Source organism: Mustela erminea, chromosome X, assembly GCF_009829155.1.
Source record: "Mustela erminea isolate mMusErm1 chromosome X, mMusErm1.Pri, whole genome shotgun sequence".
Lineage (NCBI taxonomy): Eukaryota > Metazoa > Chordata > Mammalia > Carnivora > Mustelidae > Mustela > Mustela erminea.
The window spans coordinates 25,476,391-25,548,128 of record NC_045635.1 but is presented as its reverse complement, the minus strand read 5'-3'; the positions used below and the strand labels follow the sequence as shown (position 1 = coordinate 25,548,128).

The 71,738-nt window shown below is 42.5% G+C and overlaps 3 protein-coding genes across 9 annotated transcripts; all 3 read right to left on the bottom strand.

Moving 5' to 3' along the window:
• Window positions 1–23,400: 23,400 nt before the first annotated feature.
• On the bottom strand, window positions 23,401–26,469 carry LOC116583076 (melanoma-associated antigen B4-like). Its single transcript, XM_032331039.1, has 2 exons — window positions 26,410–26,469; window positions 23,401–25,172 (listed from the first exon to the last, which is right to left on the bottom strand). Exon 2 carries the CDS (start codon window positions 25,113–25,115, stop codon window positions 24,087–24,089), a length of 1,029 nt encoding a protein of 342 aa, XP_032186930.1. The 5' UTR covers window positions 25,116–25,172; window positions 26,410–26,469; the 3' UTR covers window positions 23,401–24,086.
• Window positions 26,470–41,027: 14,558 nt separating this feature from the next.
• Window positions 41,028–44,396, bottom strand: MAGEB3 (MAGE family member B3). 6 transcript variants are annotated; one of them, XM_032331005.1, is made up of 3 exons: window positions 44,333–44,389; window positions 43,696–43,777; window positions 41,028–42,457 (listed from the first exon to the last, which is right to left on the bottom strand). In XM_032331005.1, the coding sequence occupies exon 3, from the start codon at window positions 42,273–42,275 to the stop codon at window positions 41,235–41,237; it is 1,041 nt and encodes a 346-aa protein (XP_032186896.1). In that variant the 5' UTR covers window positions 42,276–42,457; window positions 43,696–43,777; window positions 44,333–44,389; the 3' UTR covers window positions 41,028–41,234. The 6 variants fall into 6 exon arrangements, with proteins under 6 accessions (XP_032186896.1, XP_032186898.1, XP_032186895.1 ...); XM_032331007.1 differs by having other exon boundaries at window positions 41,028–42,328; XM_032331004.1 differs by lacking the exon at window positions 43,696–43,777 and having other exon boundaries at window positions 44,333–44,396.
• Window positions 44,397–54,284: 9,888 nt separating this feature from the next.
• Window positions 54,285–58,571, bottom strand: LOC116582990 (melanoma-associated antigen B4-like). Of its 2 annotated transcripts, none has more exons than XM_032330887.1 (2): window positions 58,484–58,571; window positions 54,285–55,826 (listed from the first exon to the last, which is right to left on the bottom strand). In XM_032330887.1, the coding sequence occupies exon 2, from the start codon at window positions 55,819–55,821 to the stop codon at window positions 54,787–54,789; it is 1,035 nt and encodes a 344-aa protein (XP_032186778.1). In that variant the 5' UTR covers window positions 55,822–55,826; window positions 58,484–58,571; the 3' UTR covers window positions 54,285–54,786. The 2 variants fall into 2 exon arrangements, with proteins under 2 accessions (XP_032186778.1, XP_032186777.1); XM_032330886.1 differs by lacking the exon at window positions 58,484–58,571 and adding an exon at window positions 57,734–57,815.
• Window positions 58,572–71,738: the final 13,167 nt, after the last annotated feature.

The following is a 71,738-nucleotide window of genomic DNA, read 5'->3' as shown; positions in this document are numbered from 1 at the left end:
CTTGCCCTCAGTTATCATTTTATCCACATGCCAACAAAATGTCAGGAAATAACTTAGATGCACTGGGGGTATTTTGTTCTCAGAATACTTTTTTCTCTTTGTCTATAGATGAGGATTTGCAGATCAATAATCATTTTTATTTCAGCAGGCAATTACATTCTCTGCTTGAGTTCCTCTGAGTTATGCACGGGACTTTGGGCTCTGATGCCAATGTGTATTTGTTTTTCCACTCTGATTTCAATGCATGCTGTTGGCAACTTAAATTATGAAAACCCTCAGTCTTTAATTCTATCAAGATGTGAATGTCAAAGAGAGGAAAAGATACAAAAGAAACTTGAGCTTGGCTCTACAGGAGAGTGCTCCTATACTTCTCTTTTGGGGAGGGTGTCTAGGCGTAAGTTGAATATATGATTCAAGGATGCGTGTAAGACAACCCTACAGACTCATCTGCTGAGTTCATGCGAAGACTTGACTAGAAAACTTCCATCAATAAGACCAAAGACATAAACACATTTGAACAACTAGTAAAACTACTTTCCGTATTAAGAAAGCCATGTATAGGGGCGCCTGGGTGGCTCAGTGGGTTAAAGCCTCTGCCTTCAGCTCAGGTCATGGTCTCAGGGTCCTGGGATCGAGCCCCACATCAGACTCTCTGCACAGCAGGGAGCCTGCTTCCACCTCTCTCTCTGCCTACTTGTGATCTCCGTCTGTCAAATAAATAAATAAAAATCGTTTAAGAAAAAGAAATTAAAAAAGAAAGAAAGAAAGAAAGAAAGCCACATATACCAGCTATTTCCTCCCCCAAAATGGTAGGGATTATGTATGTTCAGGCAAGGATTTTCAGTCAGCAAGAAATTAAGGCAAGTCACTTCAGAGCTCAGCTCAATCCAAGTCATACGTTTACTACCGAATCTCTATAACGTGCAACCTAGTGCACCCTGAAGAAGCTTACTATTTGACGCGTGGGCAGAGAGTGGACACTGAAGTATTCCACTATTAATGCTTCACACCTAAACACTAACCCACAGCTATTGCATTTTGACTACGGTTAGGATAAAAATCAACCCTTTCCTTTATACTTCCTTTTTTCTTCCCTCTGCGGTGCACCTCCAATTTTTATCAATGGTTTCACTCTTGCGCAAGGCAAAGTAAAGCAAGAAGTGGAATAATTCTGAAATCATATAAACTAGAGTTTGACTCTTTGTTTGCAAATATTTAGATAATTGTCTCGCACCCATGTTTGTTGCACTGGGCGATGACTTTCATTAACAGTGAACTGGAGAATCTGTGACAGACACACACCTCGCGAGCCATTTAGATGGAATAACCGGTCCACACTGCATTGATGGCGTTCGTCAGTTCCTTCTTCTTAGAGGCCATTTAACAGTTACTTCGCATATGTGCCAGACACATATTAGTATACCCAAAGTTAGGTTTTTTGCCCAAATCTGAGGAGGCAAAATCTTACGAGAGACCTTTCACTAGTCAGTATCTCTCTCCCTCAAAATACACATTTGCAGAAGTTAAGTGAAAGTGCTCTCTCTCTCTCCTGTAAGTACCCTGTACTGCCCCCACATTATTCCAGAGGTATTCATTTAACAGATTAAAATATAAATTAGAGTGTTTTAAGAACCTTTTTAGGGACTTTAGGAATGGCAAGGCATTAAGTTCTCTTATCTTGGAAATAAACGAGTCACCAATTCAGATCAGCAGAAAAAAAGTCTGCTTTAACTTTGGAGTACCTGAGCCCAATTTTTAAAAAAATAAGTCGAGTCTCACTCTACTGAGCTAGCCAAGCAACTTTCCACCAGCAGGTGAATAGTTAAAGAACATGTAGTATATACCTATAATGGAATCTTATTCAGCCTTAAAAAAAAAAAAAAGAAGGAAATCCTGGATAAAAGGAAAGTGAAAACCCTGAGAAATTTACATGTAAAATTACTCCCTGCCTCTGGCTAAGCCTCCGCACCTCCTTCAGGAATGCTTCCTTCCTCAGAATGTGGATGGGTCCTTGTGCCATTCCCTCTCCTTCAGAATAGTGGCAGCTGCTGGGCACCTCAGTGGAAATGTCTTCGCAAGTCTTTTCAGAGCTCTGCAAGCAGGCCGCAGCTGAAAGCAGATGGGAGTTGGCAAGCTTTCCTTGCCGCCGAGACAGGGAGGGCTGCCTCACAGGCTGCAACACTGTGCTGGGGCACACAGGCTCCCTGATGTCCTTCATCAAGTTCAAGATGACATCTGGGCAAGGTGGGGGTGATTTTCCTCCTCTCCAGGGACCCCTGCAGTAACTCCTCTCCGCTTCCCATCGAACCTCTCGTATCTACTTTATATCATTTTCTTTTCTCCAAGTATGAGGATTTACATCAAGTAAGGGTTAAACTACCTAATGGAGAACAGAAGGAAACTTTTTAGCCCATTTGGACATCGGCGGGGAGGAGGAATTAAGTAAACGACAATTTAGTACAATTCCTTCTGTGGAAAATAAAATTCTATAGTTGCAGCAGAAATGTGCTGGGTTTGGCAGGCCAGCATCCATTTACTTTCCCTCAAAGCACTCGAGAATTACTTCTTCCTCAGTGAATGCAGCCTGAGGCCTGTGAACACACGTTACCTGGGGTAGGCAAGTGACCCAATCCAAATCAGTATAAATCTTGGCCAGAGAAATAAAGATTAACAATGGCTTGAATTTCATTCTTCCCTGGGGTGGGAGATTAGGGGAAAGATGTTCTGATTGTCCCAGCTGCTGATTCCTGCTTGGCAGCTTGAAGGACAGACAGCCTTGGTCCTGGCCCATTTAAAAACCTAGCCCCTGACAGTGTTCCATAAAAACTCTGTTTAACTTCAGCAAAATGAGATTACTGCTGTTGCTTAAAACCAAAGAACCTTCATTATCTAATGGTATAACTCAGAAAAACAAGCCGTGGAAAGATTACTGGTATCTCAAGGGTATCAGGCCCTTATTACCTGGTCCATCGTTTGCCCAACAAAGTAACAAGAATAGGCACCAAGTGTATCAACATTAAGTATGTAAGGGGATCCGCGTGATTTGGTGCACTTCACAGAAAATTATGTGTAGCCTTCGAAAATATTTTGTGCACTTCAAAGAAAGCTGACAAACAGTGCTTTGGAATGGTTCTAAACCTCAGGCATCAACAAACTAAGAAAACATGAATTCCTTCTCTTCTTTTTTACAGAAGATCACTTGCAGTAATAAACACTGGTATGGTCAAGGATCTAGTCAACCATACACTGTCTGAATGGAAAGCCGAAACAATTTGTCCCCATGTAAAATTTATACCATTAGTTGGAGAATCTGTAGTACTGTGAAAAGATAATTTCTTTTAAAACATTTATAGGCAATAAAAAATATAAGCCAACAATTTTGGACTGATTCCCTTACTAACGTACTTTGTCATGCAGAAGTTTCAATGTCAGTGTGCTTTTCTATCAGGGGCTCAAGTGCTTTAGGACTGAAGTTTCTTTGTTGTTTCAAACAAAGGTGAAAACAACAACACAATAAATAAACCATGTTGCGTATAGGGCGGCATCACAGCATAAGCCCATACAACGAAAATCAACTGTACTGAATGTTCCCCTTAAGGATTCCTGAGGGAAGGCTCCTCTTTGGAGATCATCATGGCGCTGCCTGTGACTACAGTAAGGACGACACTAGTATGTCCGGCTGTATTACAATAGATTGCTCTTTCATAGGCCAGCACCAGACTAAACAGTTTTCTCATACTTCATGCTTATGTTTGGCAAAAAAGGAAAAAACGGCTTTTATAAAACAAAGAACCAGATCCTCTGAGGCGTAATGCTCCCACTGTCGGAGCTACTGGGACACAGACTGTGAGAAAGATACACCTGTCCCATCTCACACTCACTCCCAGGGCTAGCAGAGCCAGAATTCTGTACGCGCTGAAGTTTTGGCGAGAGGACTTCTCAAAAGTCACATACGTGGTTGACAGGACTCCATAGTAGACTAGTCACTGATCCTTAAGGCAGATCTTAACTCAAACGAAGCTTGCTTTATTGTACTTTACTTTGGTTTATGACTCCATCTTGTGGTTTCTTTTATTAGTTGGTAATCGGCTGGTAATTTGACTGCCATCCAAAGTTAGTTGATTAAACAATAATAGCTACTAGTGTAGTAGCTATAATGTGCAAGGTTCTTAACAAACTTTATCAAATTTAACCCTGAAAAACGGGTATTATTATCTCTGTTGCATAGGCTTTTAAGAAGAAATCTGGGCTTTTGTTTTCCCAGACAGTATCGCATTGATGTGCGAACATTGGCGCTCCTCTTCCCTAAAATTTTTGTTGCTGATCATATTTTCTCAAAATTGGACACATTTGACAACATCAGTATGATACCCATTACGTACTGCTGTACTGGGATAAGTGTCTCTTTAACATGCCTTTCCACATCTTTGTGGTTGGAGGACAATCCTGCCTATGTAACAGGTATAAATCTCAACCTAAAATTCAGATATTGAAGAAATATCCAGTTGTTCATTTCTTTAAATTGAATCAAAACTGACCCTCAGAGTCAACCCAGAGGGCCAGTGAGATATTCAGCACTCTTCATTCTTTAGACTTTCCCTCTCCCAGCGTTGGCCCCCAGTCCTGGGTCTAATGGTGATCTCTGAGCTCCTTGTAGTCCTAATGCCCCTCCCTGTTACTCCCTTGCCGAGTTTGAAACACAGGAATCTTCAGCAAGGCTGGAAACTATATAGTTCAAGTCTGGCATGATCCGCGATCTTGCCAAATCCCTGGAAAATTGCTGCCAAATAGTGTCCTGATCTCACATGCTAGCAAGACAACTCTGAGAGTTTGGAAAAGTCAAAAATAGAGAGCTTCTGCACTCCAGCTACTCTCCAAATATCAGCAATTTCTCACTCCTTTTTATAGAGACAAGAAATGTCTTGGACCCCAGCAGGATTGATCATGTCTACAGATCAGTGACTGCTGGGTGGTTTTCGTTCTTCTCTGTTCTGAATGAAAGTTTTAATGGTATTTATCCTGTTCCTGATTTACCATAGCTTATCCAACGTATATCTCAAACCATTAAAAAAAAAAACAAACATCTGGGTCTTGTGGAAAAGTGGCAGATCACCCAGAGATGCTGGATGTTCAGTTGTATTCAATGACTGGATTGCACTCTGGGTTATCTTTGCTCGAGGAGGGGGTTTATTGTGTTCCCTGTGTGGTAGAACGAAGTGGAGATTTAGTGAGCAGGAGGATAAACACTGGAAGAGGCTGGCTCTCTGTTCTAAATTGAGGTCTTTTTCTTCCTGGACACACAGCTAGAATATACCACCGAGTATAATGTGATTCTACTCACTTTACCGGTAGGTGCGGGCAGGTGATGGAGCTCTCGCCAAGGAGATACAAGCGGAAGTGGTATGTGCCACCTCCAAGCTGAGGCTTCCATACCATACTGCTGCTGTCTTCTATGCTGTTTGTCCTTCTTGATGCAGATGAGCACAGTCCTCTTGGAAGCCACTTTTGGAAGACGGAGATTATAATCAGTCCGGGGTGCAGATACGTGCAACATGAGGATTCCCAGCAGTTCCAGGTTAATCTGTGTGTCGTAGGTAAGAATCTTATTCAACAAGTTTTGATGTGTAAGAAACATTCACGTGTTCTCTGATTTAAATAGAATTAAACCTGAATCCTCATCGAAGCTCCATCCCACTGGGCTGCTTTTATTAAGGCTTCTAGGTAGTCTCCTCAGGTGGCAATTCCGCTGCCTCCCAGTCATGTTTGTGACTCGCCTGGTGAGTCGAAGAAGCCACCTGCCTGAAACCCAGACTCCTTGAGCCTGGCACAAGTCATGCCTCTAAGGCTGGCATGTCCCTGGCGGCGGGGGAGGGGGGGCGGGGGCCTCTGAATTACATGTACGCCCTTGTTCTCCACAGGATCCTCGACTTCTGGTCTGTCCCATCTCTGCGCCGATCTCAATTTTTCTATATCACCTTCCCTCCCTTCTTCAAAAGCCACCTCAGTCTCCTCACATGAGTTGTGACACAAGCAAAATGTCATCTCGTGGCCAGGGAGAGTCAATGGCTCTAGCCATCCTATCTCTATGTGTTCTGTAAAAATCCATAATGTGAATTACAACACCTGACCAAGTGTTTGAAATGAGGGAAGGGAAAAGTACGCAAGAAACATTATTATTTCAAAAGAATCATCATGGTACATCTCTATCAAACACTCGGGGTTCTTTCCTCAAGGTGTACCTGGGGCTAGGCTGGCTAATGCTCCCTAAATGATCATATAAAACACTGACCTTTAATTTACAAATGTTTCTGCTAACCCAGGACTGATGGGTTCTGACTATTGACATGAATTGAATATAGTTCTGTATATTAACGGAATCAAACAATTTATATGGATTCTTGGATGTTTGTTGATTTGTCCAAAAGTTGACAAGTTTTAAGAAGTATAATAGTGACTGAACTTTGCGTAAGAATCCTGTGAAGCCTAAAGAAAAATGTCAAATGACCTATGAAAAGAGAAATCCAATAAACTATGAGCTCAAACTCAACTCTGAAAATAGAGATGAGCAAAGAGCACGAAAGAAAAAAGGCCACTAGGAATTAGAAAAAACAAGAGGCATGAGTCCAACAAATGCCCATAATCAATAGTCCATAATCCCTGTGGATGAGCATACCGTGAGTACATGACAACTGTGAGCGGGGAGATGCAGGATCCCAGGGACAGAAATTACACACCAAGAGGAAACACTCAGGGACACCTGGGTAGCTCAGTCGGTTAAGCTGCTGCCTTCGGCTCCAGTCACGATCCCAGGGTCCTGGAATCGAGTCCCTCATCGGGCTCCTTGCTCGGCGGGGAGCCTGCTTCTCTCTCTGCCTCTGTGTGCCTCTCTGCCTGCTTGTGTGCTCACTTCCTCTCTCTCTCTCTCTCTGACAAATAAATAAATAAATAAATCTTTAAAAAAAAAAAAAAAAGAGGAAACACTCAGAATCCTGTAAGGAAGGAAAAGTCTTCAATTCACTCCGTCTCAGAGACATCTGCTCTCTGATGAAATCTGCTGCCTGGGAGACATAAGAAGCACAGCTCCACAGAGAAGATAAACAATCATATAACTCAGCAATGGCACTTGTCTCAGTGGGTCCCTAGATCAAATCTCTGCCTGGAAATGGTTTCTCATTCTTTGAATGCTCAGTCAGAGAAATAAAGTGTGTTGCTGTTTCATTAATAATTCTTAAAACATGCCAGAACTCATGTTGACACAGAATACCAAGGTTTTCTGGTAGGGTCCCAGCAGGTAAGTTAGTCGTATATACCCCATCCCACTCTCCTGCACTGAGAAGATAGAAGAAACACTTGGGGAATGACACAGTACACTGTGTAGTTTGGCTAGAGTACAAGGTATTATTTATTAATAATTTTTATTCAATTTTGACTGAACAGTAATTACACATTGTGCAAAAACTATGAAAACACTAGTTACTGGAGTGAGCTCTTCATACATGAGAGGTGGGCCCACCAGGGATGGCTTTACGGGAAAAGGAGACCTTGGTGGACATCTGGAAGATTCTGCAGAATATGAGATTATGGGAAAGAAAGGAGGATATACTAGAACCCCAGTGAACATTCTGAGTGTGATTTGGATTTGGCATTCTACACGCACCATTCGTCAACTTGTAAATTGCTATTACCATGGGAAAGGAGGAGAGCTTTCTGGAGCATGCCGAGGAGCTCTTTTAATCCTCATGCAATTTAGTAATGTATCTGAGATACTACAACCTATTAGTAAGTTTCCCCGCAACTCCTGATTTGTTGCATCTGCATTTGGACAAAAACAAATATTAACCAAGGTTTGATATTAAGTTTATGTAGATTTTGATGCAATACTTGCTAAGTGTAAATAATACAACGTACTGTATCTCATCGTCTTGGAAGAAATAACATCCAGTGTGTGAATCCTAGAGAGTGAAAACTGGTGGCAAAAAAAAAAAAAAAAAGTAATGCTAAAATCAGTAAAAGAGGAAATGAAATGGTTATATTAATTTCGTAGAAACTTACTTACAAAACGTAATAGCCCATAGAGACCATGTTTACTATTTTGATGTACTGGTAGAAACTGAGTGTGAGGCAAATATTCAGAAAGCAGAGTTAGTTCAAAGTATTTTTTTTAATATCTTAAATATTTTTTCTAAGTTCTTATTTAAATTCCTTAGTTAATATATAGTGTAATATTAGTTCCAGGAGTAGAATTCAGTGATTCATCAGTTGCATAGAACACCCAGTGCTCATTCCGTCATGTGCCCTCCTTAATGCCCATCACCCATTTAGCACACACACCCCCCTTCCCTCCAGCAACCCTCAGTTTGTTCCCGGGAGTTTAGAGTCTCTTAGGTTTGCCTCTCTTAAGACACATATACTACCCCTGTTTCGGGGACCTACCTACCTCATCATTATGAGAAATGAGGAAAATGAGTAGGTTTCCACGAGTCAGTGTATATGATCAAAATTGTAGCATTGTACTTGGAAAATTACAATCTTAACTTTGAAAAATATATATGACCTACAACGATGACACCCAAACAAACTTAATTATACTAAAAAATAAAATCAGAGTACACATAAAATAACTATAGCATCTTAGAACTAGGAGACGGGAAATACTTACACTTCCTCCCTATCCCCATCAACTGTAGGAATTGTTTTGGCAGTATCACTCTCAGATGGCCAGACACCTTCTGCCTGAACAGGTGTAGGATCTCACTGTTTCTCTAAGAAGTCTGTTTTGTACAGCTGTAATTCACTGGCAGCCTTGCCTTCTGCTTAGCCAGAGTTTACCTCCCTGTGACTTATTTTTTGATCTAAGTTTTGCTCTCTGAAGCTTCAAAGGAATAGTTAAATTCAAATCAGTTCAATTAGTAAGTATCATAGAGTAGCTCTGTCAGGGACCGAGGTAGATGCTGGCATACAAAGATGAATATGCCACATTTCTCTACCTCTCTCTTCTGACTTGACAGCTATTCAAATTCCAGAAGACAGATTTTACATCCTCCTTGATTCTTCCCTCTCAATCAAAGATCTCCAGGTCTCTGAACCACATTAAGATCCTTTACACTCCCAGTCACTCAATTTCTACATTTGCATGATTAAATTACTAATCTAATTAAAATTATAATATACCATTATTATTGGGGGCTTTTCCTGCTCTAATATTTTGCTTCTGAGAACAGATCCTCTATATAAGGTTTTCAGGGGAAGTGGGTACCAAAAAAGTGTCTAACGGTCCCTTAGCTGATCTTCCCCTACCCGAAGGACAGAGATGAAGTGAGAGAAGACAGTCAGCGGGGCTCAGGCACCATACATCTCAAATTGCAAAGAACATACATCCTGACGTTCAGGGATGAGACACTTGGCTTTAGCAGTTTTTACCTAACATATTTTGGAGATAGGAACTAGCCTTTTCAAGTTAATACTTTTAAGAGACATTGAAACTTCTAAATAAGATAAAAAGCCAGGGCTTAACTCCACAGATAAAGTATACTTTTAATTATAACCATCTTCAGAGTAAGTGGGTAAAATTAATTTCATCACTTCAAGATTTCTATGTGAACTTATTGCAGCTGGGAGAATGGCATTCAGTTATCGAAGCACATTATTTCATTTCCGGGGTAGTTTGTTTAATACTGCTTGTCGTAAGTGCATAGAGGTTTTGCAAATTTCTCCAGTGTGTAGTTATTTTTCTCTCCTTTAGTATCAGATATACTTAGATGTAGAACAGAATGACTTCCAACCATCAATTACTCTACACTATCATCTCTTTGCAATTGAGTGCTTAATAGAGAGAAAAATCAAGAATAAATATATATTAACTTTCTAAAAGGGTTATGAAATGTAAAGCATAGACTACATTTAAATATCTAACTTCACTAAGCTAATGTTGTTATAGGGAAAACTATCAGTTCATTCATTGTAAAAATGATCATTTCTTAAGCCTCATTATGATTATCACATTTATTTGTAATTTTTCTGTGAAAGTAAATGGATTCTCCTAAAGGCCTCCTTCTTTTCTACATTCTTTTTCGTCTTTGCAATGGATGCAATAAAAGTATCTGTAATGGGCTACACAGTTCCTTTCCCAGGAAGATGAAGATTTAAATTAATATTTAAATTAAATTACATTCAATTTGTCTCCATCTCATTTTATAACTTTATTACATTCCCTAAAGCTGCCTATCTTCCTAATTTGGTGGGTTATCATCAACAGCTAGAAGGTGATACATTGGTTTTTTGATCCTTTATTTCTTGGGCCCAAGATAGAAAAACATAAAATTGTATCCTAAATGTTTATACAGTGTTTAAACTGAGTGAATCCTTTCTTATTGGTTTTATACAGAAAAGCTGTGAGAATTGGAGAGAGCATAACTGGGCACCATTATTTGCAAATGGTAGGCAGTGGCTGGTGGTGACCTTCCAGAGGGCAGATCCCCCAGCAGGAGATTTCCAATTCCCAAACTGACACGAAATTCTAATTTATGTTGCCATCAATAGTCATAGCACAATGGTTGGCTTAAAGAATAATAAAAGGTGCTAAGAACTAAGTCTCCCTTTTAGAATTAAATATGGGGAATAGTGAGGTATTATTTGAGCACACATAATAGGGAAGTATAAGTGTTAAATGAGGATACAGTGTCAGTGTTAAGGGCTTAGCCTGAAAGGGACAAGGTCCAAATCCTAGCCCTGTTACATGCTAGCTGTATCACCTTCAGCAGTTCCCTGAAACCCTATAATCCTTACTTTTCTTTAATCATTAAAATGGAGTTACTAATTTTACTGGTAGGTAAACCTGTTGGGAAAATGAGAAGTGATAAAACATGTTAAGGGCTTAGCATAGGGCCTGATGTACAGTAAGCAGTCAACAAATGTTTGCTAATATCATCATTGTTTTTACAAAGAATCCATAGATAAAGACTTGGCATTGAGGTTCACATGGAGTCTAAATTCCAATGTTTAATTTGCCCTAACATGGTCCTATGTGGTCTTTGTTTTCTATCTCATCTCTTACCTCCTTTTGTCTATGTGGCTTGCTAATCACTATTTGACGTGGTACTGGTCCTCCATCTATTTTGATGAGAATTCTTTATTTTCTGTCTGTTTATTTATTTTTAAAAGATTTATGCACCTATTTTAGACAGAGTGATTAGAGGGAGGGAGGGAGAGAGAGAGAACCCTCAAGCAGTCCCCCTCCAAGCATGGATTGCAACATGCAATCTGATCCCATGACCCACAAGATCACCACCTGAGCTGAAATCAAGAGCTGGCTGTTCAACCGACTGAGCCCCCCAGGTGCCCCTCTGCCTATTTAAATACTGCAGGGTTCAGCTCAACCTTCACCTCTTCCACAGAGCTTTCCCCTAATATGGAATCGCAGAATGTTGACAGAAACCCCTGGACTGAGGCGTTTCCTGGGATATGGAACTTTCAGTGTTGAAACCGGGACAATCACAGACAAAATGAGAAAAATCAGTCACTCAAGAGCTAGAAGAGACACTAGAAATTATCTAGATCAATGTTCTCAATTTACTGATCTGGAAACTGCATCTGAGTGACTAAAGGAAGTAAGTGAAATAGGTAAGTGGTTTCTTGATAGAACTGGAATTGGAAAAGTAGGCTTTCTGATTGCCCATGAATTCTAGTTTCCCCTGAACTCCTATGATAATGACATATGCATACTTCAGTTATACATATATAACTGAAATACACTTAACATGCAGTGTTATACTAGTTTTAGGTGTACTAAATAGCCAAAGTAATGTTAAAAAAGAAAAACAAAATGAAGCCGGAGGTATCAAAATTGAGGAAAACTGGACAGTTATATGCAAAAGAATGAACTTGGTCCACTCTCTCACAACACACACAAATATACACTCGAAATGGCTTATAGACCCAAATGTGAGACCTGAAACCATAAAAGTCCTAGAAGAAAAAATAGGTGGTAATTTCTTTGACATTAGCTGTAGAAACATTTTTCCAGGTATGTCTTCTTAGGCAAAGGGAGCAAAAGCAAAATTAAACTGTTACGACTACACAACTAAAAAAGCTTTTGCACATTGAAGGAAAACATTAATAGAACAAAAAGACAACCTACTGAATGGGAGAAGATCTCTGCAAGTGGTACATCAAATAAGGAGTTAATATCCAAAATATACAAATAACTTACAGATGCTGCCACAAAAAAAAAAAAAAAAGAATCCAATTAAAAATGGGCACAGGACCTGAAGATTCATTTTCCAAGAAAGACATTCAGATGGCCAACAGATAAATGAAAAGATTCTCAACATCACTAATCATCAGGCAAATGCAAATCAAAACCACAATGAGTTATCACCTCACACTTATCAGAAATGGCTAAAAGCAAAAACAAAAAACAAGGAGTGCTGGTGAAGATGTGGAAAGAAGGGAAGCCTTGCGCACTGTTACTGGAAATGCAAACTGGTGTGGCTACAGCAGAAAACAGTACCCGGGTTCCTCAGAAAATTAAAAATAGAATTAAATAGGATCTAGTAATTATAGTATGTTTTAAAGGGAAGCATAAGAAAGCATAGAGGCTTTCAAGTAAAAAATGCCTTAGATTGAATACAGGCCCTGCTATTTATAAGTATGTAAACTTGGACAACTGATTAAACCTCTTTGTTTTTGTTATTTTTTTTTAGAGAGGAAGCAGGGAGAGGCAGAAGGAAAGAGAGAATCTTAAGTAGGCTTCACGCCCAGCATGAAGCCCAACATGGGGCTCGATCTCACCCCTGAGATCATGATCCAAGCTGAAATCAAGAGTGAGATGCTTAGGGCACCTGGGTGGCTCAGTGGGTTAAGCTGCTGCCTTCGGCTCAGGTCATGATCTCGGGGTCCTGGGATCGAGTTCCGCATCGGGCTCTCTGCTCAGTAGGGAGCCTGCTTCCCTCTCTCTCTCTCTCTCTCTGCCTGCCTCTCTGTCTACTTGTGATTTCTCTCTGTCAAATAAATAAATAAAATCTTTTAAAAAAAAATCTCAGTTTTCTTCATCTGTAAAATGGAATAATATTACTACTTGAAAAGTTCTTGTGGAGATTAACTAAAATTGTGTACATGTCTATATTATATATCACAAAATATGTTATATATAAATATATGCATTTATATATTTACATAGAATAGAATACATACATAGAATAGAACTTTATCCTTTATTCTTTCTAAAGCTTGTCTGCATACATTTGATGTGAACCTCTGAGCAATACTTTGAAGCAAGCTATTGCCTAGTTTTATGGATGAAAAAAATAGGGTCCCAAGAAGTCAAGTAACTTCTACAGATTCATTTGTAATCAGCATCAAGACACAAATTAGAATCTTCTAATTCATAGTTAAGTGACTTTTAAATTTTACTCTCTCCCTATAGCATACCTTTTTGCCATGTGTATGACTCATGTTTCTACCCCTATGGGGGCAAGGAACTTTGATGGCAGAAACATCCACTGATCATCATCGTGGATGAGTGGGTCTTTGACTTTGACAGTGTGTTCAGGGCTCTCAACCATAAAGTGCCAAAATAATCTCTGCCCCACTGATCTGTGCAGAGAAATTATGAGGATGCATGGAAAACACAAACATGCATGTGATTTTGTCTTTTCTTTTTTAAAAGATTTTTAAAATTTATTTATTTTTAGAGGGTGGAGGGGCAGAGAAGGAGGGATAAAGAGGGATAAGTAGCCTCCCTGCTGAGTGCAGAGCCTGATGTGGGGCTCTGTCTCAGGACCCTGAGATCATGATCGTAGGTGAAACCAAGAGTCAGACACCCAACCAATTGAGCCACCCAAGCACCCCTGTCTTTGTCATTTCTTAAATGCCACACAAATATAGGGCATCTCACCAATAACTGGCATTCAATTAATTCTTGCTGATTGAATGATGTATTTTATAGCTAGGCATGGGGAAACGAGAGGGGAGTCAGATTATCATTTTATCTTTGTTTTGGTTTTAAGAAATAAATAACACCTGTCACCTTTCATCTATCCCCTTCTGAAATTTTAAATCTAACCACAGAAAAATTCCCCCATGACCGCAAGTCTTACAAGATAAACATAAAGAAAACAAAGAAAGAGAGACTTCTAATCACCGGACTCAAGCCCTTCACTCTAAGATCAGTCATTTCGTAAGTGTGATGTACTGCCTTGGACAGTTATGTGTGGTTTTATATGCACACATGTTATCTCTCAAAGTAAACTGGAAACTCCCTGAGGACAATGTTTTCTTTATTTCTATCCTTCCTTACCCACCATAGAGCCTTGCAATTTCTAAGGAACCAATTTTATTATTGTTGTTGATTGTTTTCTACTTGCTAATTTCTCACAGGGAAGTTGAAATAGACTCTGCTTGTGTTTCGAGTCTCAATGCCCAGGAAGTTGCTTTCTGTCTTTTTGCCTCTCCTTTCTCCAAATGTCCCACATGTTCATTGGGTCTAGCATACACACACTGTGCTCTAAGGGCAGTACCATCTACCTCTGGCCCTGTGCTTGCCCTCCCCCTTGGGGGAATAGCAAGAGGGGGGATAGAGATCTATTTGAATTGTATCAAGGTAGGGCAAGAAGCTGCTCAGATGCTTCCTGAATCTTGCCACATATGCAGACACCTATTTTCCTCATGCCTAAGGCTAACTTTTCTTGTTAGAGTGAAACTTCTCCTTTTTAATAAGCAGTGGATGCTGTTTGCACTTAACTTATCTCTGAGAACTTCACCTGGACAGAAATGTGCTCATGTCACTTGATGATTTGTCCAATAATGTGTGCATGTAGTTTTCCACTCTGTCTGAGAAAACTCACAGAGGATTTTTCAGCTGCAGCCTGGTTATGGGTACCTGGCAATGCCCAGAGGCATCACTGATGAAAGAAAACTTGTCTTTATGTGCTTTTGGTAACCACATTCAAATCTAGCATTTCACATCTTGGAACTTCAAGTTCATCGTCAATGAAACAATGAGAGAGTTAACTGTTATTCCTCCTTGAGACGGTTTCTTTTTTATGAGAGTCAGATACAGTGATGTGTGACAAAGCCCTAGAATAACAAAGAACACACCCTCCACCTTGGATGACAAATCAGATTAGATCTGGAAAGAACGGACTAAAATACCTCCCTCTCTAAGGTTACCCTTCAATCCTTGGTGCTTGGGGGCATGAAGCAGAGTCAGATGGGAAAGATACAGTATTTCCAGTTTTGAAGATCTCTTGTCCACAAGATACAGCATCTCTCTGAGTAATGATTTTCTGTACAATCCCAGGAGCAATCCTGCACATTATAGTCAGATCCACTTCATTACCCAGTTATTTTGTACCTTTCCAGGCTGTTAGTCAAATCACCCTGATGCCTAGCAAGTTTCTGATTAATCTGGATTTCACTAATTACCCTGTAGCCACATGGATTGAACTGAAAGGCTTTACATGGTTTTTTGCTGTAAGTTTCAAATCAGTTTTCTTAAGTCTGTTGCAACAGTACTACAATTGCTTCCTCCATAATGAGTGTTTCTGTAGGAAGGACAACTGGGAACTGGATTATAATTGTTCCTCATCTCATCTTTCTTTCAGGGAAAACTTTTTTTTCATACAGGGAATCAGAGGTGTGTTTAAAAAAAAAAAAGATACTTGAAAAAAGTAAGGAATCAAGCTTGTGTTGTTGCTCCAGTGACATGACTGGGGAGAAATAAGTTGCTGGTAGATTGGATCCACCAGAATAAACTAAATGTCCAGGGTCAAGCCCCAAACCCAGTTCCAAACCTACAGACCTCCGATGACTATCTTCCAAGAAGCAATACTGCCACCTGGCTGTGTAAGATCAAGAAACGACACTGATGCTTGCTTTCCTTTTCTAACCAAATCCTTCAAAAGTCAATCTACTCCCAAATTTCAGGATTCTCTAAGTAGATTACTGGAATTCTGAAGATTCCTATAATACCCTCAACAAAATAGAGTGCTATGGCACAAAATAGGAATGGGATAATTGGAAAATATCTCAAGGACCATCTAAACCACCACTGAAAATTTATGCAAAAGAAGCTAAAATTGCATCATAAAAGCGGTGCTGTAATATAGGTCATAAAGCTTGAAGAAGAAAGCACTGGAAAGGATGCATGAAAGCAGATCCAGGGAGATCAGTAGTTAGAAGACAAAGAAATCAAAGATGGATGAGGGTGAGTAACTTCAGTGAAATGGAAGAGAATATGGAAGGCTGTAACTAATATTTAATATAGAATTAACGGGGCTTGATTCTTAGTTATAGTTTGGAAAGGTGATGAAGAGGAACAATGCCTAGTTTTCTGATGTTAGCAACAGGGTAGGTAGTAGGAACATTTACTGAAATGAGGCCTGAAGGCCCCAGGTTTCAGGAAGAGCCCATAAGTTCTTTTTGACATATTGGGTTTTAAGTGCCCGGAGTGTGTATGGTCGTGTATTAGTCAGGGTTCTTGAAGAAACAAGAACCAATAGGAGGGATATATATACAGTAGGGCAAGCCAGTAGAATGTATATATTTCTGTTCCTGGCCAGTCAGAAATCCACAGAGCAAGCTAGTGGGCTAGAAATTCGGATGTTACAGTCTTGAGTTTGCAATCTTCAGAGCAGGGCAGGCAGACTGGAAACTGAGAAAGGGTTTTTGTGGTCTAATCTCAAAGCCAAATTCATCTGGGAGACCACAGTCTTTGCACTTGGGACCCTCAACTGATTGGATGAGGCCCAAACACACTATAGATGGTAATCTGCTTCACTTAGAGCCTGTGGATTTAAATACTAGTTATAGCTAAAAAATACCTTCAAGGGGTGCCTGGGTGAATCATTCGGTTAAGCAGCTGCCTTCAGCTCAGGTCATGATCTCAGGGTCCTGGGATCGAGCCCCACACTGGGCTCCCTTTTTGGCAGGAAGCCTGCTTCTCCCTCTCCCTCTGCCTGTCGCTCTGCCTACCTCTTCTAGCTCTCTGTCAAATAAATAAGTAAAATCTTTAAAAAAAATTTTAAAAATACCATCACAGTGACATCTAGATCGATGTTTGACCAAACAACTGGACACCATAGTCTAGCCAAGGTGGCATATACAGTTAAGGAATAGGAATGATAGGGGGGAATCTAGACTTGGAGACCTGGCACTACCACCATCTGGGACAAAGATTATAGGAGGAGGTGGAGGAGTTTTGGGAGAAAACAATGAGTTTAGGTTTTGCCACACTGAATTTGAGGTATCTATGAACCAATCATAGACCTATGTGTAAAGTTTTGTGGGTAGGTCAGAGCTTGGGATAATAGATATGGAAGTTAGCATATCACAAGGCTGGCAGTTAGAATTGACAGAGTAAATGAAATTACCTGGGGACAGTTATGGAAAGAAAAAATAGTGGACTGGAAATGGTAACTTGAGGAACACCAATGTGTAAAGGGTGATGTGGAGAGGAAGTCCATGGAGAAGATGGAGGAAAAAAAGTCTGAGAGGTAGAAAAAGAACCAGGATGGGGTGGTGTCTTGAAAGCTCTAGTGGAGATAATGCTATGCTCACCAAATCCAATTCCATATTTCTCCTTAAGCACATGGAATGCTCCATTTTTCAGACCCCCTTGAGGCTAATCAAGGACATATGACTAGTTTTAGGTGATGGAATAGGAACAGAAGTAATAGGTTTCCTGAATCAGAGAAAAGCCCCTTAGAGAATTTCTGACCACTCTCCCCTGCCTCAGGGAGTAGGCAAGTCCCAGAACAAACCTTAATTGGCTTCTCTCCCCCATACCCACCGAACATGTAGTGTCCTCGAAAAATAATACCTCTGTTGTATCACACTGAGATTTCAGGATTAGTTGGACCCTCTAACATAGCCTAGCCTATCATGACTACTACAAAAGCCAAGCCAGTAGCACATTTGGCAGAGGAGAGAACAGTCACAACAGTGTCATCCACTCTGTTCTAGAGTTCCAGAAAAGAGAACTTTCCACAGATTTCCAGATGTGGAATTATTGAGCCAGTAAGTCCAAACAATTTAGGGGGTTACAGTTATAACAGTCTGACAGAGATTCTGCAATGCCTTTTGGATTTGGCTAATAAATGTGTTTTTCAGATTAATAAAGTCAGTGGAGTTAACTTGAACTGGAAATTGACATCACAACACACGCATACACAATAACAATATATTATACTCGTAGTTTGACTTGAAATCTTGAGATGATGATACAAATCATGACTAGGTTGTCTTTGCCTGAGTTTTCCATTTGTTTTGCAAGAAGAGAAGTCTTAATACTTTTCCCTATGTGCAAGAGATCTCAATTTCTAAACAACTTTTATCCTATGTATTGAGTTCTAAAGTTGATTGTTTAGAATTCTGGCTGCCCTTTCCTGACTAGAAAGAAATAACAAAGGATGATTTGTTTCCTAGGCCAGATCCTACAGCCTATTTAACCTACAATATGGCTAGGCAAAAAATACATATTATTTCAGGACATAAATACGGCTTACCTTATTTATTCTAACCAAGGAGAAACAAAGTAAATGTCATTTTACATAAGGCACAATGGTAAAGTAGGAAGCTCTTCCAGGTATATATGCATTTGATTTGAAAAAGAAGAATGCCAAATTCCAAAAGTACATTGATGCATAATAATGGAAGTCCAACTAACTCAAATATACACATCTAATCATAGATGCCAAATATTTGTATAAATAAAAATGAAACATCTTATGAGGCTAATAATTAAAATGTTCCAGCTTGGGGCTCCTGGGTGGCTCAGTGGGTTAAAGCCTCTCCCTTCGGCTCAGGCCATGATCCCAGGGTCCTGGGATCGAGTCCCGCATCAGGCTCTTTGCTCAGTAGGGAGCCTGCTTCCTCCTCTCTCTCTGCCTGCCTCTCTGCCTACTTGTGATCTCTGTCAAATAAGTAAATAAAATTAAAAAAAATAAATAAATAAAATACCTGAGGGTTTTGAAGGGGCGGGGGTGGGAGGTTGGGGGAACCAGGTGGCGGGTATTAAGGAGGGCACGTATTTCATGGATCACTGGGTGTGTTGCAAAAACAATGAATTCTGTTATGCTGAAAAGAAATAAAAAATAAATGAGTGAATGAATGAATGAATGAAATGTTCCAGCTTGGAAAAATTAAGTTTAAAAATCACTCAAAATATAATATATCCATGTAAACGAGGCTCTGAGTATGTAGCACTCCAATGTGTTCCGGTCCTTCTTCCATATCACTCTCAAAAGAGATCACCAAAACCTTCTCAGATTTACATTAAAAAAACTGCATTCAGAAGTATCTTTGGGTACTAAATTCTCCTTAAGTCTTACTTAGTCCAAGATGCAGTGAAAGCCAAGTTCCTCAATTCTTCTTAACTATTTACTAGTGACAGAAAAGAAAATATCTATCTATTGAACGCACCTAATTTATCTTTTTTTTAAAAAAGATTTTATTTGCTTATTTGAGAGAGAGATAATGAGCTGGGGGAGAGGGGCAGAGGGAAAGAGAGAAGCAGCCTCTCCACTGAGCAGGGAGCCCAGTGCAGGACTCAGTCGCAGGACCCTGAGATCCTGACCTGAGGCAAAGGCAGATACTTAACCGACTGAGCCACCCAGGCACCACTTTATCTCATTTATCCTATACAATGGGGAATGAAATACTAAGGTAATAAAATTTTCTGATAACCACAGCTAGTACGTAAACATTATGTCATTATTTTTATTGACAGTATTAATGAGAATACTTGTATAGTGTTTTAGGGACTCCAGATGTGACAGATACTTCTCAGGGGTTATACTCCAACATGTTGGTTTTTAAGTGTTAAGATTATCCATAGGGTTCATATTCTCACTGTAGTAAAAGTAACTGCTCAACGTACAAAATGAAAACTCAGCAACATGCTTTGATAATAAAATAATAGTTTATATATATATACATATATATACATATATATGTATATATATATAATGTTTATGAATTTATGGGCTCTGTTCTGAATGCCTTACATAAAATCCTCAAAATAGTGAGATGCAATTATCATCCGAATTTTACAGGTAGGAAAACCAGCAGAGTGGTTAAGTAATTTATCTAAGATCACACAGCTAGTAAATGGTAGAGCTAGGATTCAAACACCAGCTATCTAGTTCTAAAACCCCATGCTCCTACATACTGCATATTGCCTTTCTAGATGGTATGAGATAAATATGCTCCATGAACTATGCAGGAAGCCATGAACTACTGGGACTTTATCCTCCGATATAAATTTTCTCTTTGTTAATCTGCCATCTTAAGAGAGAACTGTCTATGAGTAAGGCAACTTTTTTGGTATTTTATAGGTGAAATTGTCATTTAACTCTTACTTCATAAATTATTTTTCCCATTTTAAAGGTTTCCCTAACATCTATAATTAGAATTTCTTGTGCCTTTTTAAAGTTTTTCTTAACCTTTTATAGTATTTTTAAGAATAATATGTGCTACGTATAGAAAATATAGAAAACAAAGAAGGTAAAAAAAAATTCAAATATGAATGGCTTGTAACCACTGCTAACCTTACAGGTGCTGATTAGTAATCTTCTTGTGCCTGATGAGCAACTGCAAAACTCAGCATCTTAACACATCAGCCCTTTGCTCCCGTAGATCTACTGGCTAAGATGGTTTTGCTTCACGCTGTCAGTTGCCAGGACCAGAGAAAGGAATGGCTGGGACTTTTTCTAATAGTGATATAGCAGTTTTAGAAAGTGAGGCAGGTCTTATATGAGGTGTCATGGAAAGATCCTGTATTTACTTAAATTATAAGTGTAAGTTATAACAATATGCATATTGTATGTACAATATGCATATTGTATGCATATGTAAGTGTAACAATATGCATATTGTTACCTATGTATGCCTAAACTCTATATTTTTACAGTACATCTATACACGAGAAAGTCCCAAATCAGCTTTAAAATGACACACAGCAGACTGTTCGTTGTGGTTACTTTTGAAAATGGGGTTGAAATTTGGAGAAATGTTATGGGGGAGGGGGCAGACTATGACCTGTGTTAGAACTTTGTATAACAAGAATATATACACTACTAATAGCTTTGTGTAATGACGAAGTTTGGTCTCATGACAAATGTTTAAATGAGCCTAACAAAAGAAAAAACTGTTGTGTTTTACTCAGAGACTCACTGCTGTCAGGTGACCAGGGATCCAGGCTGTCTCCATCATCACATGGGCTCCCCATGTTTGCCGCTGAATAGAAGAGAGAGCATGGAAGTGGCATACTGGCTGTCTTGTGCCTTGGCCTGGAGGGGACAAACATGCTTCTACTCATACATCCATGGTAGGGGTTAGTCAAATGACCCTTCTTAACTATAAGTGAACTGGGAATGGAATCACTCCTACCAAATTGTAGGTGCTCAATTAAGAGCACCCTGTAAATCTTCCCTATAAATCTTAGCAGGGAGGGCGCACCCCTTATCCCTCAATAGCATCCTTTGGCATAGCCATTTATAATAACCTATAAAATCTCAGTAGGCTGAGAATTTTCTCCTACCTTTTGAAGCATGATCAAAATCATGACTAACCACCATATGACTCGTGACTGAGCTTGTTTGAACACTGGAACAGGTGCCATTAAGCATACTGTGAAAACAGCATTTCCCTGAGACAGATACAGACAAGATTCCCTGGAAGAATGGTGAATTCTTTTTCCTTTTTATTGAAAGTCAGCATGTCTGCTAAGGACTCCAAGATGGGTTTTAAAAATTCACCCCCAGTAAACATTTACTTACACAGTGATTTCCTCGGTCCTTCCTCATCTACCACCTAGGAGGGAGGTTTGGGTTCTTGACCGCTTAGTTAACCTTACTCATCCGTGTGTGGATTCCATGGCCACATTCAAGTAAGATACTCCATCAAAACCCTACTGCAAATATCAGGTTGTTTCCTAAAAAAGTCCTCTCCAGCCTCAGAGTTCTAAACAAAGGCCCTGTAGATTTCATGCCGAATCAGAGTTTACATAATAGCTGATTTGGCAAATCACACACACACATATACTTTGAGTGAAGTGGAAGCACATAGGGGAGATAAGGAGGTGTCTAAACCTCACTGTCAGAATCAGTTGCAGTCTGAGAGAGGCCAGGGGGAGAGATGGAAGCTGTAGGAAGTTGGAATGCTCTGAGTCAGGGGAGGCTGAGGGACAGCAGCTGTCTCTTCCACCAGAATCAGGTGTATCCTCCAGAGGAGGACACAGAGGAGAGCTGGCCAGCAGGTCAGATCCTAGTTTGGACACAAAGGCCCAGCGGGGAAGTCCCAGTGGAGGGAGCTGTCATGCAGGAAAGTGCCAGGACTGGGGACTCCACACAAGTGCTGAGACCAGGGCAGAGCCAGCTCTCAAGGGACCCTGGGGTGAGGGGCAGGAGGATCCTAGGAAAATGAACCCCATGAACCCCCAAATTGTGTTTGATTTTCATTTGCACCTTCCTTCTTTAAACCTGCTTTTAGTACTTCGGCCACAGGGTCCTTCTTTCATTGCCTCAAAGCCATCACGGAATAGTGAGAAGAGAAAGGAATTGAGAGACAGAAGGTTGGCCTCAGGCTGCGAGGAGTGCTACAGCGTGTGCGCCAGAGGAATCAGACCGGGCTTTACCCCTGGTTCTGCCACTCCACCAACTTATGTGAACTTGAGAATATTTCAAGTTCTTCATCTGCCAAGTAGGTTGGAGAAGACCTGTCCTGTAGGACTGTTGGAACATATATAATGTATGTGAAGCACCTGGCACAGTGATTGGCAAATATTGGGTCTTTAATAAATGACAGTTATTATTATGCTTTTTTTCACACCAGAAGAAACTACCCTCATCTTTGGAAATTTTTTTTTTAACCCAGGAGATGTCAGAGACTGCAGTGCTACCTTCTTGAATGGCAGCTATGCCACTGAGAAGAACCCCCAAGTGTCCTGCTTCAGATAATTTATACATCACTGTTCTCACTTGCCCCTCTTCCTCATTGCTTTTTTTAAAAAAAGATTTTATTTACTTGTTTGACAGACAGAGATCACAAGTTGGCAGAGAGGCAGGCAGAGAGAGAGGAAGAGGCAGGCTTCCCGCTGAAGGGCTCTATCCCAGGATCCCGGGACCACAACCTAAGCCAAAGGCAGAGGCCCTAACCCACTGAGCCACCCAGGCACCCCCTCGTTGCTTTTTTTTTCCAAATTTGTCTTACATGTTGGAGTTCATCACACCATCATTCTTATATAAAAACTGCTCTTACACTCTAAAAATCTACATGCAGGGTCTTCTTTATCCCTAGCATCATCACTACTAACATACAACGTTCCAAAGATCAGATCCTCAATTAATGATAAAAATAAATGGAGCATGGAGCAAAGAATGTAATTTATTACTATTTAATTTTTTCTGCATTCCTGAATACGTTACGGACATTCAGGTATATATCCTTGAATTTTACAAAGAGAAAGAGAAAAGTGACTAGAACAAACCAATATTTAACTACATTTTTCTTTGTTTCTATTTTAAAACTACAGCTATATTTTTGCTAGTTCTTTCATATTTGCAAGAAAAATCCCCATTACAAGCCATATTATCTTGTTCTGGAACCCAAAGAAGCAGCAAGGATTTTAAAGTTTTATTACACAACACCAAAACTCTTACTCTTAAGAAAATCCCCATTCCAAAGCCATATTGTGTTATTCTGGAATCCAAAGAAGAGGCAAAGATTCTCAAGCTTTATTACACAACACCAAAACTCTAACTCTTAAGAAAAATCTCCATTCCAAAGCCGTATTATGTTGTTGTGGAACCCGAAGAAGATGTAAGGATTTTCTAGCTTCATTATACAACACCAAAACTCTTACTCTTAAATCTGATAAACAGCAATGTGTGATCTACGTCATTTATAAACTTGGATTCTAAATCTAAATAAACATTCTTCCTGAAAGGAACATTTGCAAGCTACCAATATACGACAGGAAAACAAAGAAGATATATATTATGGCCTCTCCAACCCCACCTTAGCCTCTCACTACTTAAAAGCTGGCAGCTCTCAACAACTACAAAGCAAAGAATCTGCCTCAGCCCTCTCTAGGGAGGAGAGGAGAGGCTGGACTTGACCTGGGAACGTGCACCGGCCTGGGTAGGAGAGGCAGCCGCAGCTGTGGCTCTGGCTCGGGCCCGCTCTTCCTCATCTCGCAGAGCCTCTTCGTAATGGAATGGGAAGGCGCTGGGGACGGTATCATGAACCTTGGCCAAAAACTCCAGGACTCTCATCTTGCTGGTCTCAGCGTGGGCTCTTGGGCCCCACAGGAACTCGAAGCGTGGAGGATCACTACCGGGTGCCTGGCGGTACTCCAGATACTTTTCCTGCACCAGATCTTGGGTGATGAGCTTCCTGGGGTCCCCAAAGACCGAATGCTTCCTGCCATCATAGATGCCCAAAATATTCAGGAATTCCCAGATATCCTTCTCAGAGGCTCGGTTGCCACTCAAGAAGATCACACTCAAAAGAGGCATGAGAAGCCCATTCTTAGGAAAGCCCCAGGCACTGCTCACACTGCCATCGGCAGTGAGGTCTAGGCTGCTGACCAGGATATAGGAGTGACCGCCGGGCTTGACTTCCTTTAATTCCAGGCCAAAGACCAGCTCCATGTGCTCAGAGGCTTTCCTGATGATCTCGGGAAAGTGCCCCTTGTACCTTTTGTGGATGATCTTCAGCATGTCTGACTTCAAAATGGGTGCCCCCATTGTATACTTTTCTAGCAGGAACTGCATCAACATCCCCACCTTCCTGGTTAGAAGATCTTTGTGAGCACTCTCAGGGGAAGTTGAGGCCTGAGGGGAATTTTTCTTTTTCTCAGCTTGGCTCTTGGCACCTACATTAGATCTTGGGCGTGAAACACCTGCAGTAGGAGAGCTAGTGGCTGGGGATCCCCGAGGCTCCTGAGAAGTGTCAGCAGCAGGGGGACTCGGGACAGTATCCCCAGAAACAGGAGAGTCGGAGGACTCTTCAACATTTGCTGCAGTGGCCTGAGTACCCTCAAGGCTCTGGGGCTCACCTTGGGCCTGGCGGCGTTTCTCACGAGCACGGAGCTTACTCTTCTGGCCCCGAGGCATGACTGGGTCAGGGACAGCAGGCACAAGAGTGAGCTGGAAGGCAGGAGATGCTGGTACCTGGAGCAGAGAAGATGAGAGTGTGAGCGCCTCAGCAGGAAGAGAACACCTTGGCTTTTAAGGAGCCACCTTTGCAGATTTCCATGAGAGCACAGTTCTAGGACCCAAAAACGCTGTTGCTCTTGTTCAGCCAGGTGTCCTGAGAACCCAGTGGAGGAAGACACAGTAATCCTAGGACTCCCAGGACTAACAGCGGGGTTGCCATCATGGGCTACTCTTCCTTTTTATTTTTTTAAAAAGTTTATTATTTGAGAGAGAGGGAGAGCAGAGTGAGAACACGAGTTGGGGGGAAAGGCAGAGAGAGAGAAGGAGAAGCAGACTCTCCACTCAGCAGGAAATCTGATTTGGGGCTCAATCCCAGAACGCTGGGATCACGACCTAAGTAGAAGGTAGACACTTAACCGACTGAGCCCCCAGGTGCCTTCGGCTACTCTTTCAATTGGGTATTGAGTGGTATCCCATTTCCTTACTCAAGATCTTCACCTTGACTCCAAAACCTTCCTGGGGCTCTGCCCTCTGCTGATCTGAGACCATGACCCTTAGACAAAGATGCTCACATTTCTAAGGCCTGAGTCAACAGCTAGAGTGAGCTGACAGGGGCTTATGCCTGCTAACAGCAGGGGTGAGACCCTTCAACCCCACTGTTCTGGAGGCAGTGGCTCCCTCAGACCTCATTCAGGGCTTTGAACTTGATTCCAGGTAGAATTCGGTATTCCTCCATTTAACTGAGTCTACAAGCCTTAAAGCAAAGGTTTCACCTCCCAGAGTACTAGAAAAGAAGTCACTGTGCTGCACATCTGGGTACCTCACTGGAGGACTCCCTGATACGAGAGCCAGGTACTGTTCTGCGCAGCTCCCTATTTTAAGGAGAGGGACCCTTATCAGCACTGAAAGTTCTACCTTTACTGTGGGGTCAGAACTTCTCGCTCGATCCATGGGGCTGCCTCCTTTAGATATAGGCTTTCTCTACCTGAATCACCCCCTAGACAAAAATGAGGGGTTACATCAGCCCTAATTACTCCAGGACATTCCTGAACCGACAGAGGAGTGGGGCGGCCCTCTTTAGACAAAGGCCCTCGCCTCCCTGAAGCAGCCTGGGTGGCAATGAGGACAACGGGATTGCTCGGCCGGCCAGTCCGCTGGGACCTCCCAGAGCCGGACCAAAGGGGCAGGTTCGGGGGCCAAACTTCCTTGTGGCGGGGGAGTGGCCTCTCCAGTTTCCACTCAGGGTTCCCACCTTAACTTTAGACCAGTCCGGGGAAACTGGCCGCCTCCGAAATAAACGCCGCACCCAGTGGTCGAGGTCCCGCCCAGAACGGAAGTCGGGTTATCCGCATCCGGGGGCGGGGTCACAGGGGTCTCCAAGGGCTATAAGCAGGGGCGGGGCTCCGTGGGACCCCAGTGTTTGCGGCTCCTCCCTCTGGTGGCCCAGCCTCACCAGCCCCCTGGGCCCTCACCCTCCTGAGTCCCTAGAGGGGAATCTCTGGTCCTGCCCCCCCACTCCTTTGGGGCTACTCCTTTCTGGACCGCACAAGCCTGATTGGGGGTCCGGGGGGGCACACACTCTGTGAGCCTTCCTCTTTAAGGGGAGATACATTTGCACTGAGGGTCCACACTTTACTCCAGCTATGGCCAAGACTTCTTCCTCTGCAGAGCTGGGACCCGTTCTGTTAGATAAGGCCATTCCTTCCTTGAGTCTCACTCATCAGGCAGAATAAGGGGACTCCTCGGTTAGAGCTCTTCCGGGTCCCCCAGGGCTAAGAATGGTACAGGATTCTATTTAGCCTCCTCTGCTTTGGGGTCCTCTCGTAACACTCTTAGCTTTCACATGAATTCTTGTTAGGGCCCAGGTCCCTCCCTCTGCAAAACTGAGGCAGCTTTCATTAAACGGAGGCCCTCACCTTCCTGAGACTTTCCAGGCTGAAATCAGCCTGACATCTCTGCTCAGGGCTTTCCAGGCATGACAGCATTGGAGATGTTGGGGGGGGGGTCTCCTTTTATGCTGTGGGTGCTGCTTTTGGGTCTTCATCTTGATAGATGGCTGATCCTATACCTTCTCTGTGCTTTCCTGTAGCTGCTCATCTTACCTGTAGGTCCTCCTTTCCTGAAAATTCTAAGTTGGAAATGAGGGTGAGCCTCATCTGATCATGGTCCTTGGGTGCCTCCAAGAACAGACAGCAGGGATGTGATGCTGTAGGACCTTGCTCTTCTGGCTGGGCCCTTCCATCATTTCTCACTCATGGTCTTCACCATATGTTTCACAGCATGGGCTTCCTTTTACTGAGCTAAGGACACCATCCTTAGGTCTTTTGATGACCCCAATATGTTGGGGTAGTTGTCTTCTCAGTATTCATTCATGGGGGTCCTCATCTTGGCCTGTCTCTTTATTAAAGGCTTCCTGGGAAACAACCTGTACCTGCAAACACTCCACCAGTTTCTCTGCTGCAAGTCTTGCCGAAAATGAGTCCATGTGCCAAGAGTGATATAAGATTAGGAAAATGCAGCATACATCAGGGAGCCCAAGACAGGTGTGGTGTCTGAGGAAAAGGAAAAAAAAAGCTGATCTATTTCTTCTCTTCACTTAGGGTAGCTCTAAAAGATTTATTTTTTACAGAGAAGGATGGAGCCAGATGATTTTGTGAGCCCCTGATCTTTGGAGGATAGCTGATTTTATACATGGAGATAATCATATTGTCACTGTCTCATTCTCTCCTTTATTCATATTTATTTTGGTATTCTTATTGCACTTATTATGTATGCCAATCCAATGTTTTGTTCATGTAGTCCTCCTTTTTATCTCTTGAGATACATTCTGGAGTGATAGAAGAAAGTGAATTAAGTGATCCATGGTCAGCCTCCGGCTGGGAGGAGTGGAGAAGTGTGATGTCTGGACAGAACAAGAGTCTATGCCTAGCTCTATCACTTATTCGCTCTATGAACTGGGTGCATTAGCAAGTTCTGTGGGCCTCAGGCTCTGCATCTGAGAAGTGGGTTTGTTAAATCCTGTCTTGCAGGGCCTGGTAGACCACGGTTAATGTACATAAAGCTCCTGGAAAGATGCCTGGAATGCACTGAGACTTTACACGATGCCTGTTATTACAATGGTTATGATTATTTTGACCCCAGAGGATACCACCCACCCTGATGGAATATTTGTTTTAATATAGGAGATATCAGAGAATATATGCCACTCTAAGACCTGGAACACCAAATCAGTCCAAAGTGCTTCTTACAGAAACACTAAAGTAAATTACCACCCCCCCATAAATCATATTTTGAGCATGGGGGGGGGTTTCTACCCGAATGCAACTCAAATCTCTAGAATTGGAGTCAAAGACTAAATCTTTCTTCTCAGCTGCCGTTTAATCCAAAGTACCCCATCTTCATTAATTTCACCATCATCTAAAATCTATACCTCCCTTAGTTTGCAGAATTAGAAGCTAAATAAAAAACAAAACAGAACAAAACAGTAACACTGAATTCGAATGCTCTTTTAATAAAATGGGTTCTGATTCCCCAGCTTACAGGAGAGAGTACCTGCCCAGTGGCTTCTGAGTTTCCAGCCTCAAAACAGTCCCACCCTTACGTCTCTGAAAGTCCCTGGAGATGACTCGCATAAAACACCTAGTCTGTGCTCTGTGTTCACCTGCACTGGGGACAGAACCATAGGACACGTTCCACCCATGCCCTGGGTGGAGATACTCTCCGATTTACTCACAATCCCCAAGTAACTGTTAAAGGTAATTTTCCATTCCAGACTCAAATCTCTCAACTCAGAGACCCACCACCTGGCTCACCAGTGCCACAGCCACTTTAGCCCACTCTACAGCTAACTTAAAATTACTTCCAATCATGGGCGCCTGTGTGGCTCAGTCAGTGGAATGTCTGCCTTTGGCTCAGGTCATGATCCCAGGGTCCCCAGATTGTGTCCTGCATCAGGATCCTTGCTCAGCAGGGAACCTGCTTCTCCCTCTGCCTGCTACTCCCCCTGCTTTTTCTCTCTCTCTCTCTCTCTCTCTCTCTCTCTCTGACAAACAAGTAAGTTTTTTAAAAAATTACTTCCCATTGCAGGGCTTTCAGCTGCCCAAAGGCTCCAACTGCCTTGCCTCGGGCATTTTCCACTAGAATACATCTGGAGTCCCCTTCCCTCCTTTTTACTCCCTATTTTTACTAGTCCTTTCTATCTTGGGGAGGATCTCACCACCTACATTATATGAGAACTGCTCTTAGACTCCACAGTCTTGTAGGCAGGGGCTGGGCCTATTTTTCTTATCATCTCCAGTACTAGCCAGGAGCTTTCCAAAGAGAAGGTGCTAAATTAATATTTGGGCAATTAAAGAATATTAAATTAAACATTACCTTGTTCTGAGTGACAAGAAATGATTCAAGGGTTCCTTTTACAAAATACTAAGATTCTTATTTTTCAACTTGAAGAAATGTTTCTCCAAGAAATGTATGACCCATGTCATTCATCAACTTGGATTCTTGAAGTTAAATAAACCTTTAATTGAATGGAAACTCATTTAAAATAGGAAGAAAATATACAACTCCAATTTATATGTTGTATAGGAACACAAGTATGTTACACATTGTGTTTCTATGAACCCTACCTGGGCCCTCCACTAGTTAGCCAACTGACTGCCTTGGTTAATGACAAAGCAAAGAATCTTCTTCAGCCCTCTCTAAGGAGGAGAAGAGTGGCTAGGCTGGGGAGGTGGCCTGGGTAGGTGCAGAGGTGTAGAGGTCACAGCTCTGCCTCAGGCTCTCTCCTCATCTCGCAGAAGCTCTTCATAATGGCACAGGAAAGCCACGGCCTTAGCGAAAACTCAAGGACTCTCATCTCGCCAGTCTCGGCGTGCGCTCTCAGGCCCCACAGGAACTCGTAGCGTGGAGGATCACTGTTGGTCACCTGCTGGTACTCCGGGTATGTTTCTTGCTCCAAATTTTCTGTGATGAGTTTCCTGGGCTCTCCAAAGATTAACTGCCTCATCTCAACACAGATTCCCAAACACATTTAGGAACTCCCAGACGTACTCCTCAGAGATGTGGTTGCCATTCAAGAAGATCACACCCAGGAGAGGCATGAGAAGCCCATTCCTAGGAAAGCCACAGGCTCTGCTCACACTGCCATCAGTGGTGAGGTCTAGGCTGCTGACCAGGGTAGTGGAGTGACTGCAGGGCTTGACTTCCCTTAATTCTAGGCCAAAGACCAGCTCCATGTCCTCAGAGATCCTCTTGAGGATCTCAGGCAAGTGCTCCCTGTACCTTTTGTTGACCACCCATCAGCAGTGCTGCCTGCATAATGGCCACCCTCACTGCCCGCTTCTCCAGCAAGAAGTGCGCTGACATGCTCATCGCCCTGGTTAGGGCATGTTTTGGTGAGCTCTTAGTGGGGGTTGGGGCTTCAGAGCAACTTGCACTTTCTCATTCTGACACCTTGTTCAGACCCCATGCATGAAATAGCTACAGAAGTAGTGAGAGTGGGTGGCGCCCTCTGAGGCTCTTAGCAATGCCAGCAATAAGGCAATCTGACGGAGCAGTCCCAGAACAGAGGAGGAGGGGGGGGGACTCTGCTGCAGTGGCCTAAACCCCCTCGAGATCCTGGGTCTTACCTCAGGCCTAGTGGCATTTCTTGTGTTGTTGAGTTTACTCTTCAGATACTGAGGAATGATGACTCCATGGTCGTGAACTGCAGGCTGGACAGTGGGTAATAAGGGCGCCTGGAGGAGGGACAATGGATGGTGTGTAAACCTACAGCAGGAACATTCCACCTTGGCTTTAACCTCTGCAGGTTTTCGTGAGGATACTCCCTGGAAACCTACAAGGCCCTCGTTCTCTCAGTCAGCCTGCTCTGCCCAGCAGGGAGGCTGCTTCTCTCTCTCTTCCACTTCCCCTGCTTGTGTTCTCTCTCTCTCTGTCAAATAAATAGATAAAATCTTTTAAAAAGTTATTATGATAATTTGGAAGGTAAACATAGAGGACCCCTTGCCACATTAGAAAACATGTGGCCTCACTGCTAGCCATGCGTCATACTAGTCAGTAAAAAGCAGGGCTGGGCTCCGTCTCCAGTAGCTTCTCAGAGCAGGTTGGTGGGGCTCCATCCCAGGACCCTGAGGTCATGACCCGAGCAGAATGCAGATGCTTAATGGCTGAGCCACCCAGATACCCCCGTAATAACTTTTGACAAGGCTTCGGACCCTTTGTTTCTACTATGCTAAAATTGATACCGTAAGGCTCCCTGGGACCCATGAGAAAGAAGTGAGTAAGGCACCTTAGCCCACCACCATTACCAGGAGGCATTCAGTGCTTATAGGTCTGTGGGGACCTCTCTGTATCAGGCTTGCTAAGTCCTAAGTATCCATTCAGGGTCCTCATTTGGACACTACACAGGGTTATGATGCCCACCCCACCTTCTGCTGACTGGTAACTAGATCCTCAGACTAAGAATCTCACCTCCTCTAGATGTGATATAAAAAGTGATGGGGATCCATGAAAGAAATACTTGTAGACGCCTTTAGAATTAAAGCTTCTGCCCTGCAAAAAATCATCAAAAGAATAAGAAGATAAGTCACAGACTGGGAGAAAATGTTTGAAAAGGACGTATCTGATGAAGGCTGTTAGCCAAAATAAACAAAGAACACTTAAAAGTCAACAAGAAGGAAACCAACAACCCAATTAGAAAAAAAAAAAAAACGAGCAAAATACATGAATAGATACCTCACCAAGAAGGATATATAGTTGACAAATGAGCATATGAATAAATGCTAAGCATCATACATCACTAAAAATTTGCAAATTAATATAAAAATGAAAAGCCACTGCATGCCTTCTAGAAAGACCAAAATTCAAAGCACTTACAACGGCAAATGCTGGTGAGGATGCAGAGCAATAGGAACTCTCATTCATTGCTGGTAGAGATGCAAAATGGTACAGTCACTTTGCAAAAACAGTTCGGAAATTTCTTGTTACACTAAACATATTCTACACTGTTGACGGGAATGTAAATTAGTACATTAGCTTGGAAAGCAGTATGGAGGTTCCTCAAAAAATCAAAAATAGAATTATCCTATGATCCAGCAATCCTACTTCTGGGTATATATCCAAAGGAATTGAAATCAGGATTTTGAAGAAATACCTGCACTCCCGTGTTCATTGCAGTGTGTTATTCACAATAGCTAAGACATATAGCTAAGCAGTCTAAATGTTTATTGATGGAGAAATGGATAAAGAAAGGGTAAAACATACACACAATGGAATATTATTCACCTCTAAAAAGGAGGAAACCTTGCCAGTTGCAACAATATAGAGGACATTATGCTAAGTGAAATACAACTGACACAGAAGGACACATACTACATGGTACCACTTAGTCAGACTCACAGCAGCAGAGTGGAATGGTGGTTGCCAGGGGTTAGGAGGAATGGGAAATGGAGGGGTATTAGTTAAAGGTTACAAAGTTTCACTTATACAAGATAAATAAATCCTATAGGTCTACTGGGCAGCATAGAGCCTATAATTAACAATCCTGTATTGTATACTTAACATCCTGCTAAGAGGGTAGATCTTACAGGGAGTGTTCTTATAACACATAAATAAATAAGGTGGGGGAAACTTTTGGAGGTGGTGGATATTTTCATAACATAAATTGTGGTGACAGTTCCATGGCTGCATACTTATCTACAAACTCATCAGTTTGTACGCATCAACTATATACAGCTGTTTGTCAATCATACCTTAATAAAGTGGTTTTTTAAAAAACCCAACTAGGGGCACCTGAGTGGCTCAGTGGGTTGGGCCTCTGCCTTCGGCTCAGGTCATGATCCCGGGGTCCTGGGATCAAGCCCTGCATCAGGCTCTCTGATCAGCGGGGAGACTGCTTCCCCCCTGCCCTCTGCCTACCTTTCTGCCTACTTGTGATCTCTTTCTTTCTCTCTCTCTCTCTCTCTCTCTCTCTGTCAAATAAATAAATAAATCTTTAAAAAATAAAAACGACTAAACATACTATACTATCTAGCAATCATGCTGCTTGGTATTTATGCAAATGAATTGAAAACAGATACCCCCAAAAAAACCTTCGTATGGAGGTTCATAGCAACTTTATTCATAGTTGCCAAAACTTGAAAGCCACCAAGATGTCCTTCGGCAGGTACATAGATAAATAAACCATGACAACCTGGCAATGGACTACAGCCTTACCTTATTTTACTGTGATTCGCCTTACTGCACTTCACACATATTGCACTTATTACAAATTGAAGGTTTGTGGCAGTCCTGCACCAAGAAAGCCTCTTGGTACCATTTTTTCCAAAAGCGTGTGCCCACTTTGTGTCTCTGTGTCACATTTGGGTAATTCTCACAATATTTCAAAATTTGCATCGTTATTATATTTGTTATGATGATCTGTGACCCATGATCTCTGATGTTACTATTGTAATTGTTCTGGGGCACCGCAAATTGCACCCATGTAAGATGGTGAACTTAGCTGATAAATGCTGTGTGTGTGCTCTGACTGCTCCACTGACCAGCTGTTCCCCATGTCTTTCCCACTCCTTAGGCCTCCCTGTTCCCTGAAGTACAAAAAAATGTTGAAATGAGGCCAATTAATAACCCTGCAGTGGCCTATATATGTTCGAGTGATAGGAAGAGTCCTACATCTCTCACTTTAAATCAAAAGCTCATTATCACTAGTCATCAGGGAAATACAAATCAAAACCACTATGAGATACTACCTTATACCAGTCAGAATGGCAAAAATTAACAAAACAGGAAACAATAAATGTTGGTGAGAATGTGGAGAAAGGGTAACCCTCTTACACTGTTGGTGGAAATGCATGCTGGGGTACAGCCACTCTGGAAAACGGAATGGAGGTTCCTCAAGAAGTTAAAAATAGAACTACCTGATGACCTAGCAATTGCATTACTGAGTATTTACCCCAAAGATACAGAGGTAGTGAAAAGAAGAGGCACATGCACCCTAATGTTCATAGCAGCAATGTCCACGATAGCCAAACTGTGGAAGGAGCTGAGATGTCCTTTAATAGATGAATGGATAAAGAAGCTGTGGTCCATATTTACAAGGGAATATTCCTCAGCCATCAGAAAGGATGAACACCCACCATTTGCATCGACATGGATGGAACTGGAGGGGATTATGCTGAGTGAAATAACTCAAGCAGAGAGAGACAATAATCATATGGTTTCACTCATATGTGGAATAGAAGGAATAGCGTGGAGGACCATAGGGGAAGGAGGGAAATCTGAACGGGGAGAAATCAGGGAGGGAGATGAACCATGAGAGACTATGGACCCTGGGAAACAAACTGAGGGTTTCAAAGGGGAGGGAAGGGGGAGGGAGTAACAGGGTGGTGGGTATTAAGGTGTTTGTTTTGTGGTGATGAGCACTGAGTGTTATACACATCTAATGAATCATTGAATGCTGCATCAAATACTAATGATGTACTATATGTTGGCTACCCGAACATAATAAAAAACAAAACAACAAAAACAGAAGCTAGAAATGATTAAGCTTAGTGAGAAAGTCATGTCCAAAGCCAAGAAGGCTAAAAACTGGGCCTCTTGCATCAAACAATTATCCAGGTTGTGAATGCAAAGGAAGAGTTCTTGAAGGAAATTGAAAGTGCTCCTTCAGTGAACATCCTAATGATAAGAAAGCGAAACAGCCTTCTTGCTGATACGGAAAAAGTATTAGTGGTCTGGACAGAAGATGAAACCAGCTATAACATTCCCTTAGGCCAAAGGCTAATCCAGAGCAAGGCCCTGACTGTCAATTCTGTGAAGGCTGAGAGAGGCAAGGAAGCTACGTAAGAAAAGTTTGAAGCCAGCAGAAGTTGGTTCATGAAATTTAGGGAAAAAGTTGTTTCTATAACATCGTCATGTGCAGTGAAGCAGTGGGTGCTGATGGAGAAGCTGCAGCAAGTTCTCCAGAAGATCCAGCCAGGATCACTGAGGAAGGGGGCCGCACTCAACTGTATTTTCAGTGTAGACAAAACAGCTTTATACTGGAAGAGGACGCCGTCTTGAGCTTTCGTAGATAGAAAGAGAAGTCAATGCCTGGCTTCAGAGCTTCAAAGGATAGTCTGACTCTCTTGTGAGGGGCTAATGCAGCTGGTGCCTGGAAGTTGATGCCAGTGCTCCTTTCCTATCTGCCCAATCCTAAGGCCTTTAAGAATGATGCTAAATCTACTCTGCCTCTGCCTATAGAAGGAACAGCATAAGCTTGTATGACAGGATGTCTGTTTACAACATGGTTTTCTGAATATTTTGAGCCTATTCTTGAGACGTGCTCAAAGAAAAGAGTCCTCTCAAAATATGACCACTCACTGACAATGTGCCTGGTCTCCCAAGAGCTCTGCTGGAGACAGACAATGAGATGAGAGTTGTTTTCATGGCTGCTGACACAATATCCACTTGGCAGCCCATAAATCAAGGAGTCATTTTGACTTTCAATTCTTATTGCTTAATAAATATATTTTGAAGGCTATCGCTGCTATAGATAGTGATTTCTTGGATGGATCTGGGCAAAGTCAATTGAAAGTCTCCTCGAAAGGATTCACCATTCTAAATGTCATGAACAACATTTATGATTCGTGGGAGGAGATCAAAATATCAGTATGAATACGAGCTTGAAGGGAGTTGATGCCAACCCTCATTGGTGACCGAGGGATTTAAGCTTTCAGGGAGGAAGCAATGGTAGATGTGGTGGTGGAGAGAGCAAGAGAACTAGAATTTTGAATGGAGCCTGAAGATGGAACTGCATCATTGCAATCTCATGATCAAACTTTAATGGATCAAGAGTTGCTTCCAATGGATAGGCAAAAAAAAAAAAAAAAAAAAAAAAAAAAAAAAAAAATTTCTGGGGCGCCTGGGTGGCTCACTCACTTAAGCATCTGCCTTCAGTTCAAGTCATGATCCTGGGGTCCTGGGATCAAGCCCCACATCAGGCTCCTTGCTCAGCAGGGAGCCTGCTCCCTCTCCCTCTGCCTGCTGATCCTCCTGCTTATGTTCCCTATCAAATAAATAAATAAAATCTTAAAAATTTTCCTTAAAAATAAACAGTTTCATATGATAAAAACTGCTCTTGGTGAAAATGCTTTAAAGGTAGTTGGAATGACAACCAAGGGTTTAGAATATTACATAAACCTTTCTGATTCAGCTGCAGCAGAGTTTGAGAGGATTGACCCCAACTTGAAGGAAGCTCTACTATGGGTGAAAACTATCAAACAGCATCGCATGCCACAAATAAATAATTTGTGAGAGGAAGAGTCAGTCACTGCGGCAAACTTCAGTGTGGTTGTACTTTAAGAAATTGCCACAACCACCCCAACCTTCAGCAACTCCACCCTGATCAGTGGTACCACCGAGGTAAGACACTCCACCAGCAAAAAGATTATGATTCGCTCAAAGCTCAGAGGATGACTAGCATGTTTTAGCAATAAAGGATTTTTTAATTAAGGTATGTACGGGGCACCTGGGTGGGTCAGTTAACTGTCTGACTCTTGATTTCGGCTCAGGGCATGATCTCAGTGTTGTGAGATCAAGCCTCACGTTGGGCGCTACACTGGGCATGGAGCCTGCTTGTGATTCTCTCTCTCCCTTTGCCCCCGCTCCTCTCTTTGTCTCCTAAATAATTAAAGTATGCACGTAGTTTGTTAAGGCACAATACTATAGCACACTTACTAGACCATAGTAGAGTATAAACATAATTTTATATGCACTGGGAAACCAAAAAAATAAAAATTCCTCTGACTTACTATATTGTGATATTCACTTCACTGCTGTGGTCTGGAACCAAACCCACAGTATGTCAGAGGCATGCCTGTATTGTTCAGTGCCAAAAAGAAATGAGCTTATCAGGCCATGGAAAGGCATGGAAGAACCTTAGATATGTATTACTAAGTGAAATAAGCCAATCTGAAAAGGGCTATATGTTGTATGATTCCAACACTCTGACAGTCTGGAAAAGGTAAAAAAACTACAGAAAAAGTACAAAGATCAGTGATTGCCAGGGGTTGTGGGGGAGGGAGGGATGAACAGGCAGACCATAGAGGATTTTAGTTTATTTATTTTATTATTATTTATTTATTTGAAAGACAGAGATCACAAGTAGGCAGAGAGAGAGAGAGGAGGAAGCAGGCTCCCCACTGAGCAGAGAGCCCAATGCGGGGCTTGGTCCCAGGACCCTGGGATCACAACCTGAGCCAAAGGCAGAGGCTTTAACCCACTGAGCCACCCAGGCGCCCCAGACCATAGAGGATTTTAGAGCAGTGAAATTACTATGTACTCTGTAACATGGGATACATGTCATCAAAGGTTTGCCAAACCGGACAGAATGTAACAACATCAATAATCAACCTAATGTAATTATGAGCTTTATGACCTGTGGCTGGAAGTTGAGAGACTCTAGCACATGGGCTTCTCTGAGGCAGGATGCTGAGAGTAGGGGCGGCTGTGTGTGCGTGTCAGGGGAGAGGGTACATGGGAACTCTCTGTACTTTCTGCTCAGTTTTGCTGTGAACCTAAAATTGCTGTATAGGATGAAGTCATTTTTTTCAACCAAGTGATGCTGGGGGCACTCAGTCTCATACCCTGCCCCTGGGGCTTTCAGTCTTGAATGCAAGGGCAGAGCCAGACTTTACTTTTCCCATCTATTCAGGGACAGATTGTCCCCTTGGTCCGCACTTAGTTTCCTTGATTTGACTCCTGGCAGGACCTGAGGTTCCCCTCTTTCTTGGTCTGAGAGTATCTCCCCAGAGAAACACTTACACTTCCCTTCCCTGAGATCTAAGAGGAAGAGGCGAGAGCAGCCTTATCTGGTCACACCTGCCAAGATCTCCCACAGGAGACAGCTGTGGCAGGCAGCCTGAGGCCCTATGATGGTGAATCCCACTCGGGGTTTGAATTCAGTACCCTAAATCTGACTTATATGAAGCCCCAAGACTCGTCTCTCTGCTGATCTGGAACCTCCCCACATTTCTATTACCCCCAAGGAGGATATGAGGCCAGCTCTGCCTGACATTTCTGCCAGAAGCTCTCATGGAAGTTGGATGGAGTCTGTGAGTCCCTACGAAGGTAGGTCTGGTGGTTCCTGAACACACTTGAGTACTACCTCTACTGACCTGAGTCAATCAACCTCAGACAAAGATCATCACCCTTTTGACCTGTTAAGTGGAAGTCAGCTTCAGCCACGTCCTTCCAAGGCTGTTTGGGGACTCTGAGGGCTGAGAGCAGGGTCAGGAGCCTATGGGCCACAGTGTTCTGGGTGGCTGCTGTCTTCACTCTTCATTCCAAGTCCTCACATTCGCATGTGTCAGAGACTGTAAGTCCTCCCCCTATGGACCTAGGCTCCTCCTAAGGCAGGACTCACCTGTCCCCGAGAATCCTGAAGAATAAGTGAGGGGTTGCCCAGACTGACAACTTTGCCTGGCATATTGCTCTCCCCAGTCGTACTATAAAGAGATCTTCATTATGGCTCCTCTTCTTAATTGAAGGCTTCCCGGGAAAGGCCACGTCCCTGCAAACTCTTGACCATTATCCCTATTGCAAACCCTTCAGAGACTGGGTCCCTGTCCCAGGAATGATGTGAGACAAGGCAGAGACCCCAGAACACATTCGCTGTCAAAGGACAAAAAATACTTTAATCCATTTCTTCTCTTTAGCTACCAGACTTGGCTTTTAATGTAACTTCTGTTTGAATAGGTGTAACCTTCTTTATGGAAGGGACTATCCAAAATGATTTTGTGAGCCCTGATCGTCTGAGGTTTTCTGACTTTGTATATAAATGATTCTATTGTTCACACTTCTCAATTATTTTGATATAGTAATTGCTCTGGCTATGTATTTTAATCCAGTGTCTTGGGCACAGAATCCCTTTTAGTACCTGACACAATTTTGTAGTAGTGAGAAGAAAGGGGAAATAGGAACGTGAAGTCAGCCTCAGGCTGGGAGGAGTACAAAAGTGTGGGCTTCATACTAATTCAGGCCAGGGGTCTGGTTCCAAACCTGTCACTTAGCAGCTATGAGAAATTGGGCACAACACCAAACTCTGTGAGGCTGTCTTTTCATCTGTGAAGTGGGTTTGATGGACTCTGTCCTCGGGACTGGTAGAGTGTCCAAAATGCACATAAAAGTAAGGGTTGCTGGGGGGAGGGGGGAGGCAGAGGGTGGTTGGGTTATGGACATTGGGGACGATATGTGCTTTGGTGAGTGCTGTGAAATGTGTAAACCTGGTGATTCACAGACCTATATCCCTGGGGCTAATAATACATTATATGTTAATAAAAAATAAAAAAATAGGGGTGCCTGGGTGGCTCAGTGGGTTAGGGCCTCTGCCTTTGGCTCGGGTCATGATCCCAGGGTCCTTGGATCGAGCCCCGCATCAAGCTCTCTGCTTGGTGGGGAGCCTGCTTCCTCCTCTCTCTGTCTCTGCCTGCCTCTCTGCCTACTTGTTTGTCAAATAAGTAAATAAAATCTTTTAAAAAAATTAAAAATTAAAAAAAAATTTTTTTAAAGTGTGTGGCACATTGCCTGACCAGGATTACACTTTAAAGGATGCCAGTTCTTACTCTAATTTGTGCCCTGGAGTTTCAACTCACTAGGAAGAGATTTAATTTTTAATCCGGGGATGTCAGGAACTATGCAGTGCTCTAGAACAAAGAAAACTCTATCAGACAAAATAGTGCTTAGCAAGAAATGCTAAGTAATAGTTCCCCATTCAAGTATGTCACCCAATGGTCGACATAAGGTCGACTCCCTTAGTAGATGCAACACGAAGCTCCTAAAACACATTTCAAGGCCGCGAAAAGCACCTTCCTCTGAGCTGCCCTTTCTTCCAAACCCCTCTGACTCTCATTCATTCAACCACCAATAGAAAACTAGACCTTGCCTGGAGTTTGCCAAATGGCAAACAAGGTAACCTAATTCGAATGATATGTTAGTGGAGTGGGTCCTGGCTCCCCCAGCCTAGGTCCAAGGGTGCCAGTCCAGTGGATTCTGGGCATCCACTAAAGGAGTACTCCATTATATCTCAGAAACTCTCCAGAGATGATGTAAATACAACCTTGAATTTGCACACTGCCTTTGCCTGCACTGGGGCAAGAGCACAGGACACCTTCCATCCCCTCCCCAGGTGATTTCTCTCTGGCTTTCGCAGCATCCCAAAGTAACTGGCAAGGGCAGTTTGCCATTCTGCGCCCTGCTCCATGCAGCCAACTGAGAATTGCCTCCCACTGAGGGACCTGCAGGCTCCGAAGGCCCAAAGGGGCCCTGCGTCAGGGCACTGACACTCAACTGCTCTTACCTGGAACCACCTCTCCTGTTTTATCTCATCTTTTCGTGAATCCTTTCGGCCTTAGAGTATATATTACCATTTTCCTTTATACGATAGATGCTTCTCCACTCTGTAACTTTATGCTCAGTGTCTCAGTCTTTCTTTTTCTCAGCTCTCCCAGTGCCAGAATGAAGCCTTCTGAGAGCAGATGCTCAGGCAAAGTTTGGGGGATAAATGAGCCTGAAGCATGGCATCTAATTCATGAAGGTTTAATTCTACACTCTTCAGTTAGTCAAGCACATACTGTTATTTAGAACTTTATAAAACACAGAGTAAAGAGGATTAGGAAGTCAAATACCAACCATCTTATGATTTTCCTCTGTATCAATTTCATATATTTTACTACTTTTTTTTCACGTTTTCAAGGGAACGCATGCACCAATGCCATGTTATGTTGTACCAGATTACTAAATAAGATGGAAAATTTCCCAATTTGTTCTATAAAACAGCAATACTCTTAACTCTTAAACCTGATAAACAACAAGTGAGACCAATGTAACTCATGAATTTAGTTTATAATGCTAGATAAGCCTGCATTTTGAAGTAACATTTGGAAGAAGAGCAAAAAATAAAAATGCTGATGAATCTCCAAATTACCCATACAGAACAGGAGCACGGAGGTATTATACACTGTGTTCCCTCAGTCACACCTTGCCCTCTACTACTTAGGACACTGACTGTTCCCTTCAGCCACAATATGAAGAACCTGCCTCAACTTAATTAGGTGTGGGAGGTGCTGCTAGACATTCCCTGGAACATTCACTGGCCGTGGCACCTGTCTCGGCCTGTTGTGTAACCGTGGCTTTGACTCGTGCTTCCTCATCTCGCAGAGCCTCTTCATACCAGAAGTGGAAGGCACTGGGGACAGTATGATTAATCTTGGCCCAAAACTCTAGCACTTTCATCTTGCTGGTCTCAGCATGGGCTCTGGGACCCCATAGGAACTCGTAGCGTGCGGGATCACTGTTGGGCACCTGCCGGTACTCCAGGTACTTAAGCTTCACCAAATCCTGGGTGATGAGCTTCTTGGGTTCCCCAAATATGAAATGTCGCTTCCCTGCGAAGACTCCCATCTTATTCAGGAACTCCCAGATGTTCTCTTCGGTGGCACAGTTGCCCTTCATGAAGATCACACCCAGGAGATTCATCAGAAGGCCGGTCTTGGGAAATCCTCTGCCCGGGCTTATGGTCCCATTGTTAGGGAGGTCCATCTTACTGACCAGGATATAGGAATGCTTGGTAGAATCGACTTCCTTTAAGTCAACACCAAAAACCACTTCTAAGCTGAAAGAGGCTCTTCTGAGGATCTCAAGGAGGCGATTTTTGTACTTTTTATTGACAATCTTCAGCATATTGGCTTTCGTGATGGGCTTTTTCCTTTTGTACATATGCATCAGGAACTGCACCAAAATACTCGTTGCTCTGGTTAAAGGGTCTCCTTGAGAGTGCACAATGGTGAGTGGGGCCTGGGAGGAACTTGGCTTTTTCTCAGTTTTGCGGTTGGCTCCTTTATATGATCTTGTGGGAGAAACGCCTGCAGGCTTGGTGGATAGGGCTCTCTGAGACCCCTTGAGAGTGCTACGTGACCTAGCTGCAGGTTTTCTGTGAGTAAGAACACCAAAGGTCGGAGGAGCCAAGGAGGGGAAGGCTTTCTCCTTGGCTACAGTGGCCTGAGCACTGCTCTGATGCTGGAGCCCACCTTGGGCTTGGTGGCGTTTCTCATTGGTGTGGAGCTTACTCGTTTGTCCCCGAGGCATGATGACTGTGGCCAGGGACAGCAGGTAGTAGTGTGGGTAGGACAGGAGGTGATCTGGGCATGAGAGAAGAAAAGATGAACGGGAGCACCTTCTACAGGGAGCTGCCTCTGCCGGATTCTGTGAGGGCACGGCTCTGGGAAACCACAGGGCTCCTGTTATGATCAACCCGTACTCTGAGAATCCTGTGGAAATAATTAAAGTGAGCCTCAGGGTGCAGCCTGCCAGCCCTGGTTGGTGCTTACTGGGGCGGAAAGCAGCAGAGGCAGGTCCAGTCCTTGTGAGATCCTCTCTACTCTGGAGTGTGAGGATCCTTTCAGTTCATATTCAGGACCATCATGTCAACTTTTGTCAAGGCTCAGGCCCTCTCCTCTGTGCTGCTCTAAATTTACATCTCAAACCCAGGCCCTCAACTTCTTGGGATCCCTCAGGAGGAAAGAAAGGGGGCACTTTGGCCCATTACTGTTGCCTCTGGCCACTACTGTCACCAACTGCTGACAGTTCTGTGGGACTCTCTATTTTAGAGTCATTGGGGTTCTCAGTCCTCATTCAGTGTCCTCATCTTGGCTCTAGGTAGAGCCTGGGACATCTTCCTCTGCTGGTCTGGTCTCTCCCCTCAAACAAAAGCTCTCACCAACCTGATGCCATCAAAAATAAAGTAGGGCTCACACACCCCTGACTTCCATGCCTGGGCTCCTTAGTGCTGTAGACAAGGGGGGGTGCTCTCTGTTGTCTCTTTTTGGGGGTGAGTACCATCACTGTTCATTCAGGGTCCTCATTCTGATGCCTGTGAAGCCCACAGTCTCTCTCTGCAGAACTGAAGCTGCTCAATTAATCCAACAACCTTACCTCTCTGGGACTCTCCAGACAGAAATGAGGGGGGTGCCTCAGTCTAAGAAATATCTGTGGTTTTCCCAGGGCTGAGAGAAGGGTCAGAATTTATGAGATATACTTTTTAGAGTTGGTGCTCCCTTTAGTCTTCACTCAGGTCTCTGACCTTAACTATAGGTAGGACTTAGGACTCCTGCCTCCAATACACTGGCAAGACTTGGGCCTCCTGCCTCAGAGCAAATCCCTCAATTCCCAGTCCGTAGAGGGGAAAGTCAGGGTCCTCCACATAGGACTACTCCCACCTAGAGCTTCCAGGAATAAGTACAGGGATGCTGCTTTCCTTAACTGGGGAGAGGCCCCTCGTTAGTACTCAGGGGCCTCACTTTCACTGCAGACAGGTCCTATGTCTCCTCCATCTGCAGGACCCAGGCTACTATTTTAGACCAAGGCCCTCCCTACCTGAGACTTTCCAAGCAGAAAATCTGATAGCTCTGCTGGGTCCTACCAGAGTCAACAGCAGTACTGATACTTAGTGGGGCCCCACGTGTTATGGATCGGGATGCTTCCCCCAGTCCCCACACAAGGTCCTCACCTTGACTCCAGGCTAGTCCTGAAAATTTACCCTCGGGGGCCAGGGGCCTCACCCACAGACAAATGTCCTCACTTCCTGGAAACTGAATCGGAAGTAAAGATGAGTCATATCCGGCCACAACTGCCCAGGGTCTCTAAGGGCTGAAAGCAGGGGCAGGGCTCTGTGAGACATCACTGTTCTGGAGCCGGTGGTCTTGATGTCCTCGTTTAGGGTCTTCATTTTGGTATCTATCAGAGCCTGGGACTCCTCCCTCCACTAAATTGAGTTCCAAACAAAGCCTTCACTTCCGGGAGCTCTCGGGGAGTGGGGAGTGAGTGGTTGTCAAGGCCTGCCTGGAGCCCCCCAGAACCACATTCAGAACCATAGAGTTTTCTGTTGCCATCTCTACAGGGAAGAGATCCCCTCATTAGCCCTCAGGAACCTTCCCTTGGCTCTCATTAGGGCCTATGTTTCCTTCCTCTGGAGAATCAGGGCTACTCTCTAAGACCAAGGCCTTCTTCCCTAAGACTTCACAGGCAGAACTCAGCCTAACAGCCGTGTCAGGAGCTTCCATTGCCAACCCAGGGGCAGTATTTTATGGAACCACCTTTGTTATAGGAGGGGAAGTGGTCCCTTCACTTCACATTCAGGTCCTCACCTTGACTTCTGAGAAGTCCTGAGAACCCACCCTCCGCGGAATAAACGCTACGCTCACTGGTCGATGTCCCGATCTCTGAAGCGGAAGTTCAGGTGAATCATATCCGGCTATGGCTGCCTGGGGTTCTGAGGGCTGAAAGCAAGGACGAGGCTCTGTGGGATCACAGTGATAGATACCAAGGTGAGGATCCTGAGTGAGGACCTAGGGACCACCAACTTCAGAAGACTGCAATCCGACGAACTTGTGACTCCTCCCCCTACTGACCCAAGTCAGCCAGCCCCCAAAGCCAGCCCTCACCTTCCTGAGCCCCTAGTAAGAAGTCAGGATGCACTGCTTCTGCCTACCCTTGCCTCAGGCCCCAGAGACTTGAAAAGAGGGACAGGACTCTGTGAGCCTCCCTCTTTTGGGAAGAGATTATCTCATTAGCACTGTGGGTTCTCACCTTGACTCCAGTTATGGCCAAGACTTCTCTCTCTGCAGAAATGGGGCCCATCTTGTTAAGGCACTTCCCTCCCTCAAACTCACCAGGCAGAAACAGAAAGGATTCTCAGGCTTAAAGCTCTGCCTAAAGCCTCCCACTGGTAGGAATGGGGGCGGGGGGTTGTAAAGCCCCCTCATTTGTGGGTCTAGCAATGTCCTCTTTACTCACTCAGGGACCTGACCTTGCTCCTGGTGGGTTGTGTCACTCCATCCTCTCTGACATGAAGTTACTGTACTGAGATCAAGGTCTGCTCCTTCCTGAGACCTCCCAGGTGGAAGAGTGAGCCACATTAGGCCAGGGATGTTTGGGTCCTGAGACGCAGATGGCAGAGTCAAGTCTTTTTGGAACACCACTGTTCTGGAGTTGGTGGTCCCCACATTCATCACCCAGGGACGTCAACTTGTTACCTATCCAACCCAGGATTCTTCCTCTACTGAAGTGTGACCATTCTCCTTAGGCTAAGACTCTGACCTTGCTGAAAACTCGGAGGAGTAGAAGAGGGGATGCCCACTCTGATTGCCCTACCTGGGCCATCAAGGCCTGAGACCAGGCTTAGCAGTTCCTGAATGACCCCCTATAATGTGGGGTGGTTGTCTCTGCAGTCTCTTTCATTGGGGTTCTCTCAGATCAAAGAATTCCTGGGAAATTCCACATCCATGCAAACTGGAGCACTGTCCCTAATGCAAACCTTGCAGGTTCCTGTCCCTGACTTGATGTGAGATAGAAAAACTGCATCATAAGACAGGGGACCCAAGAGAGAGGTGGACAAAGAAAATGATGCTGATTTATCCTTTTTTATCAGTAGTCAGCCTACCAGGTGATTTCTGGTTCAGTTGATTTACTTCCTAACAGGAAGGAGCTATCCAGGATGGTTTTGTGATTCCCCAATCCTGAAGGTATCTGACACTGCATATGTAGATCATCATCTTGTCACTGAGTATGATCTGTTTCTCCTCTTTGTTCATGCCTTTGGTTTACTGTGGTATTCTTAACTGCTTTGGCTATGCATTCCAATCCAGTTCTCTGCACATAGGATCCTTATTTCCTCCCCTGAAGTACATTTTGAAGTATTAAGGAACACAAGGTTGGCTTTAGGCAGAGAAGAGTGGAATGATCATTGTGTGTTCGAGAGATATTCAGACCAGGAGTCTAGTCCCAGCCCTGTCACTTACTGACGCTGTAAACTCAAGCATATTGCCAAACTCCAAGACAAAGAAATCATAATCAACCACAGTGCTGCTTAGGGATGCCAGTTATGTAATATATCCTCATTGGAGGATATAATATACAGTGTGTTTGTGGGAGAGATTTTCCTAGTTGGATATAACTTAAAGTTCTCAGAATTTTTGTCAATGACCTGTATTTTCCCTAACATTCAGCTGCCCTTCCATCTAAAGCACCATTATTTTCATTCTTTCAATCATCAGGGTAAAGACTGACAGTCCAGTGCATTCTGGAAAACCCACCTCAAAGAAATATCATCCCTATTGCTTAGAAACTCCCTGGTGATGATGTATGTAGAACATCTAGTCCATGCACTGTGTCCTGGGCAAGAGCACAGACACCTACCACTCCTCTACCACGTGGAGATTTTCTCAGTTTAGCCACAGTCCCAAAGAATATGTTAAGGAAAAACTTCTTTTGCAGGCTTAGTTTTTCATCTCTGAGGCCCTCCATGTGAGGGTCTGGCCCCTGCTCACCGCTCCCATAAGCCTCATCTAGCCCACCATGCAATCTTATTTGATATTCCCCCTCGCTGAAGGGATGCAGTTTCCTAAAGCTGCACAGGGCTTTGCCCCTGGACTTTGGTGCCTGACTGCTTTCAATTCAAGTCTCTTCCCCTCTTCAAACCCCTCCCTCTCTTTTACTTGTTCTTTAGGTCACAGAGAGTATATCACCATCTCTATATGATAGCAGCATCCAGATGCTAAATTTCAATGAGCACGGGCTAGAACTTGTTGCTGTTTTGAGTTCTTTGTTTGTTTGTTTGTTTGTTTTTAAGCATGCCCAGTACTAGCCTGAAGCCTTCCAAAGAGCTCATTTTCACTTAAGGATTGGAAATAAATGAGAGTGAGCATGAAGCCTAACTCACCAACATTTCATTTCTCTTATACACCTGAGTAATCTAAGCAAGTCCATGTATGTAACTTCTACTTTTATGGAAGAAACACTAGAAGGAACTAGGCAAACCAAGAATTGACAATCTTTTCCTTATTTATACTTTTTTTCCCTCTTAATGCTTAAATATTTATAAAGTACCTATAGTGTACTAGGCACTGTGCTGAGGCTACAACCTCAAATAGGACAGAATATCTGCTTCTTTAAGAACTACTTTATTCAGGTATGACTGACATACCAAAAGCTGTACACATCTAATGTCTACAACTTGATGAGCTTGAAGGGAAATATACTCTTGTGAACCACCACCACAACCACTGCCATAAACATACCCATTACTTCCAAAATTTTCTCCTGTCCTTTTTACCTTTTTATTATTTTTCAGGAGTATGGTAACAATTAACATAGTATCTGCCCTCTCAGCAAACTTTTAAATAGCCGGTATGACATTGTTATCTGTAGATGCTACACAGTGCATTTCTCGGATTTATTCACCTTATACAACTGAAACTCTGCATTCCTCACCCAGTTCCGCTCCAATACCCCTCCTCTCATCACCTAGCAGCCACCATACGATTCTGATTCTGTCAGTTTGACAATTTTAGATTCCTTATATAATATGCATTTATCCTTTTGTGTCTGGCTTATTTCACTTAGCATAATGGTTTCCAGGTTAATCTCTGTTGTTGCAAATGGCAAGGTTTCCTTCTTCTTAAGGCTAGATAATACTCCGTTGTATGTATATGCCATTTTTTTTTAAAGATTTTTTTTTATTTATTTATTTGACAGGCAGAGATTACAAGTAGGCTGAGAGGCAGGCAGAGAGAAAGGAGGAAGCAGGCTCCCTGCTGAGCAGAGAGCCCGATGCGGGGCTCGATCCCAGGACCCTGGGATCATGACCTGAGCCGAAGGCAGAGGCTTTAACCCACTGAGCCACCCAGGCGCCCCATGTATATGCCATTTTTTAAAAATACGTTCATCCAACAACGAAAATCTAGGTTGCATCCATGTCTTGGCTATTGTGAAAAATGATGCAATGAACATGAGGTGCAGATATCTCTTCAAGATCCTAATTTCAATTCTTTTCGATATAGACTCAGAAAGAGAATTGCCTGATCATATGATAGCTCTACTTTTAATTTTTTGAGGAACCGCCATACTGCTCCATAGTGGCTCTGCCAATTTACACTCCCATCAACAGTTTAAAAGAGTTGTCTTGCACTAATACTTGCACTTACTCAGCTTACTCTCTACTTGGGAAGAGAGCAAGACAATAAGCTTTTTCACTGTTGTTGTGCTAAGAACACTTAAATGTGAGAACTACACTCTTAACAAATTTTTAAGTGCACAATAAAATATTGTTAAATATATGCACATTTTTTTCTAAGCACAGTTTTTTCTTTCTAAAAATTTTTTAAAATTTCATTTAAAATCAATTAATTAACACACAGTGTATTGTTAGTTTCAGAGGTAGAGTTTAGTGATTCGTCACTTAGGCACAATGTTTTACAGCAGATCTCTAGAACCTAGTCACCTTGCATAACTGAAACTATACCAGTTTCACAATGTACCATTTCTCCCTGACCCCCAGCCCCTGGTCACCACTGCTCTACTCTGTGTTTCCATGTGTTTGATTGTTTTGGATACTTTATGTAAGTGGAATCCTGCAGAATTTATCCTTATGTGACTGGCTTATTTCATTTAGAATAATGCCACCCAGAGTCATCCATGTTGTCCTGTGTAAGAGGATTTCCTTTATTTTTGAGGCCAAATGTTTTTAAGGCCACTGTATCTATATACCACATTTTCTTTATCCATTTATCTACCAATGGAGATTTGGCTTGTTTCCATACCTTGGAATTATTTTCAGTAATGGTGTAATGAACACAGGAGTACAAATAACTCTGTAAGATACTGATTTCATTTCCTTCAGGTATACACTCAGAAGTGGGTTCGTTGAATCATGTGGTAGCTCTAATTTTAATTTGCTATGGAACCTCCAAACAGTTTCTCCATAATGGCCAAAAGAATTTACATTCCCACTGGGGCACCTGGGTGGGCTCAGTAGGTTAAAGCCTCTGCCTTCGGCTTGGGTCATGATCCCAGGGTCCTGGGATCGAGCCGCACGTCAGGTTCTCTGCTCGGTGGGGAGCCTGCTTCCTCCTCTCTCTCTCTGCCTGCCTTTCTGCCTATTTGTGATCTCTCTGTGTCAAATAAGTAAATAAAATCTTTAAAAAAAAAAAGAATTTGCATTCCCACCAATGGTACACCAGTTCCCTTTCTTCACATTCTTACCAACACTTGTTATATCTTGTCTTTTTGGTAATAGCCAACCTACCTAACAAGTTTGAAGTGATATTGTTTGAGGGGTTATGTTTTTTTTTTCATTGTTTGCTACTGAGCTGTATGAGTTCCTTATGTAATTTTGATATTAGTCCCTTAGATATATGATTAGCTAATATTTCCTCCCACTCCACAGATTGCCTTTTTGTTGATTGTTTCCGTTGCTGTACAGATGACTTGGTTTGATGTAGTCCCACTTGTTTGTTTTTGCTTTTCTTGACCATATTTCTGTTGTCATATTTAAAAAAATCTCTGCCAAGATCAATGTCAAAGAGATTTTTCCCTGGTTTTTTTTTCCCTTCGGAATTTTATGGTTTTGAATGTCATTTTTAAGTCTTTAATCCATTTTTCATTAATCTTTGAGCATGACACAAGTAGCTTCCAATTTAATTCTCTTGCATGTGGACATTCAGTTTCCCAATAGCATTTAACTTAAGAGACTATCCTTCCAACCACTGCGTATTCCTGGTGGCCTTATCACTGATTACTTGACCATTTATGCATGGGTTTATTTCTGGACTTTATTCTGTTCTATTGGTCTATGTGTCTGATTTTATACTAGTACAACACTGTTTTGTTATTTGTTTTGTTTTGTTTTGAGAGAGAGAGAGACTGGGGAGGGGGCGAGCGCGTGCGCTCGGGCCCACGAGCAGGGGGTGGGAGAGGGATAGAGGGAGAAGTAGAGAGAGCATCCTAAGCAGGTTCCACACCCAAGACAGAGCCTGATGTGAGACTGGATCTCACAATCCTGAGATCATGACCTGAGCCAAAATCAAGAGTTGCTTGCTTAACTGACTGAGCCACCCAGGCGCCCCAGTACTGTCTTCATTAATATAGCTTTGTAATAAAGTTCGAACTCAAGAGGTAGGATGCCTCCATCTTTGTTCCTTTTTCTCAACATTACTTTGGTTTCAGGGCCTCTTATGGTTTCATATGAAATTCAGGGGTTTTTTCTATTTCTATGAAAAATTCCATTGGAATTATGATAGTTATTGCACTTAATTTGTAGATCACTTTGAGTAGTATGATTTTTTAAAAATATTTATTCTTTCCATAAATGAACATGGGATAGCTTTCCTTTTATTTGCGTGTTCTTCAATTTCTTCCATCAATGTCTTATTGTTTTCGGTGTATAGATCTTTTGCCCCCTTGGTTAAATTGATTCCGATTTTTTGACACTATTTTAAATAGAATTATTTCCTAATTTCTTTTTCAAATAGTTTGTTATTAGTATATAGAAACACAACTGATGTTTGCATCCTGCAACTAAATACATTTATTAGCTCTAACAGTATTTTGGGTACATGGCATTACCTCAATCTCTTTCCCCCACACGGAGAGAAGTCACAGTCTTTCTTGGGGCTCAGCTGTGCCAACTTGAGGGAGAGGCTGATGCCAGTGAAGTCTAATTGCGTTCCTACCCATCTCAAGTGTGGCTCATCTCAGTTTTATGCTCACATGTACTATCACATTTTCTTAAATAGATTCTGGACCTTTCATAAAGGAGTTTGTTACTGTCTTTCTCTCTCCGAGAGGGGGAGAGAGAGAGAGAGAGAGAGATGCAAGGATTTTCTATTTGTTGTACAAAATACCAGAACGTTTATACTTATACAGATCAATAGCAATATATGTGATACATATTATTCATAAACACAGATACTGAAGTCAAATAAACCTTCTATTTCAAGGAACAGTACTTTAAAAGTACCAAAAAGAAATTCCAAAATAAAAACAGGTAAATCTCCCATTTACTCAAGTAAAGCAAGAACAAAAGACAATGTGTTCCTTTCAGCTCTACCTAGGTGCTTAACTACTTATGAAAGGATGTTGACCTCTTTTTGCCACAAGATAAACCCCCCCCAACTTCACTAGATGTGGGAGTTCCTACTGGTCTTGGCCCTAGCACACTCCCTGGCTATGGCAGCAGAGCCAGGCCTGGCTGCAACTCTGGCTCGGGTTCTCTCACACATCTCAAAGTCTTTTTACACTTCATAATGTGTTGGAATTCAGGACCGCCAAGGGCTGACAGCAGGAACTAGACTCTACAGGCCGCCAGTGTTCTGGCTGGGCGCTTCCTTCATTCTTTTTAAGGGAATTCACATTTACATCTGACAACTTCCTCTTCCGACCTGAGACTGCCTTCCTTAGACCAAAGCTCTCAAGACCCTGACAAATGCTATGAAAAACTGAGGAGATTCTCAGCCTAACAGCTCTGCCTGGAGCCTTCAAGCTTTGAGGAAAGGCAGGGGCTGCTCTGTAACACCCAATATTCTGGGATGTTGCTTTCTCCTTTCTCTAGTTCTGTCTGGTTCATGGGTATCCTCCTAAAGGCTCTTGTCACTTCTGTTAAAGGCTTCTTGGGAAATGCCACATCCCTGAAAATTCTTGAGCAGTTTCCCTACCCAGACCTTGCAGAGAATGGGTCCTTGTCCTAGGAGTGGTAAGAGATGCAAAATCCACAACAGCACAAATCAGCACAAATCGGGGGCACAGGTAAGCACGCTGTAAGAAAAATAAAATATGTTGTTCTATTCCTTCTCTTTCCTGGTCAGGCTTTTAAGGTCTCACGTAACCTCGGTTCTAATATGTTTATTTTTTATAAGGAAGTGGTTGAGCCAGATAACTTTTTTGAGCACCTGATCTTTTAAGGTTATCTGAAATCACATATGTAGATGATTCTATAGCCTGCAAGTATTATCTCTTTTTCCCCCCTTTATTCAAACCTCACATTTATTTTAGTAATATTACTGCTCTGGCAGATCATAATACATCTGCTATAGAGTAGCTGCTTGCCTCATTCCTCATACAGCATTTCTTTTTTAAGATTTATTTACTTATTTTAGAAAGAGTGTGAGCCTGTGAGTACAGGGAGGAAAGAGGGAGAGAATCTTCAAGATGACTCCCTACTGAGTGTTGGAGCCCGACACAGGGCTCAATCCCACCACCCATGAGATCATGACCTGAGCCAAAACCAAGAGTCAGATGCTTTACCAGTTGAGTCACCCAGGGGTCCCCTCATATAGGACTCTTACCTTGACATCGTCATGGCTGAGATTCCGCTTCTAAACAGCCAGCATGTAAGCCAAAGCCTTCGTTTCCATGAGAGCTTCCAGGTAGAAGTCCTGGGGCACTTCAGACTGCCAGCTGTGCCTCCCAGGCTAACAGTAGAGAAGGTGTTAGGTGTAGCCCCGTCAGCTGTGGGTTGGGTGATTCCCCAGGTCCACACACAGTGTGTTCACTTGGACCCTGCACCCTCCCTGGGACTCTACCCTCTCTGCTTATCTGAAGATAAAGCCTTGGGACAAAGGCCACACCTTCCTGGAACCTGAGTTAAAGTCAGTGTTAGCTACAAGTAGCCAGGACCGTTCTGAACTCACAGAGCTGACAACTGGGACAGGAATTTTACCGAATCCTACTGTGCTGGCTGGGTCCTTACATTGCCCTCTTTCAGGTTGATCTCCATGATTTCTGAGACTGATATTCCTTTCTGCCCTTAGATGAAGGTTTTTATGCCTATAAGAAGCCTTAAGACTAAGTGAGGGTATGTTCAGCTGGACAACTGCATCTGAGACTACCTGTGCTGAAGAACAGATGGGCCTGATGTTCCCGGTATCGCCTGTATTGTGGTGTGGGTCTCCCCAATCCTTCTACAAGGGGCCCTCACCTTGGTTTCTGTCTCTAGGACTTAAGGCTTCCTGGGAAATTCCAAAGCTCTGCAAACTCTGGAGCAGCTTCTGCCTTGTGAACCTTGCGGAGAATGCGCCACTTTGCTGGGAGGGATGTGAAACAGGGAAGCTGTAGCACAAGGCAGGAATCCCAGGCCCAGTAGTGGGCCGTCAGGGGAAAAAATACACTGATCTCTTCCTTCTGTTCAGCAGCCAGGTGGATTCTCATGTAATGTCTGTTCTGCAAGATTTCCTTTTTACAGGTAACAGACCGTCCAGGCTGATTTGAGAGCCCCTGATCTTTTGAGGTTCTTTAACATTACAAATGTAGATGGTCATATGGTCACCTAATCCTGTCATTTATTTATTTATGCCTCTCAATTATTTTGATATTCTTTTTGCTCTGGCTATATATTCCAATCCAGCAGTTTGGACACAAAGCCATTCTTTTCATCACCTAAGACAGATTTTGAAGTACTGAGGAGAAAACAGAAATAAGAAACCCAGGGTGTGTCTCAGGGTGGGAGGAGTAAAACAGTGTGGGCTTTATAATAATTTAGACCGGGAGGGGTGCCTGGGTGGCTCAGTTGGTTAAGTGACTGCCTTCGGCTCAGGTCATGATCCTGGACTCCCAAGATCAAGTCCCACATTGGGCTCCCTGCTCAGCAGGGAGTCTGCTTCTCCCGCTGACCTTTCTTCTCTCATGCGCTGTCTCTCTCGCTCGCTCGCTCAAATAAATAAATAAACCTTAAAAAAATAATTTAGACCAGGAGTCCAGTCCCAGCTCTGTCATTTACTAGCCCTATCAATTCTGGTACATTGCCGAACTCTAACTCTAGAAACTTCAGACTCTTCTCTATGAAGTAAGTTTGATAAGCTCTGTCTTGTAGGACTGATGGAGTGTGTGTAAAGTACAGAAAGCATCTGTTGTTGAGCCTGTCTTCTACCGGGACATTAGGGAATGGCAGTTTTTACTATGATTATCTTGACCTCAGACATGACTATCTATGCAGCTGAGTTTTGTTTTGTTTTTACAACTAAGACATGTCAGAGAATATGCAGTGCTCTGGCCAAGAAAAACCTCCCAATCAGCCAAAATTCTGCTTAGGAATGAAAACTAAGTAATATGTTCTCTCCGCCCCCTCTTTACCATGCTTTTCACTTGTTCTTTATGAAGTACTATCTCACCCTCTTCCATAAGGACAGCTCCTCCTAGAATCTATAATTGCATGGGCAGCGGCTGGGTCTTCTTTGACTAAACATCCCCAGTACAAGCATGAAGACTTCCCAAGAACAGATGCTCAATGTCTGTGTAAAATAAGAGACACGAATAAAGAGGTCTGATTCATTATGACTTATATTCTCAAACATTCTTCACAAACATAAACAAACTGAGGTATGCATCTTTTAAATTAGCAAAAAGTAAGACAAACCAAGAATTAACCAATTTTTACTCACTCACTCGATCTATCTAACTACCTATGTGCCTTCTGGTCACAACTGTTTTAGTGTGGAACTCTTTTACATTTCCAAGGATATTCCTATCCTAAAGCTATATTAGCTTGTTCTGGATCACAAAAGTGATTTAAGGAGTTCCAATTTGTATTTTAAAAATAAAACAAAACAAAAACAAAAACTCTTATTCCTAAGCCTGATAAACAGCAATAAATGTGTGATCCATGTTATTCATAAACTTCTATTCTGAATCTAAATAAACTTTCTGTTGAAAGGAACACTGCTTGAAAAATGTAAAAAAAAAAAAAAGATAGCTAGTTATTTGTGCATATCAGGAACACTAGTTAACAGGCCTTTCCAATTACAAAGCAAAGAATCTGCCTCAGCCCTCTCTAGGGAGGAGAGGAGAGGCCGGACTTGGCCTGGGAATGTGCACCGGCCCGGGTAGTAGAGGCAGCCGCAGCTGTGGCTCTGGCTCGGGCCCGCTCTTCCTCATCTCGCAGAGCCTCTTCGTAATGCGGAGGGAAGGCGCTGGGGACAGTATCATGGATCTTCGCCAAAAACTCCAGGACTCTCATCTTGCTGGTCTCAGCGTGGGCTCTCGGGCCCCACAGGAACTCGTAGCGTGGAGGATCACTGTTGGCCACCTGGCGGTACTCCAGGTACTTTTCCTGCACCAGATCTTGGGTGATGAGCTTCCTGGGCTCCCCGAAGATGAAGTGCCTCCTTCCATCATGGATGCCCAGAATATTCAGGAATTCCCAGATTTCCTCCTCAGAGGTGCGGTTGCCATTCAAGAAGATCACACCCAGGAGAGGCATGAGAAGCCCATTCTTAGGAAAGCCCCAGGCACTGCTCACACGGCCATCGGCAGTGAGGTCTAGGCTGCTGACCAGGCTATAGGAGTGACCGCCGGGCTTGACTTCCTTTAATTCCAGGCCAAAGACCAGCTCCATGCGCTCAGAGGCTTTCCTGAGGATCTCAGGGAAGTGCTCCCTGTACCTTTTGTGGATGATCTTCAGCATGTCTGCCTTTTTAATGGGCTCCTGCAATTTATACTTATACAGCAGGAACTGCACCAGCATCCCCACCTTCTTGGTTAGAGGATCTTTGCGAACACTCTCAATGGAAGTTGAGGCCTGGAAGGAATTTTTCCTTTCCTTAACCTGGCGTTTGGCACCTCCATTAGATCTTGGGCGTGAAACATGTGCAGCAGCACTGGTGGTGGCCAAGCCTTCCTGAGGCTCCTGGGAAGTGCCAGGAACAGGGGAGCCTGAAGAAGCATCCCCAGAAACAGGAGAGGAAGAAGGAGTGGTCTTTTCCCCCTCTCCTGTGGTGGCCTGAGCACTCATAAGACCTTGGGTCTCACCTCTGTTTCGGCGGCGTTTCTCACGGGCACGGAGCTTACTCTTCTGACCACGAGGCATAATGGCTGTAATCAGAGATAGCAGGTAAGGGTGTGAGTCAGTGAACATGTGATTTGAGCCCCTGTAGGAGGGAGAGTAAGACGGTTTTATCACCTTCGACAGGTAGATTTCACTTTGGCTTTATCAAAGGCCACCTGTGCAGGGTCATTCAGGGTACTGCTCTAGGACCCCACAAAGGCTCCTGTTCTTTTGGTCAGCCTGTCCCCTAAGAATCCCAGAGAGGAGCCATGGAATGCTTAGAGTATGTCTTATTGGCATCCTGCTAGCCCTGCCTTGGGTTTACTCAGCTGAGAGCAGGTGTTTGCAGTAAGGTCCCTTGTGTTCTGGCATTCTGGGTCCTCTCAGTTTATCTTAAGTATTATCATGTCAATTCTTGGCAAAGCTAGGGGCACCCTCCCTTCTGCTACTTTGAAGATGATACCTCAAACTCCCTGGGACCCAGGAGAAGGAACTGAAGGGGTGCCTCAGTCTACCTCCCTGCTAGGGAATACCCAGTGCTGGACCTCAGTAAGGTTCTTTCTGTCCTGAGTTCATTGGGCTCCTCAGCTTTCCTTTAAGGTCCTCGTCTTGGCTACTTGAAGGGCTCAGCACCACTTCGCTTTGCTGACTGATGGTTGCACCTTCAGACTAAGACTATCACAGCCTTGAGACCTGATATAAAGAAGTGAAGGGGATGCTCAACCTGACAGCCCTTCCCTGTGATTTCTTGGGCTGAAATCGAAGGGTTAATATGGATGTTTTGATGTCCCCTTTATTCAGGACTGGATGACCCCTTGATTCCTCACTCGGGTTCCTCAATTTGGCTCCTAGTAGAGAAGCTCCACTTTTTCTCAAATGGATGCCTATGTCCTGGTAAGAGTGAACCTCCTTGAGTCCCAAGAGGAAAAAGTGAACACAACCTTATCTGACCAAATATGGTCCCTCAAGAGTAAAAGCTACTGCAGGCAGGTTTGTGTCCTATGGTAGGTGGTCCCTGACAGGATCCCGACTCAAGCTCTAAATCTGACTCCGATTTCTTCCTCTGCTGACCTAGAACTGCTCCTCTCAGACAAAAGACCCTCACTGTTCTGCTATCGCGGAGTGAGAACTGATAAACACTTCTGCCTGACATCTATCCTTGAGGTCTCCCAGGGCTGGTAACAGGCAGGATTCTTTAGGGCCCCACTGATATGGCATGGGACATGTCCACAGTTCTCAAGGTTTTCACTATGACATGTGGCATAATCTCAAATCCTCCCTCTGCTGGCCTGAGACTGCTACTTTGACCTGGTCCCTCACCTCCCTGAGATGTTCTGGGAAGAAGTAGGTATAAGGCATCATGTCACCATGCCCAAGTTTCCCAGGTGTGAAAACACGGCTTTACATGCCCCCTCTTCTTTCTTAGAGGGGTCCTCCCTCCTCCCTGGGTAACAGAACCTCAACTCCTGTTAGGGAATGGGTCTATTTTGCTGAAAGGAGCTTGCTCCATTAGACCAAGGCCCTCCCCTTCAAGACCACCTCCAGATAAAATGAGGGGGCACCTCAGGCTGCCAGCTCTGCCCGGGGCCTCCTTTGCTGAGTTTGGGAGTTGTCAGGTTGAGCCCCCAATTCCCTTAGTTGCTAGAGTGGAAAGCAGCTCTCTCAACATGTGTCTACCCTTCCTGGAGCCTCCTAGAGCAGAGTACAAGAGGGCTCGCCAGTGTGGCCCCCTCTATTGGGTAAAGGTCTGCTCGAAGCACTCGAGGACCTTATCATGAATCCAGTTAGGATCTAGCTCTCCACCCCGAAAATCGGGCCTACTCCCACAGACCAAGGCCTTCTCTTCGAGACTTTCTAGGCCAAATTTGGCCTGCCAGTCGGCTGGGATCAACTGGGGGGCCAACTTCATTATGTGGGGAGAATAGTCTGTCCAGTTCCCACTCAGGGTCCTCACCTTAACTTTACACCAGTCCGGGAGAACCAGACGCCCAGACGCCGACGAACAAAGGAAAGCCGTGCCCAGTGGTCGAAGTCCCACCCACAACGGAAGTCGGATGATCTGCATCCGGGGGCTGGGGGGGGGGTGTCCGGGGGGCGGGATCTCAAGGTTATGAGCAGGGGCGGGGCTCTGTGGGACCCCCAGCGCTTGTGGCTCCTCCCTCTACTGGCCCAGCCTCACTGGCCCCAGGACCTCCTGAGTTCTTAGAGGGGAATCTCTGGTCCTGCTGATCCCTCGGGGCTACTCCTTCCTGAGCCGCTTGAGCCTGAAAGCAGGAGCAGGGCTCTGGGAGGCGTTTTGGGTTTGGGGCTTTGTTTGTTTTGTTTTTTTTCAGAGGGAGGGGACGGGGTGGGAATGGGGAGAGGGAGAGAGAACATCTTAAACAGGCTCCGTTCCCAGGGCAAAGCCTCATGCAGGGCTGGATCTCACTACCCTGAGATCGTGACTGGAGCTGAAGTCAAGAGTCCTAGGCTTAAAGGACTGAGCCACCCACGGGCCCTGGGGAAAGCCTCCTCGCAACTCCTTGCACACTCACTCTGCTTGCTTGAGGCATCTCCCTTCACATCAAGGCCTTCACCTCTCTGAGACCCTTATGAACAAGTCAGGGGACATCTCATATGACAATCCTTGTGTGGGTCCTCCCAGAGTTGACAGCAGGACCCCTCTTTCCTGGGGTGTTTTGCTCACCCCTCACCGATTCCTTACCTGGACTCCTAGCAGAGTATAGAATTCCTCCATTTGCCAAGCTGGGATCACCTCCTTCTGACCAGGGACCTCACTTCCTTGAGTCTCCTGAGGAGAAAATAGCACAAGACAAAGACACACAGGACCTGCTTTGTTTGTCTGCTTTTATATACAGGATGCTTGGCAAACCTACTTGAGGGGAAAGTAAAGGGCCTTGCCTTGATACTCCTCTTGAACCTCCCAGATCTCACAGCAGGGGTGGGGCAGGATTCTGAGGTCCCTCTCCCCTGGAGTTGTATTATTCTCAGTTCATATGGGAGGTACTCTGCAAAATCATTGTACTCAGATAAAAGCAGGTATGAGGGCCTCCAAGGGACCTCCTGGAAAGGGAATGACAGCAGTGAAGGGTGGAACAGCAGACTGCACCTGCAGGTCTTACAAGAACTTTGTTACAGGGAATCAAATAGACCCCCCAAATCAAATCCGTGCTGCAATGGTATTTGCAACAGCATTCCAAAAATAGGGCCTATGAAATAATATTAGGTGTTATTTAAAAATATGTATATTTTAGAGTAAGCTGGCTTAAACAAAGTCGAATAGGTCTTAGTTTCTGGTTTTGTTTTCACCACAGGACTTCCCAGAACTGTTAGCATACCAGTAAGTACTGAGAGACTCCAAGGGGGATAATATAACATAATGAGTTTTCCTAACATATTTGACCATGCTAACCATGGAAAGCATGTCCTCCTGCCATTTTTTTTCACACTGAATCTCAAGATTTCAACACCGAACATTCTGGAGATTCTGTCTACGGTGTTCTTAGCAGACCCTCGGCTTATTTTCCTGAATGTTTTCGGCAGAAGTACAGTGGTCCTTGGATGGGGGAAGAACACAGTCCAGGAACATTTTCAAAACAAAGTATCTGCTTTAGTGTCTATAAAGATGACATCTAAAGTGCAAGGACATCGCTTTTAGTAAGTGACACAAAATATTAGCTCTTTAGGTATTTTTCCAAAATGTCAACTCAGAATTAACAGGACTCGACCACATTCACAACTTGCTTGAGATGCCTGATCTCTGGAGATGGTCTAAGGGTTGTGTTAAATATGGGTCACCCTTGAATTTCCCAGGGAATGATACTGTATTAGGGCTACTAAAAGGAGAGCGGATGCGTATTTTCTCAGCCCCCAAACCTTCACAGAGGGAAATGGGCTAGAGCCAGGCAATTGTAGAGAACCTCATCAAAAAAGGTCTAAGTACAGGGCCCGTGCTCAGCCTCAGCGGTGAAGGGGAATGTCTGGAAAGCGAAGGTGAAAATCCTCTTATGAGATGGTTTTACACAGTGTGAGTGGAATAGGAATGTGGTAATGTGGAAACCAAAAATGCATCCAAGTGGTACAGGATTCTGCATCTTTCAAAAGACTTAATTCTGGGCCCCTCTGGATATTGGGACTGAGGTTATTGATATTCTTTCTGCCACTCTGGTAATGATTCGTTCAGAAACCGGAGTAAGCCGGGTTCCTGTAGAGGACATACATAGAGGTACCTGGGAAAAACAAAGGCAGGGCATGGAGATGGCGGCTCAGAGCAATGACCCAGAGATGCCTGTAGAAGTCTAGATTGCTTCTGCTGAAAACACCCATCCACTTTTCTCTTTACAATTCAAATAAATTTTAAAACTAAATCCATTTCCTGGGCAAGACAGGAAAGCAAACCCAGCCTTTATCTTGTGATTTGGACTTAATACACACAGGTAATTTAGAAGTGTGGTGATCTGATCAAGTTGCTTTCTGAAATGCTGTATTTCAAAGCATTTTCCAGTAAGAGAGACACAAGGTAGTGGCGCAAGATAACTGGCATTTAAAAAACAGCATATGAGTAACAGATTTAGAGCTGTATTCATGGCTTCTCCTGGGTAATTTTAGTATTCATTAGTGCCTTCCTCTCCCAGTGGAACAAGTCTCATGAATGCCATTGTTATATTGTTTTGGTCATGTACTAGCTAATTAATACAGATATGAAATACAACCGTTTCTGAAACCCATGCCTCCATCTATTTTAGCAATGCGTCTTCAATGGGATTTTAATATTTTAATATTTCCCTTTATGATATTTGGGTAGGTATATGGTTTTAAAATAAAAAATTCTTCATCAGGGAATTGGAGCAGGGCTTTGTGACTTCACAAAAAATCTTTCCAGTTGAAAACACATCCTTCGAGTAGCCATTGATATTGAAAGACTACTTCAAGCTTTATAATTATGTGCTACCACATACCATTCTTACATTGTAGAACAAGAAACCCAGGACAAAATAAAAACATCTTAATATTTAAGCGGGCTATCAGATTTTCAAAGTGCCAGTCTTGTTTTAGAGAATCATTCTTATGTTTCTTCTAACTGGTTTGTACATTTTATCATAAAAGCCTATTCAAAAATATTCGTGTTTAATCTTTAAAATGATCATTGTAGAGAGGTAGGAAAATAGGAAAAGCACAGGGAAAACAACAACAATAATATGATCTCCACTACTCAGGGACATCTACTGTTATTAAACTATTTTTTTATTTGTTATTAGGCAATTTTGAAGGACTCTGGAAAAAAAATCTCAGCTTGGCAAACACAAACCACCTGGTGAACACTGGCAGAATTCTACCACCTAGTTAGTTCTTTTCAGTTTACAGATGGGTAAAGAAATTCAGCCCCAAGAAAAGAATACTGCTCTTTAAATTATTCCTCCCTACTTTTCTGTATCCAGTGACTATATACTGCTTTGATTACTGCAGGGCTTTGCTTAAGCTGTTGACAATGATTTTCTTTTAAAAAAGAACCCTACGGAGAAAATAGCTTAAAAATTGCATAGGATATTCAGAGAGCAAGAATAAGGGGAGATGAAGAGGCTCTGTCAGTAATTGATGGAGAACACGTAATATAGAAAGTCATTTTCTTCCAAACTTTAGTCCACGAAACACTGAATGACCAAGTGACCTACATGTCTTATATACTTATTTAATGAGTTGGATTTGATGGGCTATTTGGGACTACAAGCTAGAGGTCTAGATCAAGTATATGTGATCTAGAGAGATCGGGGCTTTAGGTTCCGAATTATATCAACTGTGTTTCCAAGTCCAAATTGGCAGACCTAAGGCTTCCCTGGCTTTCAGAGACTGAAGATGACCCAGTTCTGCTATCTGGAGAACAAAATGGACTCCCCACTCAGAGCAATCAAGATCATCCTTTAATGACAAAAACCACTAAGTAGTCAAAATCCAGAACAATATCAATCAATCAACAAAAGGTACAAAAGATATTATAATGTAAATTAAGAACTAAATGTAGCTGAACTTAAAAGAGCTCTGTTTAAATCAGAGGAGATCTGTATGAAATTCTGAGTGTATTCCCATGTCCGGGGAACATAGCCATGCTGCAGAGAGTCACACAGATGATACAGGGGAAAAGTGGATCTGTGTATGATGGGAGGGAATGCTCTGGGAATTGAAAACCCTGGGAATGGGCAAACATGACTCGGCACTGGGGAAGTGGTGGGTTCATTGCAGTCTCACAGTGCTAGGTGAGGGAGAGCAAAGGACAGAAGAACTTGTGCATTCTTAAAAAGCAGTGGGTTCCATTCACCCTGGTACCAAAAATCACCTGGGGACTTTATGAAGAGCACATATTTCCAGGCCCACTGCAACCCCTGAATTAAGAGGAGCCTTATAATCTAGACTTTAAAAACAAGAAGCCTCACAAGTGTTAAACTCTTGGAAAATAAGGCTTTCTCAGAAAACAAAAGAAAGTGTTTTCCATTTAAATTCAAATATACCAATGGAAGTCCATCAATACCCTGGAACTTCCATGAAAATGTGATCTTTTTTTTGGTCTGGTGATCGTTTTATTTTTTGTTTTGGTTTTTTTTTTTTTTTCCCAACTGCTGACTTTTCCTTCAATAATGAACATTTTTTAGCTGGCTGTGGACATTTATTCAAATATAGGCCTCAAACTGTCCAGATTCTGTCAGGATGGATAAAGTAAGAACAGCTCAAGATATTACTTGAAACCTTGCTAAGACACTATTAATATTTCAAAATTTTGGGTAGGTAAGAATAAAAACAGTTTAGGTCACATATAATTTTCTTTCTCCATGCCTTTTAAAGACTTCTCCACATATTTGTTAACTTCTTTTCATTTCTATACGTACAATTTTCTTTATTGCCTTCCACTTGCATTTGAAAGTAACCTTACTTACAGTTCCAAGTCCTGTCTACAGGTTATACGTAGAGGTTACATTTCAGTTGTTAATTAATTGTTCAATAGACATTTTTCTTCTCTCTCAAATGAATTTCCAAGACGAGGGGCACAGATTCTACTTCTTTAATACCCAGAATATTCAAAGTTATTTCTTAAATGTAGTAGACTCTCAATGTCAACTTACTCAACAGATTTTTTTTTTTAAGCACCGAATTTTCTTAATTGAAAAAAAAAGTGTACCTACCTGTGCTATTCAAAACAGGAGCCACCAGCCACACTTAGTTACTGGAATTTAAATCCAAAGGAATCAGAATTCAACAAAATGAACAACCTAGTTCTTCTGCTGCACCATGCCCTATTTCAAGTGTTCAGCAGTCATATACGGCTCCCACACTGGACTGCACACCACAGATAAAAGACATTTCTGCCAGTATAAAAAAAAAATGCTACTGGACAGTGGTGATCTATACAAATCCTTTTACCTTTCTTCCTTCTTTCTTTCCTTCCTCCAATTAATCACCATTTTAAAAAAAGATTTTATTAGAGAGAGAGAGAGAGAATGCGCACGTGCACAAGAGAGCACTAGCAGAGGGAGGGACAGAGAGAACAGGGAGGTCGCCAGGGCGCTGGATCCCAGCATCCTGGGATCATGACCTGAGCCCAAGGCACACTCTTAACTGACTGATCCACCCAGGTGCCCCTGACCATTCTTTTAATAAGTATATTTTAGACACCTTCTAATAGGCTAGACCATTTATATTCAAGCTCTACTGGTGGTATCAAGGACATAATGATCCCTGCTCTCAAGGAGGTGTTGCTCTAGCTAATAAACTACTCAGTGTGCACATAATGCAATGACTGCATAGCTTATTTTTATTAGAAAAACTCGTTCAATAAATTCTTTGAATATATTGACAATTCACATACGTTAACTATTCTAATCTTTTTGATGGGCTATCCAATTACATAAATCCTCAGTTTACAGACAAGAGTATTAAGTTACTGAAAAGTTATACCACACTGACCGGTACATATTTAGGATATCACCCTTAAAAATGTTCTTGTTTATCCATAATATGGAGCACATGAGTTAGGTTTTCTTGTTGTTGTCTTTCTTGTTCATTCAAACATTTATTAAGTTAACATGATATTTTAAAAAACATCTGAGTCCTGTAAGCAAGAAGTTCATAGACTACTGGGGAAATAGAGATACAAATAACAATAACACAACATAATAAATCCTTCATGGCAATTCAGTGGAAGAACGAATGGAAGCATGGAGAGATCTTAGACTGTTCTGAGAAAGTTTCAGTGAGAAGGTGGCACTTAATCTTGGAAACCACTATAATAAGGCCCTTCTGAGAGAAGAGGACAGCGAAGGTAGAAAGAGAGAAAAGACCCTGGTGTATTCTGGAACACACCACAATATTCTGGAACACACCACAAGTCAAAGACAATTCTCTCTGCTGGTTACAATGAAGGAGATGAATCAGCTACCAAATCTCTGACCCTGGTTTGCAGCTCCAGTGACTACTCTAGGCATGCACTACCCTCCTCCCCATATGGAAACTATTCTGTATGGATGGATGTATTTACTTTAAATTGAATAGAAAGTACAGAGAGTCTCCATATACCCCATCCCTGCAAGAGTTTACTTTATTATTAACATCTTCCATTGATGTGCCACATTTATTATAATTGATGAATACTAATACATTCTTTTTTATTTAAATTCCATTTAAATTCTATACACTGCAGTATTAGTTTCAGGGGTAGAATTTAGTGATTCATCCATTGCATATGACACCCAGTGCTCATTACATCACGTGCCTTCCTTACTGCCCACCACCCAGTTATCCCATCTTCCTACTGACCTCCCATCCAGCAACCCTCTGTTTCCTATAGTTACGAGGATCTTATGAATTGTCTCCCTCTCTGTTTTCCCTCCCTTTGCCTATGTTCACCTGTTGTTTCTTATAATCCACATATGAGTGAGATCATATGGTATTTGTTTTTCTCTGACTTATTTCATTTAGCATAATACCCTCTAGTTCCATCCACACCATTGCAAATGGCAAGATTTCATTTCTTGATGGCTGAGTAGTATTCCATTGTATATATATACACATCTTCTTTATCTAGTCGTCTGTTGTTGGACATCTGGGCTCTTTCCATAGTTTGGCTATTGTGGACATTGCTGCTATAAACATTGGTGTGCATGTGCCCCTTCAAATGCCCTGGTTAGTATTTGGATGGGAGATAACTTATTAAGTAAAGTTGATAGTTTACATTAAGGAAAAGTTCTGTGTTGTGTAGTGTCATGGGGCTTGCCAAATGGATAATGTCACAATTACAGTATCAGACAAGAGTTTAACTGCTCCCCCAAATCCTCTATGCTCCATCTATTTGTTGTTCCCCTTTCCCTCAACCCTTGGCAACCACTGATTTTTTTTTTTACTGTTTCCATAGTTTTTCCTTTTCCAATATATCATACAGAGAATGTAGCCTTTTCCAGATTTACTTCTTTCATGTAGCACTATGCATTTAAATTTCCTCTGTATCTTTTCATGGCTTGGTATCCCATGTCTTGCTATCTCTGAATCATATTCCACTGTATGAGTGTATCACGATTTGTTTACCCATTCACCTATTGAAAGACATATTGATTGCTTCTAGATTTTGACAATTATAAATAAATCTGTTATAAACATCCCTGTGCAGGTTTTTGTATGGACATATGTTTGCAACTCATCTGAATAAACACTAAAGAGCACAAAAGCTGTATTGTATGATAAGACTATGTTTAGTTTTATAAGAAACTTGCAATTTGTCTTCCAAAGGGGTCACACAATTTTGCATCATCACCAACAATGAATGAGAGCAGCTATTGCTTCACATCCTCACCAGCGTTTGGTGTTGTAAGTCTTTCAGATTTTGGTCAGTCTAATGGCTGGTCAATCTAATAGTATTGGTATCTCCTTGTTTTCATTTGCAATTTGTCTTCCAAAGGGGTCACACAATTTTGCATCATCACCAGCAATGAATGAGAGCAGCTATTGCTTCACATCCTCACCAGCATTTGGTGTTGTAAGTCTTTCAGATTTTGGTCAGTCTAATAGCTGGTCAATCTAATAGTATTGGTATCTCCTTGTTTTCATTTGCAATTCCCTAATGACATATGATGTGGAGCATCTTTTCCTATGTTTATTTGCCATCTGTATCTTCTTTGGTGAAGTATCTACTCAGATCTTTTGCCAACATCTTCATTGGGTTGTTCATTTTTGTTGAGGTCTAAAGGTTCTTTGTATATTTTGGATAACAACACTTTATCAGATGAACAAAGACAGTTTTATTCCCTTCTTCCCAATCTGCATCCAGTGTTCTTGTCTTGTCTCATCTTTAGTGCATTACATAGGTGTTCCAGTAAAATTTTGTTAGGGAGTGGTGAGAAGGGTCATCCTTGCCTTGTTCCCCAACTTAGGGTGAAAGCATCTAGTTTCCTACCATTAAGAAGGCTGTTAGCTGTAGTATTTTTGTAGATGTTCTTTATCAAGTTGAAGAAACTTCCCCTCTATTTTTAGTTTACCAAGAGTTTATTTTGAGTGAGTGTTGGATCTTGTCAGATCCTTTTTCTGTATCTACTGATATGATCATGTGATTATTTTCTTCTTTAGTCTGTTGATATAATGGGTTACGTTAATTGTTTGTCATAGCTTGAACTGCCCTTGCATACCTGAAATAAATTACATTTGGTTGCGGTATATAATCCTTTGCATAAATCATTGGATTTGATTTGCAAATATTTTACTGAGAATTTTCACATCTATGGGTGAGAGGTACTGGATTGTAGTTTTCCTTTCTTATAATGTCTGTGTCTTTGGGTACTAGAATAACACTGGCCTCAGAGAATGAGTTAATACGTATCTACTTTACTTCTACTTTTTGGAACAGACTATAGGAATTGGTGTCCTTTGTTCCTTAGATTCTTGGTAAAAATCACTAATGAAACCATCTGGGCCTAGTGCTTTCTGCTTTAGAAGGTTATGAATTACTGGTTTCAATTTCTTTAATATTATAGGCTTATTCAGATTATTTCTCCCTGTGTGAGTTTTAGTAGATGTGTCTCTCAAAGAATTGGCCCATTTCATCTAAGTTGTCAACTTTGTGGGTATGAAGTTACTCAAAATATCCTTTTATTATTCTTTTAATATCTGTGGCATCAGTAGGGATAGCTCCTCTTTCATGTCTGAAATGATTAATTTGTGTTTTATCTCTTTTTTCTTGGTTAGCCTGACTAGATGTTTTGATATTTTATTTTCATTGACCTTTTGCTTTTGATTTCTTTTTTTCAATTTCAAGGATTTTTGCTCTTATTTTTTATATTGTTTTCTGCCTACCTTATATTTAATTTATCCTTATTTTTCTAGTTTTCCTAAGGTGAAAGATACATTATTGATTTTAGATCATCTTTTTTTAATATATGCATTCAATGCTATGAATTTCACTCTAACATTGGGTTTGTCACATCTCACTAATTTTGAGAGTCTTTATTTTCATTTTCATTTAGTTACAATATTTTAATTTTTCTTGAGTTCTTTATCTATTTAGAATTGTATTTCTTACTCTAAATATTTTGTGATTTCCCAGTCATCTATTATTGATTTTTATTTTAATTCCACTGTGGTCTGAGAGCATACTTTCATGGTATCTATTCCTGAAATCTATCATCATACTTGTTAAAGTGTGTTTTATGGCGCAGAATGTGGTCTACCTTGATGAATGTTTCATGTGCACTTGAGAAGAATGTATATTCTACCATTGCTGGACCAAGTGTTTTATAAATGTCAATTAGACCCAAGTGATTGATGGTACTATTCAGTTCAGCTATGTCCTGATTTTCTGCCTGTTGTATCTGTCAACTACTGATAGGTATTGAAGCCTCCAATTATAGTAGTGGATTTATCTATTTTTCCCTGCATTTTATCAGTTTCTGCCTCACGTATTTTGATGCTCTGTAAGTACAGACACATTAAAGATTGTTATGTTTTATTGGAAAAATATCATTTTATCATTATCATTATGTAACGCACCTCTTTATCAGTGGTAGGTCTCTTTGCTTCAAAAGTCTGCTCTACCTAAAATTACTATAGCTACTCCAGCTTTCTTTTGATGGGTGCCGGCCAGGTATGTCTTTCTCCAACCCTTTACACTAAATTCATCTGTCTTTATGTTTAACATGGGTTTCTTGCACACAACATTTAGTTTGGCCTTGTTGTTTGACCATCTAAGCCATTCAGGTGCCCCTTAAAGTCTCTTTTAATTAGTGTATTTAGACCATTCACATTGAAACTGATTACTGGGGGCACCTGTGTGGCTCAGTGGGTTAAAGCCTCTGCCTTCGGCTCAGGTCATGATCCCAGGGTTGTGGGATCAAGCCCCGCATCAGGCTCTCTGCTCAGCGGGGAGCCTGCTTCCCCCTCTCTCTGTCTCTGCCTGCCTCTCTGCCCACTTGTGATCTGTCTGTCAAATAAATAAATTAAAAAAAAGAAAGTGATTACTGATATATTTGGATTAATATCTACTACATTTGTAATTGTTTTCTATTCATTGCCCTTTTTTGTTTGCTTCTATTTTTGTCTTCCACTCTTTTTCTGCCTTCCCGGGTTTTAACTGAACATTTTATATGATTCCATTTTCTCTCCTTAGTGTTATCAGTTAAACCTAAAAAAAATTAAAACTTTTTAGTAATTGCCTTCCAGTTTGAAATATACATTTACAACTAATCCAAGTCCACATTCAAATAACATAATATGCCCTCACAGGTAGTGCATGTGCCTTAAAACAGAGTATTCTCAATTCTTTCTTCCATCCCTTACTACATAGCTTACTACATAGCTTCATTCATGGTTTCACTATTGAATGGTTTCACATTGAAAACACTGTTGCTAATACTATCTTGAACAAATTATCTGTTAGATCAATTAAAAATAAGAAAAATAAAAGAATTTATTTTACTTTTATTTGTTCCTTCTCTAACAGTCCTTCTTTCTTTGTATAGATCCAAGTTTCTGACCCCCATCATTTTCCTTCTCTCTGAAAAACTTTTAACATTTCTTGCAAGTAGGTCAACTGTTGACAAATTTCCTCAATTTTTGTGTCTGAGAAAGTCTTTATTTCTCCTTCACTTTTGAAGGATTTTTTGCTAGATACAGAATTCTAGGTTAGTAGTTTTTTTTCAATACTCTAAATATTTCACTTCATTCTCTTCTTGTTTGCATGGTTTCTGAAAAGAAGTCCCATCTAATTCTGATCCTTGACCTTCTATAGGCAAGCATTTTTCCACTGGCTTATTTTAGGATTTTCTCTTGTTCTTGAGTTTTCTATAGTTTGGATATGCCTAGATGTCGATTTCTCTGGTATTTATCCTACTTCTGCTCTGAGCTTCCTGGACCTGTGGCTTGGTGTCTGTGTTTAATTTTGGAAAATTAGCTACCATTAAAAACATATTTCTTCTGTTCCTCTGTCCTCTACTTCTATTTATTTATTTATTTATTTATTTATTTATTTATTTGACAGAGAGAGAAATCACAAGTAGGCAGAGAGTCAGGCAGAGAGAGAGAGAGAAGCAGGCTCCCGCTGAGCAAAGAGCCCGATGCGGGGCTCGATCCCAGACCTGAGATCATGACCCGAGCCGGAGGCAGTGGCTTAATCCACTGAGCCACCCAGGCGCCCCTGTCCTCTACTTCTGATACTGATAATATATATATATGTTACACTTTTTGTAATTGTCCTATGGTTCTTGAATGTGCTATTCAGTCTTTTTCATCCTATTTTTTCTCTTTGTATTTCAGTTTTGGAAGTTTCTACTGATATAACTTCAAGCTCACTGATTTTTTCCTTGACCAGTTACAGTCTACACATAAATCCATGAAGGACAGTTTTCATTTCATTTGGTGTTTTTGATTTCTAGAATTTTCTTTTGATTCTTTCTTAGAGTTTCTATTCCTCTGCTTACATTACACATTTTTTCTTGCATTTTGTTCACTTTTCTCATCAGAGACCTTAGCATACTAATCATAATTATTTTAAATTCCCTGTCTGATAATTCCACAATCTCTGCTATATATGAATCTGGTTCTGATACTTACTTTGCCCATTCAGACTGTGCTTCTTGTCTTTTAGTATGCCTTATAGACTTTTTGTTGAAAGCCAAACATGATATACCAGGTAAAAGGAACTGAGATAGTGAGAGTTTTAGGTTTATCTGCCTAGGAGTTAGACTATGTTTACTGCTTGCTATAATTGTGGTGGCAGAGGCTGTAATTTCCTTCAGTATCCTTCTTGTTTCTTCTCCCTTATTGCCTCTGGGTTTTCCTAGCAACATCTTAAATAGGCATCCAGTTCTTTTAGCTATAATCCTCCTTATTATACATGAGCCCTATTGATATGGTGGTAAGGTGTGGGGAGAGGGGAAGCATTCTATAATCCTGTGGTTAGGTCTTAGCCTTTCAGTGAACCCTTCCACCATATGGAAGGCTAGAGAGAGTTGGCTTGGGTATGTCCCTTTCCCCATGTCAGTTAGGCTTTGGTATAACTCTAGGTGATTAAGCTCTAGTAAAATAATTTCCCTTGAGAAAGGGCCTTGTTAAGGAGAACAGAGGGCTCTGGGGGTGTTTTAGAAGTGTTACTTTCCTCTCTTTCTCTCCCTAAAGTATGAAGGGATTTTTCTGAGATTTCACTGAGAACCTGGTAGGGCTCCTAGAGGTAAAACTCAGGAAAGGGTGGGAAGGCTCCTAAGAAAAGTCCCCTTTGGAGTTTCTCTCAAACTAGTCTACACTGAGCCTCCAGCAATTCATCAGTTTCTATTATGATGATGATGGTGATGATGATGATGTCACCATACAGTACATCATTAGTTTTTGATGTAGTGTTCCATGACTCATATAACACCCAGTGCTCTATGTAATACGTGCCGTTCTTAATACCCCTCACTGGGCTAACACATCCTTTCCCCTAAAGCCCTCAGTTTGTTTCTTGGAGTCCACAGTCTCTCATGGTTCATTTTCCCCCTCCAATTTCCTAATTCATCAGGTTCAATCTAAAGTTTTCCTACTATTATGGCTGTAGCTGTGGGCTTCTGCTTACAACCAAGATGTAATGAAGGCCTAAATGTTCTTGCTTCCATTTGAAATTGCAATGCTCTGACCTTGGCATAAAACAATTATTTTCTAGCCTGGTTTTCTACATTCTATCATGTCTCTAAACAGTTGTGCCACATGTCAAGAGGTCCTAACTATGGACTGATCTGTGCCCTCCAAAAATGCATATGCTGAAGCCCTAATCCCCATGTGACTGTATTGGAGATAAATCCCCTAAGAAGGTAGTTAAGGTCAAATGAGGTCATGAGGGTGGAGCTCTCATCTGACAGATCCGGTGTCCTTATAAAAGAGAGAGAAACACCGGGAGGAGGGGCAAGATGACAGAGAAGTAGGGGACATCCTGTTTCAACCAGTCCCCTAAAGTGAGCTAATTATCTACCAGAACACTCTAAACACCCATGAAACCAGCCTGAGATGTGGGATTATACACTTCTGGATCTCTACAAGGGCAGAAGACACCAGTGGAGAGGTAAAGTGGAGTGGGAATGCTCAGACGGATATCGGAGGATAAACAGAACGGGGAGGGAGCCACCAGAACCAACCCATTGGAAAGTAATAGCCTAACATGAAAGTACCCTGTGGTTGGGAACCAGCATTAACTTGGAGTCTGGTTAAAAGCACTTAAAAAGAGCTAAAGATCTTAAGGGGCAGCTGGTGGAATTGGGTGGCCACGGGTATAGGCCTAAGCCCACGGACCCAGGACAGCCACCACCAGTGACCACCCATGCCAGAGAGAGTGTGACAGAGCTGCCAGTTCCTGGTCCTGGAGTCCCCAGGGTTGCACGGCTTGCACCACCACTCGGCTGGACGCACTCGTGACACTGCATGAGGGAGTTTGGTGATGGTGCCAGCCCGCGCTCCCTAGAACTTTT

What these genes read in the sequence shown, in the direction of transcription:
- LOC116583076 (XM_032331039.1), bottom strand. Translation starts at nt 25,115, where the DNA reads ATGCCTCGGGGCCAGAAGAGTAAGCTCCGTGCTCGTGAGAAACGCCGC.
- MAGEB3 (XM_032331004.1), bottom strand. Translation starts at nt 42,275, where the DNA reads ATGCCTCGGGGACAAACGAGTAAGCTCCACACCAATGAGAAACGCCAC.
- LOC116582990 (XM_032330887.1), bottom strand. Translation starts at nt 55,821, where the DNA reads ATGCCTCGTGGTCAGAAGAGTAAGCTCCGTGCCCGTGAGAAACGCCGC.